Source organism: Triticum aestivum, chromosome 6D (assembly GCF_018294505.1).
Source record: "Triticum aestivum cultivar Chinese Spring chromosome 6D, IWGSC CS RefSeq v2.1, whole genome shotgun sequence".
NCBI classification, from domain to species: Eukaryota; Viridiplantae; Streptophyta; class Magnoliopsida; order Poales; family Poaceae; genus Triticum; species Triticum aestivum.
In genome coordinates, this window is record NC_057811.1 from 421390434 (window position 1) to 421461236 (window position 70803).

General features: G+C 44.9%; 4 protein-coding genes across 6 annotated transcripts; 1 reads left to right on the top strand and 3 right to left on the bottom strand.

The window, feature by feature from the left end:
- The first annotated feature begins 3686 nt into the window (after window positions 1-3686).
- On the top strand, window positions 3687-25586 carry LOC123145520 (nuclear-pore anchor). 2 transcript variants are annotated; one of them, XM_044564947.1, is made up of 48 exons: window positions 3687-4146; window positions 4232-4378; window positions 5740-5838; window positions 6062-6190; window positions 6266-6358; window positions 6457-6522; window positions 7706-7795; window positions 7891-7968; window positions 8068-8210; window positions 8635-8743; window positions 8843-8935; window positions 9749-9797; window positions 9917-10020; window positions 10086-10154; window positions 11429-11563; window positions 11658-11762; window positions 11888-12001; window positions 12121-12199; window positions 12341-12384; window positions 12474-12547; window positions 13076-13178; window positions 13290-13424; window positions 13497-13595; window positions 14074-14115; window positions 14188-14241; window positions 14423-14602; window positions 14675-14716; window positions 15681-15725; window positions 15972-16055; window positions 16171-16245; window positions 16335-16519; window positions 16609-16711; window positions 17541-17657; window positions 18970-19062; window positions 19351-19503; window positions 19581-19634; window positions 20176-20289; window positions 20395-20472; window positions 20567-20716; window positions 21677-21748; window positions 22230-22376; window positions 22458-22511; window positions 22598-22685; window positions 22755-22822; window positions 22890-22997; window positions 23298-23360; window positions 23521-23692; window positions 23995-25586. In XM_044564947.1, exons 1-48 carry the CDS (start codon window positions 3841-3843, stop codon window positions 25281-25283), a joined length of 6093 nt encoding a protein of 2030 aa, XP_044420882.1. In that variant the 5' UTR covers window positions 3687-3840; the 3' UTR covers window positions 25284-25586. The 2 variants fall into 2 exon arrangements, with proteins under 2 accessions (XP_044420882.1, XP_044420883.1); XM_044564948.1 differs by having other exon boundaries at window positions 22758-22822.
- Window positions 25587-26026: 440 nt separating this feature from the next.
- LOC123145521 (putative cell wall protein) lies at window positions 26027-26817 on the bottom strand. Its single transcript, XM_044564949.1, has one exon. It carries the CDS (start codon window positions 26704-26706, stop codon window positions 26374-26376), a length of 333 nt encoding a protein of 110 aa, XP_044420884.1. The 5' UTR covers window positions 26707-26817; the 3' UTR covers window positions 26027-26373.
- A 1396-nt stretch (window positions 26818-28213) lies between these two features.
- LOC123145522 (alpha-mannosidase I MNS5) lies at window positions 28214-34109 on the bottom strand. Of its 2 annotated transcripts, XM_044564950.1 has the most exons (17): window positions 33707-34109; window positions 33240-33505; window positions 32412-32491; window positions 31811-31853; window positions 31652-31717; window positions 31495-31556; window positions 31245-31344; window positions 30961-31143; window positions 30552-30600; window positions 30299-30478; window positions 30010-30130; window positions 29820-29901; window positions 29644-29729; window positions 29364-29464; window positions 29106-29247; window positions 28844-28994; window positions 28214-28717 (listed from the first exon to the last, which is right to left on the bottom strand). In XM_044564950.1, the coding sequence occupies exons 1-17, from the start codon at window positions 34107-34109 to the stop codon at window positions 28490-28492; spliced, it is 2343 nt and encodes a 780-aa protein (XP_044420885.1). In that variant the 3' UTR covers window positions 28214-28489. The 2 variants fall into 2 exon arrangements, with proteins under 2 accessions (XP_044420885.1, XP_044420886.1); XM_044564951.1 differs by lacking the exons at window positions 32412-32491; window positions 33240-33505; window positions 33707-34109 and adding an exon at window positions 32545-32806.
- Window positions 34110-37490: 3381 nt separating this feature from the next.
- Window positions 37491-39180, bottom strand: LOC123145523 (peroxidase 31-like). Its single transcript, XM_044564952.1, has one exon. The coding sequence runs from the start codon at window positions 39037-39039 to the stop codon at window positions 37807-37809; it is 1233 nt and encodes a 410-aa protein (XP_044420887.1). The 5' UTR covers window positions 39040-39180; the 3' UTR covers window positions 37491-37806.
- Window positions 39181-70803: the final 31623 nt, after the last annotated feature.

Genomic DNA, 70803 nt, shown 5'->3' on the forward strand with positions numbered 1-70803 from the left:
GGGTGTGGCGTACCGAAAACGGGACTCCACGGGATACTGTTCATCTCCACCGTCGACCCCCTCCAGCCTCCACGGGCTACTGTTCATCCACCGTCGACCTCCTCCAGCCTCCACCTGTGACTGTTCATCCACGGGCTCATGTTCATCCAGCCTCCACCGCGCGCTACTCCACCGGCTACTGTTCAACCAATCCTCTCCACGGGCTCCTGTTCAACCAGCCCTCCACGGGCTACTGTTCATCCAGCCCTCCACCGTCTACTGTTCATCCTGCCCTCCACGGGATGGTCCTGTTCATCCTGCCCTCCACGGGGTCCTGTTCATTCAGCCCCAACCGGCTCGATCGATCGGGGTCCTGTTCATCCAGAGGCAACACCATGGGGTCCTGTTCATCCACCCCCACCGGGAACTGTTCATCCAAACCCCCCCAGCAACGCTCACTGTTCATCCAGAGGCAGCATCGATTGACTTCAGTTAGTAGCAGTAGCGAAGGAACCGCTCGATCGGGTTCAGTTAACAGCCATCGATCGATCGCTCGGGTTCAGTAACGCGTAGCCTGCAGTGCAATCGCTTGGTTTCAGTTAGAGCCCAATGCCTCGCACCCACGCGCGTGCGTGTACGAGAGAAACGCGCATCTCTCGGCCCTGACCACCCACCGTAACCGGGAACACCCCGATATTTTCCTCGCCCTTGCTTCTACCACGGTTTTTTCCGTCATGGATGGCCCAAAGAATGTCATGAAGCTGCGTCTCCGGCCCGCCCAGGACGAAAAGCCCATTTTCTGTCATGATTTTTTGTCATAGAAGTAGGACCCCGCCACATCTATGATGATACCGTGTTTTGTCATAATTATTGTCATAGAAGTGTCATAAGTATGACAAAAAAACGTTTGGCCCAAAATGTCACGGATGTGTCTTTTTTTTGTAGTGGTGAGGCAAGGATCCTGAGCGCCTTGGACCTTCAACTGCATCGCCTAGATGTATAAAAAACCCACTTGCGTCCTTCCGCATCCATTCCTAGCCTAGAAATCACTCTCTCCCATCTTTGGGCGATGCCAAAGTACCCTAGATCGCGAGAGCCAACATCCTTCGAATGGTGGGAGGGGAAGATCGGACAGGACCCTAGATCGTTTGTGAGTGCCACTGTCTAGATTATGAGTGCAAGTGCCACAAGGATGCAAGGAACTTGAGGCATGTTGCCAAATTTTTTGGGCATTAAAATTTGAACTTGGCAGTGTGAAACGACAAAAGCTTTTTCCAATTTCACAGCTTCCTGTCGTGCTACTCGGTGCAACGGCCGCCTACTATGGGTGAGTGCGCATGCTCCTCTTCTATGGCTGGAAGGCGACACTCCCTCATGTCATAGATACATCTGTACATGCTATAGCTTGTGTAAGTGTTCCTGGCCGCATATGCGATGTGCTCTAGGTTGAGAGGCCGCCCCGACATCTTATTAAGGTATTGCATGTTTTTTTGTGAAAACCCTTGTAGGAGGGGCAATGGCTTCTTGTTGCTGTCAGCGATCCTAGAATGCGTTTGTATGTCGAGGAGGGTTGACACATACATGTTGGAGTTCATGAGTACCTCGAAGTCGTCGGAGGTGTCTTCCATAGCGAAGGTATACCGCCGGTTCATGAGGAACTCAGATAGCTTGACGTAATTCCCATTGGCTCTGCAAAAGTGGTAGAGCAGGACATGGTCGTGCATGCACCACTCTACGTCGCTATGAGGCGCCATTGGTTGGGCCCATCAATTCGCCTCGCTTACTGTATGGTTTGTCTGGTCTCGTTTTCCCCTGTCACTCAAGCTAAATGGAAAAGGCTCAAATTTTGATAGATTTAAATCATAATATTTTTTAACAACTGTTCCTGAATTCAAAAAAATGTAGAGAAGCTCAAAAAATATTCATGGATGAAAAGAATTATACATGAATTTGAAGAAATGTTCACAAATTTAAGAATTGTTGGTTTTAAAAAATATCTGATTTTTTTCGTGAATTTGAAAAAAATTCATGAATTCAAAAATGTTCATGATTTTTAATAGGGTTTTTATCATTTATGCCACTAGTTGTGTCCGACTACTCAATTTTGCCATTAGAAGTTACAATTGCTAAAAAATGCATCGTTCCGTGAGATGCTTGTTTAAAAATGCCATTAGATATCTAAAAAATGCTATGTTCCATTAGATATTTGCTCAAAAATGCCATTGGACATCGTTATTGTCAGGTCAAACTAGTTGACCATGTTATATGACAAACATACCCCTATACCCAGATGTCAGATCTCTTTTATCTCACAATGATAAGTGTGGACCCCACTTGTCAGGAGTAAGCAAGCCAATAATTTTAAAGGAAAATAAGAACGCTATAGGGATCAAGTGAGACCCACATTTTATTGTACTAAGGTAGAGGGAGAACTGACATGTTGGTCTATAGGTATTTTGATCATTATAATATGGCAAACGAGATGTGAGCTGACAATAAGTGTGTCTAGTGGCATTTTTGAGCATGCGCCTAACAAAGCGATGTCATTTTTGAGCAGTTGACTGAGTAGTGAGACACAACCGGTGGCATAAATGATAAAATCCCTTTAATAGTATCCATAAATTAAAAAATATATGTGAATTCAGAAAATATTCATGATTTGAATAGTCATGAAAATTTAAATAACATTCACAAACTCAAAAAATGTTTGTGCATTTGAAAAAATATTCTAAGTTCATAAAGTATTTGAAAATTCTTAAGTAATGTGTATGCATTTGATTTTTTTCTCAAGTTTAGAAAAATAATCATGAATTAGAAAATGCTCCACAAATTTTAAAATAAGAAAATGAATAAGAAAAAGGAAAAAAAATAAAAACTGAAAAAACCCTAAAAAAAAGAAAACAAAAAAATAAGAAGAAGCTTCAAATGGGCGGGTGGTATGCGCATGGGCGCTATCTAGCAACCCACACGGAATAGGTTTTCCCTGAAAAACTAGAAAGACAAGTGATATGAATTGGTCCACTAGTCACCTAACGAAGTCAACTAGTGTATGTGTGGTAAATCCTATGTGACCCTCTTTCGCGTCCAATTGCTAGCATATTGCACAAGAGGAACCGAGCTGGGTCGGCACATTTAATGCTTCGTAAATAAGATGGTGGTTCCGTTTTTGGGGAACTTCTGAAGGGTTCCAGTCTGGTATTTTTACCGATTTTCCATTTTCTGTTTTTACTTTTTTTTTGGTTTTGGTTTGTTCTGTTTCTGTTCTTTGCTTTTCTTCTTTTCTTTTTTTCTTCCAAAAAGTCACAATTTTTAAAATATGTTTTAAATTAAGAATTCATAAATTTGAAAAATGTTCGAGATTTCAAAACGTGTTCAATTTTCTAAAAATAGTTTGCTATAGTATGCCGGTTTGCTACAATGAGTCGGTTCGCTATAGTAGACCGGTTTGCTACAGTGCTGGGCTCCGTCTACCTATTTGACGTCCCGCATTTTTAAAAATGGCTCACATTAACAAACAAGACAAAAAAAGTTAAAAGAAATCAAGACAAAAAGTTACACGGAGCCCGGCAGCGGCCATCTCGTTTCCAGCCCACGTTGCAAATACAGGCCCGGCGCCTGAGGTCGGTAACCAGGCCAGGTTCCCAGCACGTCCTCCTCCCGATCTATATCGCTGCCTCCGCTTCCGCCGTTTCGCGTCTCGTCTGTCTCCATTCTCCAGTTCAATTCGGCTCACCCCCTCCGCTTGCGGCACGGCCACCACCCTTCCCCCCCTCCCCGTGGGGAAACCCTAGAACCTTCTGGAGGCCACCCCGAAATCTCGGCGGGGCTAGGGCTCCCGCTCGCCCCACCCCGCCCGCGGCGATGCCGCTCTTCATGTCCGACGAGGAGCTCCGGCTCCTCGGCGGGGACGTGGCCGCGGTCGCCGAGCGGGCCGACGCCGCCATCCGCGAGCTCCGGAACCAGGTCGACACCGTCCGCGCCGAGGCCGACGCGGCGGCCATCGCGGCCGAGCAGACCTGCGCCCTCCTCGAGCAGCGCTTCACCACCCTCTCCGCGGAGGTCGATCGGTACCAGGCCGAGGCGGCCGAGCACACCGCCGCCTCCGAGCGCCGCGCCGCCGACCTCGCCTCTTCCCAGGCCGAGATACACCAGCTCCGCATCCAAGCAGTACGAACCCTAGATTTTTTGGGCGACTGATCATTTTGTTTGGTTAAGCTTCCTGCACTGACCACTTGTGTTGCTGATGTCGCAGATTGCAAAAGATGGCGAGGTCGAGCGTCTCAAAGTGGAAATCTCGGAGCTGCACAAGTCCAAGTGCCAGTCGCTGGAATTGATCGAGCAGAGGGACGCAGAGATACGGGAGAAGGATGGCGTCATTCAGAGCTACCATGATAAGATGGTGAGCTACCCTAACGCCCTCACACTTCTACTAGTAATATGCAGCAGTCATCAAACTGGTTGTAGAGCGAGTTGAGAGTGCATGATCACCTGAACAAATTGTCGCTTGGTGCAATCTGATATGTTGGTGTGCAGGACAATGTAGTTTTTAGCATCATACATTGGTAGTACCGACTACTGGTTACTGGTTGCCGCTTGAGGATTTTGTTATTGAGTTTAACTATAGGTTTTTTTCTGCCTAAATGCTAATTAGTGCAGCTTGTTTCTGTAACTTGTCCTGCTTTAGAACAGATTTTTGCGCACCTCAAGAGAGAAGGAGAGAGAGGATTTGATTTGGTTTGCTTAGCACCATATGGTGCAATGTACATGCAAAAATGCGCAAGCAACTGCATATTACGGACGTTCTTGCTGGTTTTCACCAGTAAATTTATTGGAATAACTTCTGACTGACTGGATGAATCATTTTCGTTAGTTGGTTATGTCTATCGATCAGTTACCCATGGGGCAATCCCTTTGGAAGGCATGCATGTCCAAAAATCAAATTTGCATTCTGAGCAATATATTTGATATTAACTTGATTTGCTTGTAGGTATACATCTATATCTGTCTCTACCATACGTTATTTCACGTCTTTGTTAAGTTTTTAGGACACACCTGATTACTTATGTGAGACATCTTACGAAACTTCTCTTACATCTTAGAGGTTTGTGTTCTCTACATATTATCTCGGTGGAGCTGATACAGTACCTCCATAGACGGCGGCTATTATATGCTATGTAGATTTGACGTTAGCTTGGTAGATATTATGTTGTTTCATGAAGAGCTATTCTTACATTCAAATATATTATAATTTGTAATAAATCATGACATGTAGATTTGATGTTGTTTCATGAACAGACTTAAAATGTTAGTTTTCCACTGTCTATATAACATAGCTACATCTGCTTTTCTTTTATAGCATTATTACATGAACTATCTGCCCATTTGAAAAGCTGAATGTTCGATCTCTTGTCAGTTTAACTGAAGTGGAGCTATTTAAGAGTTCTGCCATATCGCCAGACCTCTCACTCTTTTTCTTGAATAACTTATCTTTAGTTTTTCCATCAGACAATCTTGAAAATTTTAAAAATGTGATATGCTATGTATTAGTATCTATTGCATTTTTTCTTGCTGGCGGTATGGATATGGGTTATATTATTTTTGCGCCTATCATGAGCGTTATTTTATCTATGCACTCTAGCAAGCTAAGCCTTTTTTAAACTCAATTGAGATTTCATGCTCCTTTGTCGTGGAAAGACCTTTGCTGTTTTGTGTTTTATAGCATAAAATTAAGTGGGCATACCGTTTTTATCGTCTTTTCAGGTAAATCAGGCTGACTCTTCTGCTGGTAAAGAGGCTAGGATACACGAGGTTGAAGCTAAGTTAACTCACTGCCAGGCGACATGTAACCGCATTGAACAGGTATACATATAAAAAGGCTTAGGAATGCTTAGAACTTTAGAACCAAGTTTTAGTATAATGTTCTACCAAGCCTTATTTCAGTTCTCTATAAATCTCTTGTACACCGCATCGCCTTCGTTTGCTCTTTGGTTATTCATTGTTATACTAAGATTCAAGGAAGTTCCCGAGCAATTGTTTTTCATGGACCAATTGGTGTTTCTTATTTTATTACTTCCCTTATTAGGAGAAGGAGCTTCTTGAAAAGCATAATCTCTGGCTTGATGAGGAACTGAAAGCAAAAGTAAAGAATCTATCTGATCTAAGAAAGGCAAACATGGATGAGGAGTCCCGGATGTCAGCAAAGATTGCAGAGGTTACTTTCTTCTTATTTAATACTTGATGTGACAGATACAGGAAAGAAAACATGAACCTGATTTCTGGTTATCAGCTTGAAAGAGAGATTTCTGAATCTACAAGTTCCTTGAGGCGAAGTAAAGAACGGATTTCTGAGCTTGAGCAAAGAGTATCTTATATGGAAAAGGTATAACTTCTGATGATTATGCTATTTCTATCATCTAACTTTTGCTATTCCCTAAAAAACCAGCTAACTTTTACTATTTCATCTTTTGTTGACTGTAGGAGCTACTCTCAGCAAAGGATGCTGCAGCTGCTAATGAGCAACGCCTTGGCGCTGAGCTTTCAACTGTATGCCCCCCCCCCCCCCCCCCTCTCAACCTCCGCTGTCTATTAAGTTTATCTCATCTTATTACTTGTATGTAGATTGGCAATTGCCTTCTTAGTAGTATCAGATATCCTAGATACTCTCCCAATTTGCTTTGCTCACTTTATATTTTGACGATTTGGAAATTGTCGAGCTCCTTGATAGTAATTTCGCTTTGGCACACGACACATAGTACTAGTCTTAGAAGGCATTGTAGATCTATGTTATTATGTGCTCTAGTATAAGGAATTCAGCTTCACAGAAATTGTCTAAGCCAATTGAACCCCAAGTATGTTTATCTTCTTGAGAAAAAGCAACAAGCATTGCACCTTGTTATATTAATATATAGGGGAAACATATTTGCCTGAACAAATTATAGCTAAGTCAGAGAGCAGAAACATTTGCAGCTTCTTAGCCTCGGCCTTGACCTAATCGTGAGTCTCATAGCTCATTGTGCCCAGCTGGCCTGGCACCGCTGGGTCTCCTCACGAAATACGCAGGAGTCCCTCTGCTTGCAGTCCCACCATGCATTGAGCATGGTGATGGAGCTCAATCGTACATGTAGCGTAGCCAGATAGGATGCTAGAGTTATCTTTCTTGGCAAAGAATTGGCCAACCTCTGGTGTTGTGAATTGCATATCAGGGGCATGGGCTGTGTGCTTGTTAATGCTAGATTGTCTGTTACTCCCTAAAGTAGTGACCTAAAACGTCTTATAAAAGTTGTTATGCTGTCATACATATTTGGTTTGCATGAGAGTCAGTCGTCGCCCTTGGATTTGAAGTTTGACCAATGAAAGTTGTGCTTTTCTTTTGAAAAACAAGTTCAACTCATGGCTGGCTTATCTAATACCCATTATTATCTTGCCCACCTTGGCGTGCCTGTCTAGCCAAGTAGACGGCCAAATTTATTTGGTATGCCTGCTTAAGTGTTTTGATATGACTAGTGTCACAGCTTGATTGTAAATTCTTGTACTTGATATAGAAGTTCTCTACCTGATTAAGACTCACTCTTTACAGTTAGAAACCTTGCAATGATCCCATTACCTTGTATGTATATGGTCTAGCCCCTTGCCGTTGGCAATTTGCAGTTATGAAGCGATGATGTTATTTACAGTAGTGCTGTTCATCTCTAATAGTAGCTTTTGATTTGAACCCTAAAAAAACAAGGTCATGAAACTTGCTGAACTTCACAAAGAAAGTTCTAGCGAATGGTCAAAGAAGGCTGGGGAACTTGAAGGTGTTATTAAAGCTTTGGAGGTGATGCCTTTGTGTATCTTCTTTGGATGTAATTCTCTGTCCCATTTTATGGATAGAGACTCTTATGCTCAATTGTCATTCTTTGTGCAAACCAGACACATTTGACCCAAGTTGAAGATGATTACAAGGAAAAGCTTGGGAAGGAGACCTTGGCCAAGAGTGATCTTGAAATGGTATATCTGGGGATTATTTTCTGTACCCAATTCAGTGGATTCTGTGAGTGGATCGTAGTGGAGATTTGGACCTTATTCTGTTTTCTTTTTTCCCTGCAGGAAGTTGCCAACTTAAAGCAGAAGATACAGAAGTGTGAACTTGATTTGGAAAATTCAAGAAAGTCTGGTGAAATGAGCCTTGTACCATTCACCAACATTGCAGCAGAACCCGCTAATTTAAGTGATACACCCATGAAAGAAATGTATGGTTTCTAAAACTCACTGACCCTCTAGTCTAGTAAGATCTCTGAAGTAGGATCTATCACTGTATAGGCACCAAGAGTGTATTTTCTTCTATTTTGAACTCATGCTTGCATGTAAATGGAAATCTCAGTCTTCTCTTTTCTGTTAAATTTGTTTTACTAGAGCATGTAGGTGCCATCATTAATGTGCATTCTGTTAGGTGGATTTTCATAGTATTTGAGCTAGATCTTTCTAAATGTGGTATCTGCTGTGTGTCACATCCAGTGTAAACCATCCTACTAGGTTAATCTTTACCAATGTTCATACATAAAATTATCTTAAAAAATAAAAAATAAATGTTGTGTTTATTAGTATACTGTATAGATCAAAACTCGTCCTAAGAGAGAACATTTTCTGAATTCCGCTTTGTTCTCTGTTTTGCAGGTCACTTTCTGATGATGTAAATCGAAATGACCTAATGATAGTTCCAAGAGTACCTAGTGGTGTTTCTGGAACTGCATTAGCTGCTTCTCTTCTTCGTGATGGCTGGAGTGTATGTTTGATGTCTTGTACTCATTATATTTTGTCCAACATTGCACGCTTATCATATCTCAAATCAAATGTTGCTTGATAACCTGTTTTACATGATCAGCTTGCTAAGATATATGAGAAATATCAAGAAGCCACTGATGCTTTACGCCATGAGAGGTTTGGGAGGAGACATGCTGAAGCGGTTCTGGAAAGGGTACATTATTGTGCTTGTCAATATCTTTGACCGAATTTAAGCTCGTACATAGTTCAACATGATTTGACCAAACTGTGTTGACTGACACTTCGTCTATATGCAATTACTCCCTCTGTAAAGAAATATAAGAGCGTCTAGATCACTACTTTAGTGATATAAACACTCTTATATTTCTTTACGGAGGGAGCCCATCTCTGTTTTAAAACCAGCTGGATAACTGTTATGTTTGAGAAGCATAACTAAAACCAGTTGGATAACTGTATATGTTTGAGAAGCATAACCAAACCTGGACGTTTTATGTTTACTTTCTTTTGTTTTTGCTAGTGTTCTCTACATATGGTTTCTAGAAAGGGTGGTAATTTGAAGCAATTGTGCTGTAAAGAAACTATTTTCTTATTTATGTTATCGGTCAATTTGAAACAATGGTGCTGTAAAAAAGGTATATTATATTTGTATGTAGTGGTCAATGTTTTAAAATTTCTACTGCATACATTCTGAAACAGCATCTATCAAGTAAGAAATGGAAAAATACAAGAAGTTTCTCAATGTTGCCTCGTCCAACATTTTTCTTTTCCTTGACACTTCTTATTTTAGGATTAGTAGTGGATAGCAGGAAGTTTATCTGCGAAGTGCATAACACACACACCGCATGTAGTTAATATTCAATAATTACGTACTCGTACTTGTAATGCATCATCATTCCTGTTCAGGAAGGAAGCAACCATTAGCCTTATTTAATCTACTTCTTTTGTACTGCATCCTTTTTCTTTATTCTGTCTACTATTAGAGACTGAATTATCTTATGTATAACAGGTCTTACATGAAATTGAGGAGAAGGCTGAACTCATCTTAGATGAGCGAGGTAAATTTTTAGTATAAGTACCATTTATGATATGATAGCATTGCAACGATGTTTGTTTTGTTATACAAGCTCAACCATTTGGACACACTATTTAAAGCTTAACCTTTTTCTCACGTCAGCCGAGCATGAGAGGATGGTTGAAGCTTATGCTCTAATGGATCACAAATTGCAGCAGGCATTGTTGGAGCATGATAATTTTGAGAATACCATAAGGAATCTAAAGGTATGCACGTATTATAACTTGTTAAGTTTCTTATAATGAGGTTTTAACATTATTGTGTCTTCCAGTCGGAGTTGAAAAGGTGGGAACGTGATCATTTTATTGCTAACAAGGAAATAGATGACCTGCAAAAACAAGTGAGTCATAGCCCTACATTCCTTTAGTTATATTCCTTCCATTCATTGGAATTGCGAAACTGTATTAAAATATGTATATGTGAAATCTCTAGCGCTAACCTCAATTATTAGTGCTATCATCTCATTGTCAACTATCCCATTAATTATTGGGTGCATTGTTGGTGGGTAAGATTTAGAGAATCTTGAAGTGCTGGCAGTCCTGATAACTGATATCTCTATTTATGAGGCTCTCATGAAATGTCCATTCGTCCTCCAGTTGTTCTAAATCTGATCCATTCAAATCTAATCAAATGACACATGAATAGTTCCATAAGTTATCACTGAGAAGGTGCTTAACAGTGAATTTTCTGTGTAGTACCTCCACTCTGGAGTATCTCCTGACCGAAAAGAAATACTATATGGAATTGGATCGAACTCGCTTCCGTTAGATAGAGTAGCAGAATGTTCGTCTAAGGGACAAGCATGGTTTGATACTTTGATACTCCAAATCTATCAAATACTCCCTCCGTTCCTAAATATTCGTCTTTTTAGAGATTTCAAATGGACTACCACATACGGATGTATATAGACATATTTTAGAGTAGATTCACTCATTGTGCTCCGTATGTAGTACTTGTTGAAATCTCTAGAAAGACAAATATTTAGGAACGGAGGGAGTACTACCTTAGGGATGTTTGGGTTGTTGCCACACCTGGTGGTTATGCCGAAAATTAGGCAGACATGTCTCAAGTGTTTAAGTTAGCACATTTTTGGTTTGACCAACTGTTGCCACATTTTAGGTGGAACATTTTTGTTTCGAAGCATTGCCCTAGTTATGGCCGTCCCACCACTTAAAGTGTGGATGTCATCCAAACTTGTCTATTTGTGAAACAACTGCAGTTTATATGGGGAAATTGCATGCTACTACTGGGTGTACTTAGTACTTACACATGTCTATATATATATATATATATATATATCCATCCATTCCAAAATATAAGGCGTATTTTGATTGTCTCAATTCATGCTTTACATATATCTCTCATACACTATTTAGTCAATGCTCAGGCAATCATAATCATACGGAAGTGCATTTGGATATGAATCTAATGGCGTCTATTTAGTGTAACTTAAACTACATACTATTGGACTAATTGTTGGTCAAAGTATGAATTCAGACGGTCAAACTACTCATGTTTTGGGACGGAGATAGTATATTGCATCGATGATACATCATTTATATATTTGAAGACTTGATTCGTTAATTGTATGTTGTACCTTCTGATTATTTGTAGGTCGCTGTTCTTTTAAAGGAATGTCAAGACGTACAGCTTCGTTGTGGTTCTAGTGTTCCCATTGCAGGTCATGGTGCTGCTTCTACCAGCATAAGCAATGGCATGTCTAATGCTGAAAACAATAACCACGCACATGTACGCCTCATTTTGATCCTTACAAATACTATATTTTACCATCATTTCACACGATATTCTATCTGTAATGTAACCATCTGATAATGTGGGGCAGATGACATTTAATGATATTAATGGGCTCGTTCAGCAAAATGTTCAACTTCGAAATAAAGTTCACATGCTCTCTACCGATCTTGAAAATAAGGGCGTGGAACTCAGGGTATGCATGATGTTTAACTTCGCTCCGTATATCTGAATTTTTATTTGTATTCCATTTGTGAGTACCAGGCCATTCTGTTATTTCCATGGGCAAATGTCAAGCATCTTCCCTTTTTTCCTTTTTAGGAGAGCTTCCAAATCGAGCTGAAGAGAATCACAGACGACGCTGCATCAAGAGTTGAAAAAGTTATGAAGAAATCCGAAGAACAAGCAATAATGATTGAATCTCTTCATAGATCTGTGCGTCTTACATATCTTGTCAAGACCTGGAATATCTTTTGATGTTAAACTCCCTGTTCTTCAAAATGTCATCCAGAAGCTGCATGTGACATCAGCCCTAATATAGTTGACTTTTTTAGGTTGCGATGTACAGGAAATTGTGTGAAGAACAGCAGAAGACTCGTTCCAGTATCGAAAACATATCCAGTAATCTGCAAGGTTCGATCTGTTAACCGTATGTTGATTTCAGTTTAGACTGGCATGCTGTTGTGATGGAAGTGGTGTACGCAGTTAGTACATCTTACTGCTATAGTAACGTAGTATTAACTAGAAGTCATGGTTTTGTTTTTTATTTTCTAGATGATGGCAGAAATGACCTGATGGTGCTGTTTGAAGGATCACAGGTGATCTTCTCAACAAGTGACCAATCATATGTACTACCATGCAGTTCTAATGATTGTTCTCACTGTGAATTCCATTTGATCTTGACCAGGAGATCTCGAAGAAAACACATGAACAAGTCTCTGAGCGGGCCAGAAAACTCGATGAAGAGTTGACCAAGTTGAGGTTATCCCCTCTGCTTTCTTACCTTGTTTGCTGTAGAAAAATGTTAGATGTAGGTAACATCTACTCCCTCCGTTCCATATTACTCGTCGCTGATTTAGTACAACTTTGTACTAAATCAGCGACGAGTAATATGGAACAGAGGGAGTAGTATTTTTGTCTTTTCTCTCAATTGACAACAAGATTGATGGTTAGGAAGCAACATAACATCATAATAAGCTCTTTCGACATCTTTCTTGGGGCATTCTGATTTACTTGTGATGCATAACTTACCTTTGTATTTTTCTAGACAAAAACATATTTAAATGGCCAAACATTGTTACGAAAAAACTTTGCGAAATCTGCTTGTCATGATATTTACTTGCCAACTGTGTTGAAGTTGGGTCTGCAGATTTGCAGACACATGATTCCATTTCTCACAACTTTTTACTACAGTTGTAGATGGCTACTTATACAGGCTCTTTATGTGATGCTCTTTCTGGCTTTACTTGAAATTGAATATCTGACCAATACTGGCTATCATTTTTTTAGGACTGAGCTTATGTCTTTGCGATCTGAGCGTGACAAGGCAGTGCTGGAAGCTAGTTTTGCTCGAGACCGGCTTAATGGGTTCATGGCAGAGATTGATCACCAGGTTCTTTCTTCATAACTCTTTCCTCACATTGGTGTGTCACCTTGAATTTCCAGTTACTTAGTACTAGAAGATAAGTGTACACTCATCCTAATCTAGTATTCGTACATACAGAGAAAGGAAGCTAATTCTGTTTCGCTCAGAAATGCGGAGTTGATGCATTTAGTAGTTGATTACGAAAAAAGACTCCGTGAAAGTTCAGATTCTATGCAAGCTTTAGAGGAGAGCTCAAGGAAACTGTCAATGGAGGTATGTTGGATTTATCGCATCCCTTCAACAGTTATAAAATGCTGAACCCTGACACAAGTTTCCAATTTTTAGGTGTCTATTTTAAAGCATGAAAAAGAGATTTTAGTGAAGTCAGAGAGAAGATCTTTGGATGAAGTCAACAGTTTGTCTGAGAGAGTGCACCGTCTGCAGGTTTTTTCTCAATGTCCATTACTTTAAAATTTTATCTCATGGCTTCTTTCTTATGTTTTTTTTTTGCATATTTTACCATTTAGCTGCTGATATGATGGTGTTGCTAAAAAGATGAGATTTTTTGTGTGTACACCATCCTTTGGCCTTGTGTAATAACCATGCAAGTTCTGTTTTTCTGTACAACCATCCTTTATCCTTGTGTTAGCGATGCAATTTTCTATTATACCTGCCTATGGGCAGGCAACTTGGTATTAGCATTTTCTGTTGTGTTATGTTATAAATGTATATAGTTTATTTTGCATGAAATAGCAAGTTATTTTAGCTTTTGTATTGATTTGTAATCTCAGCAAATCTAATTAAGTTCCATGTTCTTTGTAACATTGAAGTAAGTTTATATTGTTTGTAATCAGGGATCTTTAGTGCATTTTCTTGAAATTTCCTTTCACCTTTTCTTCTTCTGAGATACGTTGCATTGCAGGCTACCATTGACACAATACATACTACTGACGAGGTTCAAGAGGTATGTTGTGTTTAAGATCTATTAAAATGTTTGAATTTTGTGTGCCTCTTCGTTAACCTGTGGATAATTTAGAATGCAAGGTCCATGGAAAGGAGAAATCAACAGGAGTACATCAAGCGACTAGAGGTAATAGTTTATCTCAGCAGCTATGGTGCATTGCCACTTCTGCTTCAGGCTTCATAACTACCTTCGATTTGTTTTGTCAACATTATGTTTGCAACATATCAGAGCCTAGGAATATATTGCTTGATTTTGTTCATTCAACTCTACATGTACGTGGTTATTTGAAATCTAAACGGTTTTGTAGAGAGACTGGGCTGAACTAAAAAAGGAGGTTCAAGAGCAACGAGATCATGTTCGCGTCCTGACACTTGACAAGAAAAATGCCTTTGAGGGCTGCATGAAGCAGGTAGAGGATATGAGACAAGAGTTACAGAGCTCATGGAAAGCTTCTAGTGATGCTGAGGCGAGGGCTGCTGTTGCAGAGGTTCGTTCAAATAAATTGTTTACCAAGGTTTTGAGCGCATTACCTGACTGTTTTAACTTGTATGTTTTGTAGGCAAAGTGTTCAGATCTGGAGGTGAAACTCAAATCAAAAAGGGTAAATACTAGCCAGTCCAAAACTGTGATTTTAAGAACTTCCATCCACCCAAAATCGCATGCTGGCAATAAGAAAATGTTATATATAAGGAGCTGTTTACTTTGGGTTGTTGCAACATTTGGTGTGCATATTTGATGGTCTGCCTAATTAATGAGCTGTTTACTTTGGGTTGTTGGAACGTTTAGCGTGTGCATATTTGATATCTGCCTAATGAAAACAGAGTGTAGACTGTTATTTTCACATCTATATATTTATAATGGTTAAAAGCCAGTGTCTCCCAAGGAGTAACTGATGGCTTGTCAAGTGAACTAGTTGATTAGATCTGTCTCCTATTTATAGTTTGTGTGGGTGCCCAGGTTCCTGTAAATTTTTGTGAAGAACCGTTTTTGGCAATGTATTTCAGTTAGGCCTCTTCCCTAAAAAGACTTGCTAAAAAAACTTCAAGTGCCAAAATTTGATTATATGTTGTGGTTCGTCTAATTCTGTTGGTTTCTGGAATGTGTCTTTAGTAAATCATCTCAACTTGACTATTAGTCCATTCTGTAATAGTGACCAAATTGCAATTGTCCCTAACACTGTAGTGGTTGTTATGTGATGCTTTGATGGACACATTGCCCTTGTAAGTTTGAGCTTCTTATGACAGTTGTTTTATACATGAGCAAACATTATCCTTAGTTTAGGTTGCATGTTGTTGATGGTGGAATGCCCAAAAAGGTCATTGTGAGAACTACGACAAAACAGCCTGCCTGCTAAAGAACTCTCCTGGAATCAGTCTCCATATTATTGCATGTCTTATCAAGTGTACTTAGAAAACACGGAGTATTCTGGACACTTTTACTTATGTTATCTTCTTCAAGATGCTGATTATTACTTTTTAAAGTTATTTAGGTCATAAGGCCTCACCTGATTTATTTTTTCTTTCCAAGAAAAAAAAATCTGATCCTGCTTTTTTATCTTGATATAGATCATATTTAGGGACGGTGGTCATGATAACTCAGCAGTAAATGAGGTGAGTTAGCTTTCATCTGCTATTGACCTATTGTTTATATACTATGGTAAAGGGTCAATGTGATATGCTTGTTTTTCTTCAAAAATGGATCCATGCCACTGGTATCTCTTTGAGTTCAGCACTGAATCTTGGCATCTGGAATATTTTATGCCCTCTATAGTCTATATTCTACCACCTTCATGCAGCTTTTACTGGGCCATTTCTGGATTATTCACGTGTTTGGTGTTTTGATGTTCATTCCTGTAGGTGAATGATGAGCTTTTCCGGTTGAAAGAGGAGTTGGAAAAATGCAAGGAGGAAGCACAAGCAAATAATAACTATATGCTTCAGGTTCTCCTACCATCTCCTGCAATTTTGCTAATATTTCTTTCCTATGAAATTAAACCTTACTTATAAATATATTTATTCGCTGACCTATTTGAGTCATAAATATGTTCCTGTACAGTACAAAGAAATTGCAAACTCAAATGAAGTTGCATTGAAGCAAATGGAATCGGCATACCAGGATTACAAAACTGAGGTATTAAAAATCTGTCTTTTTTTTTTCTTTCTATTGAAGTCTCACGTACTTTACTGGACGTGTGTTTAAAATTCTTCTACTTTTGGTAGTCCGAAATGGCCAAAAGAAGCTTGGAAGATGAGATCGCTAAGTTGAGAAGTAAGTTGTCTGAATTTGAGAAAAGCTATGTGATGAAGTGTGAAGAAGCTGCCAGTGCAATTGAAGTTAAAGAGAAAGATATCACTACTCTTATGAATGACATTACGATCCTGAGGAATGAAGTTTCCCAGAAAGTGTAAGCAGTTGGACTCTCGATAAATAGGCATGGATGCAGTGTTCTTTTTTTGCAGATTTGGTTGATCCAATGTTTTAATTCTCTGACAGATCGCGGATTGAGAACTTAGAAGTTGAATTGGCTTCCTCAAAGAGTGCTCTTGATGAGCAGTGTAAGCGTTGGCGTAGCGCGCAAGACAACTACGAGCGGCAGGTATTACCCTATTTTCCTGTTTTCATTTCTTAGTAAGCTTAATTTGAGAATCTAAGTGAATGTTTGTTCATGAGTATACTTAGAATACCAAGTGTCATTTTGTGTTGTTGCGTGTGCCATGAAGGGCAGTTATTATGGCTGGAGCCTCTTGGCTCCTTATCGTTCTTGGTCTAAACCATTTTCTCAATGGAGGCTTCTCTACTGTTCATTAAGCAACAATCATTGTATCATGTGGGTACTCCTTTAGGTTCTGGTGTTATTCTTATTTGGATTAATTAATGTTGTTATAATAAACTCCAAAAAGTTCTATGCATCTCTCCAACTGACTAAAATGTGGTGACATTTGTTGATTTGGTGTCATAAAACAACTATGCATGATGTTTGTAAATGTGTTTGCATGTTGGTTATCTAAGTTTCAAACAGTTTTAACCATGATTTCAGTGAGTATTGTGTAAGATTCTAACCTTCACATGCCTTAACATTAATAGCAGCAATCTGGTGTCATATAACAACTATGCATGTTGTTTGTAAGTCTTTTCTCATTTTTGTTACCTAAGTTTCAGACTGTTTTACCATGATTTCATCGAGTATTGTGTATTAAGATCCTTACCTTCACATTAATGGCAATAGTTAATCTAAACCATATAATTGCTCACTTACCTGCTACCAGAATTGAACCTATGGTAAGTATAGGAACAAAATTAAGTTTGCAGAAATAAACTATGTTTGCAGGATTGATTCACCTTTCATACCTTTTCTTTAATGCCTACGACGAACCTGAATTAAATTTTTGCTTCTGGTATCACATATATTTATGTCTTCCTTGTAGGTTATCCTGCAATCTGAAACAATACAGGAGCTGACAAATACTTCTAAGCAACTGTCTTCATTGCAGCAAGAAATGGCAATGCTTCGTCAAACAGCAGATGCACACAAGGCTGAAAATGTAAATTTTGACACTCAAAATTCTTTGGACTCTGTTATTTTGTTTCGGGCTTTGGCTTTGTGGAGTACATACTATTCATATTTTGTCGGGCTAGAGTACGTACTATTCATGCTTTGTTAGGCCAAAACGGTTGATTAGTTTGTGCCTTTTGGCTTTTGGTGAATTTTACCTTTTTGGGTTAAAGTTTAGCTTGTGGCCAAGTATAAGTTGTGGCATCACCCACTTTTGTAGCCTCGATTGTACTATTTATACATGTGTTTTAGCCAAAAGCCCATGACGTATACCTGTAATGCTGTTACCTTTTTCCTTGAGAGGAGTATGGGGTTGCCATAGGAATCTGGCTTGCCAAGCACTCTTTTGTCACAAGTGGCAATTTGCGGTGAAACAGATGGACTTAGAGTTTCTGAAGATTGACTTAAACATTGATCTATTCTTTTGGTAGTAGGTAATTGTTCTTTTAGGAGGAATTTGGTTGAGGCTTCTAATCCTTATTTCCATATCTAGCTGGTTCATTTGAAAGACCTTGCTGCTATGTTGAAACACTCCATTCAAGTTTAAGTAGTTAGTGTACTTAATTCTTGATTAATTCTTCAGTTGCTGGTGATATTAGTGGGCTACATATCTTGACAGCAGGTGCAGTTCTTCAGATTATTGCCCTACTCTACAGATTTTGTTTGAAAAATACTCCCTCTGTCCCAAAATAAGTGTTTTAACTTTAGTACTCCCTCCGTCCGGAAATACTTGTCGGAGGAATGGACGTATCTAGACGTATTTTAGTTCTAGATGCATCAAATTTATACATTTCTTGGACAAGTATTTTTGAACGGAGGGAGTACAACTTTACACTAACGCTACTACAAAGTTGAGACACTTATTTTGGGACGGAGGGAGTATTACCCCTGTGCTCGTAGACTACATTTGTCCTAAAAATCCTGAAGAATAACTTCTAAGCCCTTGCTGCTCTGGTTTTGTTAAAATTGTCCTACCTGGCAGATACTTCTTCTAAAATTCTGTACTCCAGGTCTACCTGATCAACCAATATCGCTCATTTTCTTGGTTAGTGGGGGCATGTTTTGATTTCATATACGTTTGGCTGTTTAACTTACGCAATTCTGAATAATAATCGATTCTGTTCCCTTTATCTATGTTTACAATCTCTACATCATAGTATGAATTTGGTTGCACGGTTTCTTCTTGGGAATTTTTTTGTTGCATTTGTAGATTAAGCGGAGTTAGATGCATAAAAAAAGTGATTTGCTTAGTTGCACCATCTTAGCTAGTTCTGTAAAAAAATAACATGTAATATTTTCAGGATGCTCTAAGAACGTCTGGTGAGCAAGAAAAGATAGAGTTGGTGAAAGAAAAGGATGAGGCCCTTCGGAAGTATAGCGAGCTAAATGATCAGGTTTTTTAGCTTGCCATTGTTACTATTTGATTATTCTTGTACTATGTAAGAAGTTTTTCTTTAGTAATGCTTATTTTTGTTAAAATCCTGCTGCTTATCTTAAGTCTAGATATTGGGTTCTCAAAATAAAAATCTATCTGATTGGTTCTGGTAATTCTTGGAACAGTGTGTTTCTGGCAGTTCCTTGGTTGCCCAGTTCAGTGTTGATCAGTTTCATGACCATATGGTTTAGTTATCTGCTTGTTATTCATTATGACTATCTTGGGTAACATTTTATTTCATGTGCAGAATAAGATTCTACACAACCGATTAGAAGCTTTGCACATTCGATTAGCTGAGCAAGAACGGGGTATTGCTGGGCTTTCATCGCAGCGAACCGACTCACATGGAGAGGATGATTTGCATGGCGTTGTCAGCTACTTGCGCAGATCAAAGGAAATAGTGAGTGCAAGATTCCGCCTTTATTACTACATTATGTTATTTCTTGTCGGTGGTATTTATTCAGTTAACTATTTCAGGCGGAAACAGAAATATCGTTGCTTAAGCAGGAGAAATCACGGCTTCAGATAGAGGTATGTTAAGTTTGCCCCTCTTGCTCGCTGTTACTTGTTTAAAATACTTGCCAACTATGAGTACTGCACTGTGGGATGCACGATCATTGCATGTGGTCCTGTTCTTTCACTGTGCATATACGTTTTCTGTGCAAGCTAACTTGCATGGTTTAATCAGTTTGTTTGTGTGAAGTGGGAACCAATATTAAACATGATTTCAGCTATATGACTACCGATTGCATGTGCTTCTGTTCTTTCACTGTGCATATACGTTTTTTTGTACTAAGTGGCATGGTTTAATCAGTTTGTTTGTGTGAAGTGGGGACCAATATTTAAACATGATTTCAGCTATATGATTACCGGTTGACACATTTTATGTGATGCCATTTGTTTGTCTATTTTGAGAGAGAACTGTCACTTCTATACTTGATTTCTGCTATATGATTGGCAAATTATGTGTGATGTGGATGAAGCCTGGCAAATCCCTTCTGCCCTTAAAGCTGAAGTATATAAGGTCATTATTATTTCTAATCAGATGCACTTCATTCTGTTGCTTGTATAGCTGGAAAGTGCATTGAAGTCCAGCAAGGAGGCACAGGACTTGCTCCGCAGTCAAGCTGATAGTGCAAGATCATCAATGTTCAAGGATGAAGAATTCAAGTCGCTGCAACTCCAGGTGCCATTCTACCTTGTGAATTTTGAACACATTTGTACATTTCCTCTTGGTGCCTTATATATGTATCTCATTTTCCCTTTTGTTTTTGAAATGGATTTTGCTCAGGTGAGAGAAATTAATTTGCTTCGTGAAAGCAACATACAGCTTAGAGAGGAGAACCGACACAATTTTGAAGAATGCCAGGTCAGCTAAATGATGGTGTATTGTCTATTTTGTTTTGGTATGGCCAATAGCTGTATGTGCTATAGTCATTCGTTTCTTGATTTTCTCTCTACAGAAATTCCGTGAGGAAGTTAACAAAGCTAAAATAGAGGCTGAAAGATTGAATAAAATTCTACTGGAGAAACAGGTATATGCTGAAGTGTGTACAAAAGATCTAGACATGAAGAAGACTGAAATAGCAAATCTCAACCAAAGGATTTCTGAGGTATGTTATTGGTCATTTTGCTACCATTGTATAGTCTGACACATCCTCAGATATAATTTTTTTGTATTAAGTACCAGTATATTGTTTCTCGAATCATTCTGAATATATCCGTCCAAGTGAATGTGCATGCGTACTGTCATGATATAATAAATTTCATCCGTCCAAGTGAATGCATACCAAGTAGTGGACTTGGTGATGATAGTCCAGTCAGTCATGTCACCCCGATTCAACCCCCCATAAAATCTGGCAATCAAACTAAAAGAAAAACTATGTCCAAACAACAAATAATACAACAGACAGTTGGCTGAGCATGACGGCGCAGCCTTGATGCCCACTTGGGCAGTGCATGGGGTTGGATCTGACTGCAGGGAGCATGTTGAGCTTGATGGTGGCGACACAGTGGGGTTATTTTCTTATCTTTGGCAAAGATCAGTGCTCAACTAAACAACAAATTTGTACCATTGAGCCATCCCAGCCCCAGGCCTCCCAAATTGAACTCTTGGGATGCTCCCTGGTCCCCTGGGACAGGCAACCAAACAGGCACTTGTTCTTGGACTTGAGGCAGCAGATCCCTTCAATGCTGGGCATCAGTTTTCTGCAGGCAACATTAAACTGTGTATTATGGGAAGTTATGGGGGCAGTCTTACCAAGGGAATAATGGGAGTGTATTCAGCAGTGAAAAATGTGTGCTTTCAATTTTGCTGTCATAGGTGGTGTTATAAGCGGTGGGAGTTGATTGATTTAGTGGCTTGCTGTGTGGCACAGAAAAGGGTAGGTATTGGAAGAAAGGGAAACAGTGATGAGGTGCTCAATTTGTGCTGTATTGTATTTCTTCATTCAGATGGTCTAAGTTAATGTTTTCTTCATGCCCTAACATTATTGACACCAGTATATCAGATATTTATAGTTCGACTCTTCTGAAGTTGCAGTTATGTTCTGAACTTTTACTGTCTTCTGCAGTTGGTTGAAAACAGTAGAGGCGTCGATTTGAACACATATGAGACCATGAAGGGTGAACTTCAAAATATCAAAGTCAGTGGTTTTATTTTCTCTGTAGTGCCATAATTCTGAGATATCACTTTTAAATCTTTCTTTTAAAAAACAAGTGTCCCCCTTGACATTCCCTTCACAAGTACTTGAAATGATACTATTTTTCTATTTTGGGAGAGCATAGCAGCCTGCCCGTTTTTCCTTAAGCTGCACGCGATTGTTAGTGTTGTATCATATGCTGCAAAACCCCATTTCAGTTCAGTAAGTAGTAATGATACTCTTTTGGACTACGGGCATAAATTTTAAAAATCTTTTATTTTCTTGTGGATATAAGTTTTTTGCCATCCATGTGCAGTGTCTTCTTTCTAGAGTACGAGTACACACCTTAGCCATGTAATCCCGAGCCATGCCATCTAAGTGTAGTGTCAAGGAGACAATTTCAGACCACAGACTTCTATTGATTAACATGCTATCTAAGTGTAGTGTCAACTGACTTCTATTGTTTATTTCTTGTGCCTAACAGTCAACCTTGAGAGAGAATTCAGTTGAGCTTGAGCGTGCAAAGAATCTTCTTTCCGAGAGGGACGTTGCCATAAGAAATTTAGATGAGAAGCTTGCTGGCTGTCAGTCTGAATTGGGAGCTAGGGAAAAGAAGCTGAATGATGTTGAGGTTTGAATTTATTAATCCTTGTGATACCAATATTATGACTTCATATTCTCAGCTGTATTAATATACCATTCTGTTCCATAGGCTAGCCTGAAATCTGAAATTGATAGACAGAAGAAGATTACCTTCACCTACAAGGTTAGGATCTCCTTTTTTTCTGTTGCAAGGTCAAGAGTTCAGTGCCATTTTCATGTGTTATTATGTGACCCTATTTAATGATGCAGAAAAAGGTTGAAGTGTTAATGCGAGAGAAGGCGGATCTTATAAAAGAAAATAAAAGCCTTTTGAAGCAGATTGAAGATCTTAAATCAAGTAATTTGACGTTCTTTCTCTTTCATGTCAATTGATATCTGCAATTTCTCTAGTTCTAAATCTGATGAGCAGGTCAGAAAATGCCGATGGAAACATCAAATGTTCAGGCCGTAAAAGAGAAGGACATCAGGATACAGGTTAGCATGTTGAGCTTAAATGGCATTAAAACATTTCTTCCTGCTTTTAACTCAAATGTATTAACAGACACTGGAAAAAATCTTGGAGAAGGAGAGAGATGATCTCAAGAAAGAAAAGGCAAGCCGCAAAAAGGCTGAGAACGTTTTCTACGTCGCTGTTCAAAATCTATCAAAGGTACATATCTTCCTCGTGCTCATTCTCGATGGATTTTCCCATTCGTAGTGCTTTGCCACATTGTCAGTTTACACATGATAAACAAACGTCAGCCAGTCATGTCATGTAGCATTGTTATAACTATTTTTTTATGCTTTTAGTTTTTATGTAAAATCTTGTAAAGGAATATATTAAGAGAAGTCTAAAGAATCTTCAATGTTTATAAATCAGTGGACATTTTTTTTAATGCCTTCGTAAGTTCTTACCAAAAGGGTGTTTTTAAAGTGTCATCCAATTGATTTTTTCAAATATCGTTTACAGGAGAAGAAGCAAATAGAGGAATCGATTGAGAAGCACCGGCAGGCTGTGAAGGAGGTGATTGAGGTATAGTTTATCTTAAATATCCATTTATTTTCCTGTTGGTTATGGAAGTCACAGTATATATACTTTAATTACGGAGCTCTGCTCATTTTAGGGACCTAACACATTTATCCTTAATTATCTTCTATGATCATAATTGAAAGTCGATGTGCATTTTCTGCAGCATTATTCTGGACAATCATCTCAAATCCCGTCTGGATCAGCAGTAGAGGAGCAGTTCCGTTCATATTTCCTTGCGGCTAAAAAAATGGAGGAGTCTCCTAGCCCGTTCCAAGATGGTTCAACTAGCCAGACACCACCTATTGAAACTCCCACTGTCGATACAGCTGCGACAGGTGCTCCCCCTCTTCATTCTTTCTATTCTTCCGAGGATGGGATATTAAGTAGTTGAAATAAATGCGGCAAGATCATAGAATCGATTAGGCGCATGCATTTGGTAAATAGCCTGAAAATGACGGTTATTTATTGCAAAAGTTAGTATTAGACATTGTTTTGAAATGCAATATTATACTGAACTTACCAGGCATGTTGCTTGGTGGCATAGGGTTGCAACTTAATCGTAGTTGACAATGGGGTTGTTTCTACTTTGTTACCCATCCTTAAAGTATGGGAGTTAATAATCCATCTTTTTCCTCAGGGCGGCAGGTAGCTACTCCGCCAAGGCCTGCTCAAGTTAAAGTGATGGAGGAGAAAGCAGTTTCTTCTTTGCCCAAGCCAAGTACTGAACAACGCAGATCAAGAAGGGTGCTCGTTCGGCCTAGTCTTGAACGAATTGAAGAGCCCCAGGCTGATGCGGCTACACCAGTTGTCGATGGTTCTGCAGTACAAGAGAAAGGTGGCACGTCGACAGAACGAGGTTCCACAGTAGTTCAGGAAAAAGGTGGCCCATCACTGGAGCGTGAAACTTCTGGCAGTGTGTCTGTATTGCCTTCTGGTCGCAAACGTCTCATGCCATCATCGCAGATGAGAGATGATGCATCACATGGAGAGGCTAATGATGCCAATCCTCCATCAAAGAAACCTAAAGAGGATTCTGTTCAGAGTTCCAGTGAGTTAAAAACTGATCAATCGGCCCCTGAAGATGTAACGACTGAGGCTCCTGTGGTTATTTCGATAGACAACCAAGATGTGCAACAACAGCCTGGAGAAGAGATGAACACGGATCAGGCTTCCATGCCAGTTGAAGAGGTTGAGGACATCAAGGATGACGAAGCGGGTAACAATGATGACATGGAAGAATATACAGGTGCATCAATGGACATCGAAGGCCAGGATGCTGAAGTTAATATGGACAGTGATGCAACTGCTGTGGAAGATGTGCCGCTTAAGTCAGAGGCAGTAGTGGAATCGTTTGATGAAGACCAGAAACACGAAGATGCGAAGGAAGAGGGCCAGATTACTACAGCCACCGATGCCGAGGATGAGAGGGAGGAGGGGGAGTTGCCGGATGAACCTGAACAACAATCAGATAGCAGTCCCCTGGATATTGGTGAGCAAGCAGGTGATGCTTTCAGGGCAGCATCTCCAAGTGGGGCAGCAGCAAAGAGCGATGCAGACATGTCAGAGGAGATTGTAGAAGGTGATGGTACTGCTGAACTTGCTGAGGTGGAGCCAGACCAAAGCCCTCTAGCACAGTCAGGCGGAGCGGATGCATCACCAAGCAGAACCACAGATGCATCCCCTGTACGTGAACCTTCCCCTTCAAACCCAGCCATTGCTGGCGCATCTTCTGAACAACAGAATCCCGGTACCGCAGCAGAGAATGTGGGAAGAACAATCAACTTGACGGAGAGGGCAATACAAAACAGAACAAACAGACAAAACAGACTTGTACGGACGAGCACTCCACAGCCTTCCTCTTCCAGGGGTCGTTCTCGAGAAGCCGGGCGCGGACGTGGACGTTCCCGGCGAGGTGGTCAGCCATAGTGAGGTGGAAAAAAATTGGTGTCGTCGCTGGAAACTTGTAGTTGCATCTTTTGCCCAACTACGTAGACTACTTTTTGCCATGAACTACTGAACAAGCTTTGCTGCCGGAGTAAAGCATTGCATGACTAGTAGCCGTCGAGTAAGCAAATATACGCTGCCCGACTCGTTTACAAATGGTATGATACTAAGCGGCTGTGTTATGGCGCGCTCATGTGCGCTTGAATTGCTGTGAGGTCACATCACTAATTGCTACGTGAAACTGGTCATCAATCGTGTCTAAGTTCACCTTATGCGTTAAATTCAGCTCTGGTTTGTTGGCGTTGCGTGCCAGTTGCTGGGGTAGGCGGTGGCTTTCTTAAGGACGCGTGTGGGTTGTTGTCCGTTCTGACTTTTTTTGAACGCATGTACACAAGAGCCATGCTTTTTACACTTTACACTTTCGTTTTCCTTTTGCGCCTTAGGACTTAGTTTAACATGGAGCTTACATTTGCCATATGATGTACTGAGCAATAAAAATCTAAAATCTAGAAAGTGAGTGTCAACTAATCCATCTAGAACATAACACGCCCCGAAAAGCCGTTGGCAGGGCGACACAACTTAAGCCAGAGCCTTTGCCTAGATCACCGAAAACAACGTCCCTTCTAACCAAGGATCAAATTCAGATTTTCACTATGATTGGACCGAACAATGGGTCTTCTTTCATCTATACAAGCTTGTGTTTTTGTGTGGCTAACACAGCAAGCTTCATCATGCATAATACTTCATCATTAATTTATCGAACTAAAAAGAAAAATACATTGAACTACACATTATTGGCAACAACAAAGCAAAGCGAGATATGCGATGGATGCTTCCTTCCTACGCATCCATGCATACCCCATACAGGTACACTCTCCAATCACACACAAAAAACGTCGACAGCGCGCTCGCACGCAGTCGCTGATACATGCATACGCATGCCTTGCCTATGCATAGCAGCTATTTTATTGTAGCAACCAAAAGCTAGCGGAAATTGAATTGTAGCAGGCTAGCTACCCATTGATCGATAGGCGTAACGTGGACGCGTTGGCCGGCCGACTCGATCCATGCATCAGGGGGACTCCGTGGTGGCTGCGGGGCGGAAGGGGTTGGGCACCTCGAAGCCGGGGTTGGGCACCCAGGTGTCGTCGGCGCCGGGGATGAACTGCGCCCTGGCGGCGACCGGGATGCTGTGGTCCAGCCCGCCGATGTCCGGCCTGTAGTGGCTGCCCAGCTCGTACCGCCCGATCCCCGGGATCAGCACCGTCCCCTCCTGGAACGTCTCCGGCCGCTTCACCGCATCCTCCTTCCCGGCCGGGACGTCGCGCGCCGTTGCCGAGCCCGCGCACGCCGCGGCCGCCACCAGCGCCGCGAGGATCAGCAGGGACGCCGACTTGCAGGCCATGTCGATCGAGTGGCTATGTGATCGCGACTAGTGGCAGTAGCTAAGTGAGCCTCTTGCTGCTGTCTCGATCGCTGGCTGTTGCTTTCGTTGTGGTGGATGATGTTGATTGCTCGCCTTGCCGGGCTTATATAGAAGAGCGTGGCGTAAAGGCCACGGGGGAGTTCGCCCGCTGGCGCGCCGCGGGGCGGATGGGAGCTAGGAAAAGGCGGTGCGTTCAATTCGTATGCACGGCGCACGCTGTAACCAACGCCGGGCCGTGCGTTATTGTGCGCGCGCGAGTGAGCAAAAAAGGGCTTCTTCCTAGGGTGTGAATGACGTCGACGAGCATGCGGCGCGAGCGATCGGACGCGGGAAAGGGCCGTACGTGGACGACTGGCAGGGCGCGGTTGAGTTGGTTGCTTGCGTCGTACGTACCGTTCGATTGGGGGCGCGCGCGAGGAGGGAGGGACCCTGCGCCGCGCGGTTGTTGGTCTAGAAGCCATGCCAGGTCCGGAAGCTCCAGCTACCCTCGCCTGCTCTTTATGGCGCCGCCGCGATCGACCACGGGGAGGCTACTTATTTCCTTTCTCTTGCTATATCTCCATTTTGCCACATTTGTGTGGCAGATTTTCCGGACACGGTGTTTTGGCTCCTAGGTGCATATGCACCTATTGTCTAAATACACATTTTGAAAAGTTAAAATTTTTGAAACAAAAATCCCGCGGGTATATCCGGACATTCTATGTGCATGCACAAAGTTTCGGTGAAAAACGATGTTTTTTGCGGCTTGTGCAAAAAAGATAAAAAAATGCAAAATGAATAGTTGTAATGAAGCATCAGAAATTGTCTTTTTTACACAAGCCACAAAAAACCTCGTTTTTCACCGAAAACTTTGTGCACGCACATAGAATATCCGGATATACACGCGAGATTTTTGTACAGAATTTTTCAACTTTTTAAAATGTGTATTTAGATAATGGATGCATATGCACCTAGGAGCCATTGCCCAATTTCCAGATTTTCCAATGTACTACTTGTAGCTTTGATTTACCTAGCTTTGATTCACACCAATAATTATGAACATTTACATTACCAAATCAATATCACTGGATCTATTGAGAAATGCATTTTCATAAATGTATTTATTGGATATTGCATATGTTGATCTTTTCTAAATAGTTCATCAGACTTAAAGCTGTTTAACTTAATACGAAACTAAGTGGTCTTGTATAGATCAAAGGAAGGAATTTTTATTATTCCTGCCCTGCATCGGACATTTGACTTTGCAGCTACATTGTCAGGATTAGGGAAGGTGGCCCAACTAATTTTTTTTTTTTGAATATTTGGCCCAACTAATATTATTGGTGTGAATCTCCATTACAAATCTGACGGCAGATACAGCGTGCAATCACGAACGATTTGCAACTCACAACAAACCAAAGACTGAACTTTATTGTTAAGTCCGCACAAATTAACCAGAATGCACAATGTCTTTAGTATGTTCTTTTTTTTGCATGCACACATGTGCTAAAATAATCAGATCAGATAGTAATAACATATATCGCACAATAAAGTACACCCATATATCGGATGGCAGATACATCAGCATGAAACCTCAAACCAGTATTTGACACGCAGGTTAATTTGGCGAATTCAGACGTCATGAATCTGCTGTCGATGCTATTCTAATGTACAAAGTCAGGCCGAAGCAGGCGGGTAACATTCTATTTTCATGGTGGTGTTTACCTTATTTTGATCATTCTGTGAACGAATGGCGAAAGTATAATCTCTCCAACAACATTGGCTAGTAAACCGCCAGCCACAAGCTGCAGTATCCAGCCATACTGCAGGTTCTCCTCTTGCATGTTACTGACTCTATCCCACAGTCATCGTCGGCCCTGCATCTGTGGCTAGGGAACACATCTGGTATGTGGCACGCACTCTCCCATGGGGAGCCAACGTTCTGCCGGAAAATTGTCTCTGGACAGACTTTGGATGACAATGCGCTCGCACGAATCGGTTGGTTGCCGTCCTGCAGAGAGGTTCTCGATATCGTTATGATGACAGTACAGAGTAAGATTAATGCTCCTACAAATAGGAGCTAGGGCATCATATGGTTTCCTAACTTGCGTTCTGATGTAAGGTGGTATGGAATCACCTTAACAACTGTCCAATTGGTGGGAACATCCAGTCGAGGAGTTTTCTCGTGCCACGTGCTCATTACTGGAAGGGGGTGGCCCTCTGTTGTAAATATGTAATTTTTGTTCCTCAAGAATGAATCGTCGTAAAGGAGAAAAAGATATTTGCACCTGCAGAAGAGTTATCAACTGTCATCTCAACAGTGACCGGATCTATCAGCGCGAATGAGACAGTTTTGCTCCAACTGCTTATTAGAAACAATAGGACGATTAACAGCTCACGTTTCTGAAAGAAAGAAGCTGTGTTGATGATCTTCAAGGTTCATTGTTGAAACATCTCTGATACTAGCAAAACCTCCTTCCACTTTGGTGTAGTAATTAAGTGATCCAATTATAGCTTCACCCACTTCTAGGTACCAAGGATCTATAGAGATCAGTGGTGTTAGCGATCTGGACATCATATTATCTTTATCTGCTTGATTAATATTTTAAGAAAAAAAAACCCCAACAATATTATTTGTCTGTTATTCATGATCACACCTTTAGTTGCTTGATAAAGATAAAATGTAGACTCAGCAAACTCTGGACGTAAAGGATAGTACTTCTCTGTAGGATGCAAAATTCCGTAGTCTAACAGATATCTGCAAAGTACAAAGCATGCATCAAAAAAATACAGTGTAAAACCTGAAAGCAAGTTTTGGTCATACTCTTGTCAGTCTTGTGTATCATACTCCGAATTTATTTCAAACAGTCACACAATACTTCCATTTTCCTTTACAAACTGATGGTCAAGAGGTACTTAGTTTTTAATTATTAATACCTTTCAGGAAGGACGCCGAACCTTTGCCATACATTGTAAAATTCACGATGTGACAGATTTGCAGCAGCAACATCTCCTAGTAATGTCTGGTGATGATGATAGCAGTAAGCAAAACAATACAAGATAAAAAATTCCACAATAAGGTGCTACATCAACCATGTACAGAGTCAGCAGACCTGAACACCAGGCCAGAAGGCCTGGAGGCTAGTTAGTTGCCAGTGTGTTGCTTCTCCAGTCCTGATATCAGCCTCATGGTACCTGAGAAGATGGATGAGTATTACTGTCCGGTACAAGCATATTGTGGCGACAAGTAACTAGCATGGAATGGAAATTTTTGAATGAATATGGCATGATTAAAGGGTGTACCATGGCCCGTGTCGGAAATACTTCTGCACTGCTAGGTAAGCAGAATGAAACATATCCCAGTATTCATCACTTCCAAAAAGGATATATGCCTTAATCAAATACTCGTAAAATGAATCAACTCCTGAAAATATGTTACGAAAGATCATCAATATGTCTCAAGCACATATATGTTCTAATTAGACAGAATTAAACGACATATACAAAGAAACACTTGTAAAAAAACAATTATGCTACAAATTTGATGTTGGTATAAGCGATACACCAAGTGGGCTAGCATAAGAAGTAGTACCAGCACCAATGCCTGACGAATATTCAATCCAGTTGCCAGACAAAACATCTAGTGTTGAGCCTACAAGATTCAGTGAGCTTCTCATGCTCCATAACTTGCGAAGAGCACGAAGAGCTGCAGCTTCATATCTAGAATCACCGGTCAAACGTGACAATGCACCCATTTCAAGGATAAGGGAGCCTGCAACAAATTTATGTATCTTAGCTACCACTACAAAGACACCCAACAGAATAATGACTATTCCGCCACTCACCACATCCTGATGTGCTCGTTTCAGTTGTCTCATTCTCCATCACTCCATACTGGAAAAAGTAGTCATAGCATCAGAGAAGATGTATGAATAAAATACAAGCTCAACAGCCATGTCAGATCATGATTAAAAGGATTGTAATACACGTGAGCTATGTAATATGTATGACTTGAGTGTTACAAGTAATATCATACAAGGGTATCCAGAAAGGGAAACGAAATAATTGTCGAACAATTATCTAGTTTCCACAGGAGGCTTGACACTTCTGTTCTGTGCCATAGCAGGAAGGGGCTTGCTGAACTTTTGGAATTTACCAATACATGTCTTTTACTATTTATTTTATCCGAGAACGTGATTGTAGCGGTGAACTGCTTTCTGAATCAGAAGAAAGGCCAAGGGTTTGTAAATGAACCTTAAGATTGATCCATGCATATGGCAATCCAGTAGGTGTCTCAAATGCTGGCAGAAACCGGCTGCCTAAATTTTCAGCAAGATGTAGTAATTGGTTCTGATATACTCCATCTTTATTCTGACTGCTGTAGTCCTTTGCAAGAATATGAGCAGAAATAAGCCCCCCAAGAAGTCTTATGTTACACTGGATAAGAAGGGAAAACTGTGAGAAAATGATTGTTGCTTAAAATCCTGGCAACATGTCATTGTTTTGTTCTAGTCGTGATAAAAATCGAATGGCATTACCTCAAAAAGATTAACTCGAGCATCAACATCAAAAGTTAGGTTCTCTGAAAGCCAACTAACTCCTCTGTCAAATTCTGTTAGGTTACCTAAGACAACAAGACTGCATGAGCCAAAACAGAGAGGCATTACCTATCGATCTTACGGATACAATTTTCCTTTTGAAGAAACAACATGGTAATCATATTCTTATCATCAAAAGACAACACAAATCTCAAAGTATCCAGAAACATTACAACTTCATAAAGTGTACCTTGATAATGACTCAACTAGTGTCAATGCTGATCCATTATAATCCTGTGGCAAGTGCTCAAGCTACAAGAAGGAAGAAAGAGGTGATATTACGCCGGGGTATCTTTAAGCTTTTGTGGCGTCAATTGGAAACTGTAAATTTGTCAATACATTAATACATTTAGGTTGCCAAGCTCACTGAGGGAGTCAGTGAAGCCTTTAGTGAGAGGCTTCAATTCATCATGCTGAAAAGGTATCAACACAGAAAACATCAGATTGGCCATGAACAAATGAACTGAATTTTGCTCAAGAATTCCTAAAATAGCTGATGAACATACAGGAAATGCATACGCCATGTAGTTGTCATAAGCATGATAAAACCTGAAATGAATAGAAATGGATCAGTACTAGAATCTGAGCATTGAAAACTACTACTCCCTCCGTCCGGAAATACCTGTCGTAGAAATGGATACAAATGGATGTATCTAGAACTAAAATACATCTAGATACATCCATTCCTCGGACGAGTATTTCCGGACGGAGGGAGTACATTACAGTGCAGAGGCTTGATAGCGGTGACAATACACAGGGTAACAGCCTTCATGTATAGAGCTACTTGGCTAACTCTGTATGTTGAATGCTTTGCCATGTGCAGACGAGGCTCTAGTCTGGAGGCCTTGATCTAGAAACTGAAGAGGCCAGAATCTGACAGCTTACAGTGACATCATATCGTTGATGCTCTGGGGACTGGGGGGTGCAAAATTATTGCAGAACTGAAATACAGAGATTATGGAGCGATTCATTGACCACATGGGCTGAAACGTTGGTTATAGGCGTGAGCTCGAGATGTTGGCACTCGTCTGAACAAGACGAACAAAGTTCGCATTTTTATCCGCGACCCGAATTACAGGGGCTTCTGTCTGCGAAGACGGAGCTTACAGGACAGCTAAAATCTTCTTCCCCGTATGACACAGAAATCCCCGCGACAAAATGGAACCTTCCCAACCCCCAAGCTCGGACTGAATCCGACAGAAATCGAACGGAGGGTAGCTCAAGACAGGGGAGCGCTCACATCTCGACGACCTTGCCCCTCATGCGCAGCCTCCTCGCGCGCCCGTACCCGTCTCTGCTGGCCGCGGCGGCGGGGGCGGCCGCGGCCGCGGCGAGCGCCGCGAGGAGAAGCGCGACGGCAGCGAGCCGCGCCGGCCGAGGAGATCGCATGGAGACGGAGGTGGGACTGGGAGCCGGCCGATGACGACGGTGTCCGATGGGGATCAGGACCCCTCACGGCACGACCGAGAGCGGATGGTTCCCTCCTTCCTCCCGTGGATTTGGTACACGTATTCAGATCTCGTACCTGACGTGTTTTATGCTTGCGTGTACGAAATGGCACGACACGTTGTCTGCCACGTAGGATTCATTTTTCTTTCTGCATATTAACCTCAAATGGGGGATATACAAATGTAATACCGGGGGTAATAATTTGCACACTTTGCGTGTGTTTGTGCACGCGCGCGCTTCATTGCGGACTTCATATTTATCTCCGGTCCACAGACGTCATATTTGCACACTTTGTGTGTGGAACATCAATCCATCATTCATGTTTTTCTTAGGGAACCATCATTCATGTTTTTTTAGAAAACGTCAGCATTTTATTAATCAATCAACATGTCTCTCAGATACATTCCGGAGTAGAAGTGAAAACACAAAGACCATTACAGCTCAAACACGACTTAGCTAAATTATGAGCTAAAACATTAGACTAACCCGAGAAAAAAGAATATTCGACATAACATCTTTGATCTCCGAGACCACAACACCAACGAGTGAACGATCGCGAACATGAGAATTGATTCTCTGCACCAAAGAGAGGCAATCGGAGGCGAATATCACCGAATCACATCTCATCTTACGTGCAAGGTTAACTGCTCGCCGAAGGGCACATGCCTCAGCTAATTTAGGTTCATGGCTTACATAATTGGCTTCTCTACATGCAATAAGAATTTGTCCATCAGAGTTGAGAGAAACCACACCTGCACCAAACTTACTTAGCATTCATGTTCTGCTAAAGAGAATGGCATTGGGTAAAAACTTTATTTTTTTGAGAAACTTCCCATCTATTCATCCTCAGTCATGACGGTACAAAAAACAACAGAGGTAATAAAAATTACAACCATGTCTATGGACCACCTAGCGACCCGTCATTGCCCCTCCCTCACTGGAGCCGGACAAACCTTGTTGTAGAGGACAGTCGGTAAGTCGTCGTGCTAAGACTCCATAGGACCAGCGCATCAGAGCAGCAACCATCGCCGATGAAGAAAGTCGTAGATCATATAGATCAAACCTGTAAACACTCAAAAGAAGACGAACGAAGACAGGATCCAAACAGATCCATCGAAGGCCAGCACCGATCGAATCCCACGAGATCCGACAGAAACACACCTTTACACACACTCCGATGATGCTAGACGCACCACCGAGACGAGGATAGAACATGTGAGGCATTATTCCTACTAAGGGACATCGCCATCGCCACACAATCCCAACCAAGATGCCGAAACTAACAAGAACGAGAACTGAGTCCTTCCCGCTAGCGGGAGCCCGAGATCCTCCGCACCTCCATGACCCAGAGGCCATCGGAGATGGGGCGGACCGACGGCAGCGCCGATGGGAGGAGTGTTGACTTGGCTACCCTCGATTTTCTTTGGTTTTATTTGACGGGAACTCACATCATTGGGTATAAACCTCTTCATAGAACAATCATCTTTCATGCATTTCTTCCACAAGAATGCATAAAAACCATATTAATGATACAAACATACTTCAGTTGTCTCGTTTATGCTAAAACATATAAATCAATGATGTATCGGCCCAAAAAGATTATGCATCTAGGACTCAAGCTAGGCAGCTTAAAAGTAAGCCACCTCCTCCCTAGATTTTACCACAAGCCGCCTCTTATATTGGGGCTTCTGTTATGTGATAACTAATTTAGAAGTCACAACAAATATACGAGGCGACTTATTTTTTAAGCTCGGGAGAGTGAGGGACTTGGGCACTCCGTGTGCCCTTGCCATTGCATTTAATGCATCGTTTGAGTTCTCCACGATGATACGTGAAAGTGAAATTGAGAAGCTTATTACTCTTGGGTGTTTGGGCACCCTAGAGATTGTTTCTCTTGGGTGCTTTGGTGCCCTAGACGGTTGGTGTCGCGGAGCTCAATCATTAGATGGAAAACTCCGGGACAAGCGTCGGGGTCTCCAATTAAGTTGTGGAGATTGGCCCGAGCAATTTGTACGGGTTCCGGTGACCGCCCCCAAGGGTTGCCAAAGTGTACGGGTTCGGTGACCGCCCAGAAGGATTGCCATTTGTACGGGTTCGGTGACCGCCCCCAAGGGTTGCCATTTGTACGGGTTCGGTGACCGCCCTCAAGGGTCCCTTAGTGGAATCACGACATCTTGCATTTGCGCGAGGGCGTGAGGAGATTATGGTGGCCCTAGTTGAATTTTTAGGAACATTGTGCCTCCACACCGCTTCAAGCGGAGATTAGCATCCGCATGGGTAGTAACATAGACTAGCCACAATGGGGGAATAACATATGTGTGGTAACATGGAGCACTTCATTTATTAGGTTATAGACACATCTTGCCTTGATATGTGTGATGTTACTCATACTAGTAGTAACTAGCTATGTTGCCACTTTCATCTCTTTCTTCATTTATTGCATGCCACATCATCTATTTAACCTAGATATATGTGATGTTACTACCTATGTTACCCCCATTATGGGTAGTCTAATAAATGAAGCAATCTATGGTACTACTACTACTCCCTCCGTCACGGTTTAGAAGGCACAGTTAGATTTGCGTGGGTTTTCAAAATAGACAAGATTTAAGGCGCTAATGCAATTACTCCTTATAGTACTATATGCATGCAACCGTGTGAATTCTAGTACTAGTACTCCCGCTGGAATCGGTCTCCACCAATGCATGCGTGAGGGTTGCTCGTTCAGTGGCCATGGGTTACTGCGCATTGATTTTTTAAGCAATTAGGCGCTGTGCTATTTACTATGCTACTATTTTTCAGTCGCATACAAAGGAAACTAGAGCCAATCGTGGACTACCTTGGTCCCAGAGATTTCTCATGTACGCCTTCTAAACCGTGACGGAGGGAGTATGTTACTTTGCACAAGTAGTAATTTAGACTAGAGTAATATGCATAAAACTAGTATAAGTTACTCCACACAATAAATAGTAACATGCATGTCATATAAGCAAAAAAATAATGTGTCAAGTAATTAAAGAGGAGAGCGACAAATAAAGTACTTATGACGGTGAGATAAAGAGGAGAGAGCCACATAATATATTACCATCGCGTAACGCTTCTCAATAAAAAGTGAGTTAAACGAAAGTCCATATATTAACACACCTACAAGACTATCCACTATAAAGGTAATAATATAGACTAATAACTTATGAAAATACACAGGAGAACCTGGGTGCTCGACACCCCTATACAAATATTAAATGTTGAAGTTATAAAAAAAATAAAAAAAATCTGAAATTTGGGGATATCAAACATGGGTTCTCAATCTACTCCCATGTGAAGTTTCATAAAAAATACCAGGAAACGAATTCGTGGCGAAGGAAATACTGTATGAAGAAAAATCCATCCAAACAGTTTTTTCTATACATAGATTTTTTTTATCTTTTTTTGCCACGGATATGTTTCCTGGTAATTTTTTACGAAATTTGACACGGGAGTAGATCGAGAACCCAGTTTGATATCTTTAAATCTCATATTCTTTTTCAAATTTCTCGGTATTTTTTTGAACTTAATGTTCGTATATGGATTTGGAGCGGATGTGCTACAAATCCGCTTCCGGTAACTTATGCATGTTACCAATGTAAGTTACTCTTTACTATGACTAGCCTAACAGAACCCACCCAAGGAAAAATGAGTCTAGATCTAAATAAATAACAGAAATACTAACGCCCACACATGTGGGCGTTTGCATTTCGCCCATACATATGGATCAACGTCCGTTTGTGTTTGCACGAATCTTGGCATGTTTTGCCAGATTTTTTATGCCACGTAGGATTGAGCTGGTGTGCGGGCATTCATCCGGTCGCCCACACGCTCGTTTGACCACGCGGAGGGGCTGGTGTGTGGGCGTTTAGCAGTTCGCCCACACGCCAGTTTTCACGCACGCGTAGGGGCTGGTGTGTGGGCATTTAGCAGTTCGCCCACACGCCCGTCTCCTCTCCCACACCCAAAGCTGTCAGTTGTCATGTGTTTTTGCAGGGCACATGGCAACTGCCCTAGCGTGCTTGTAAGCAGATAACAACTCTCTCTTTACTCGAACATGTTTTTTTGCCATGTCTTTTTTGTAGTGCTACATGGCAACTGCCTAGTGTTAGTAGGTGGCAACTCCTAAAGTTTTCAAATCATGGCAACTGTAGTAGACCAGATAATACATGGCAACAGCCGCAGTTGTCCAAAAAGGCATCTGGCACTTGACCTGAGATGGCAACTGCAGTTGAGCAACCATGGCAACTGTAGTTATCATACATGGCAACTGTAGTTCAGCAACATAGCAGCTGCAATTAAACGGACATGGAAGAGGGTCCGGACCATGGCAACTGCGGGGATGGGTGGTGACTGTCACGCGGAGCATGCGGGACCGTGAGTACGGGCGTGTGGGCATTATCTAGTTTGCTCACACGTAGGCATATGAGAGGGACCACGAGTCAAAAGACCGGGCGTGTGCGCGTTACTTGTTTTGCCTACACGTAGATGTGTGGGCTTGTTCTTTAGATACCACACGTAGGCGTGTGGTCAGACCCTTTAACGCCCACACGTGTGGGCGTTAACGGACCTATAAATAATGGTTTGCATGATACTACACATATGTTACTACCCATCATGAAGATAGTAACATGCATAATATATGCATGTTACTTCTTACTATGACCATAATAACATAGTCTAGCAACATGATAAATCAAGAACAGTAACACGTGTAAAAACCAAAAGCTGATTTAATTAGAGGCAAGATACATGATCGAAAGAAGAGGAAAAAAATGAATACAAATAACACATCAATGTCGATTACTTTTTTACCGCACGCAAACTAAAGAGATTACTCAATCGAACAAGACCCCTCAAAAAAAAAAAAACTCAATCGAACGAGAATTAATTAAACTTGCTTCACCGGCCGGCCCCGATCCATAACCTTGAGCGCACCCGAAGATATCCCGAGGCCACCCTGTGGAAACTCGACGCGTTTCGTGGTAGGCAGAGACGTCGACGCCGGCGGAACGTATGCGCGCATCGATCACACGGTGTTGGGCCCGTCGTTGTAGGCGTCGCAGCGCCGCCTGATCTCGCCGTCGGCGCCGGTCTTGACGCCGTACATGCTGAGCTTCTCCATGGCGCGGGAGAAGTCGTCGAAGAAGGCGGTGTTGTTGGCGGCGTAGCGCTCCACGAGGGGCCTGGTGCGCAGGTCCGACCACATGTCCTCGTCGGTGCTCAGCAGGCCCAGGCCGCGCTCAATGTTCACGTAGTACATGTTGTCGAACTTGCCGGGGGTCATGACGTCGTTGAAGGCGGCGATGGTGGGGTCCTTGAGGTACTCCTTGCAGGCGGCCTGGAGCCCCTTGGCGTAGCCCGGGTTCATGGTCGGGTCGAACGGCGCCGGCTTGCCGGTCTTGTCGCGGTAGTTGTAGATCCTGGACGCGAACTCCTGGCAGTGCGAGAAGCCCAGCGTGTGCGCGCCGGAGAGCGCCACCATCTCCTGCACCGTGAACCCCTTGGCCAGGAAGAGCTCGAGGATGCGCCCCACGGTGAAGTTGGAGTGCGGGAGCTCCACGTCGGGGGCGGTGGGGCTGGAGGAGAGCGAGTCCTTGCGGCCCAGCGGGACCGGGTACCTGGGGCCTCCGGTCATGGTGACCAGCACCCTCGACGCCAGGGCCAGGACGTCGGCGCAGGAAACCACGCCGGGGCACTCCAGCTCCAGGGCCAACTTGGAGCGCACCACGGCGTCGAAGGCGTCGCCGGGGAGGGAGTGGTTGATCTCGGCGTCCTTCTCGGATTTGGCGAAGCGGGTGGGCGCGATCAGCACGGAGGCGTCGCAGCCGGTCACGAAGCAGTCGTGGAAGAAGACGCGAAGCATGCCCGCGGCGGTGGTCGGGTTCGCCATCTGCTTCGACTGGACCACCTCCGCGATGATCCGCTCTGCCCGTGGGCACGTCTGGCTGTAGAAATCGGGCGACAGCTTGCCCGGCGGGCCCCCCGCCGCCGCCTGGGGCACTCCCGGCCCGGCGAGCACTCCTGCCGCCGCCGCTTGGGGCACTTGCGTCCCGGCGCCCATTCCTGCCGCCGCCGCCGCTTTGGGCACTTGCGTCCCGGCGCCCATTCCTGCCGCCGCCGCCGCTTGGGGCACTCCCGGCCCGGCGCCCATTCCTGCCACCGACGCCGCTTGGGGCATTTCCGGCCCGGCGCGCACTACTGCCACCGCGGCGGCGAGGAGGGCGGCCGCGGCCAGGAGGAGGAGGGACAGGCGGCGCATGTCTGCTGCTAGCTGCTTGGTACGTCGATCCTGCGGGTGTGCGGTTCTTGGGTTAACTCGACCCTCTAGGTCCTAGCAGGCGACGTCAGGGCCGGCGAGGTGTGTGGGGGTCCTAGAAATGCGAGGGAGAGGGGAGGAGGGTGGAGGAGTGTTGCAGCGGATGTTTGCCGGAGCCGGTGGAGGAGAGCGAATGGCGGGAACGGAGTTGGCGGGGAGTGCTCGTAGGCGAAACAAGAGGCTGGAGAGCCAGAGCAGACATGCATGCACCATCTACTAGTACGAACGAAGTAGCGTGTCCGTCGCTCTGTTTCCTTTACTACCTTTAGCATTAGCTAACTGCTAAGCTGCCCTGTTTGCTTAAAAAAAAACTAGCTGGGCTGTTAGCCTGTTATTTTTTTAGAAACACACGTACCTTTATTCACATTCGTAATTGTTATAGGTACACCTATCTTGATCTAAGACCCAAGAAAATACAGAGTAACTCCTATGACTACTAGAATTCTCTCGTCAAGATATGTCGTGCCTTCCTTTGGTGTGGTAAGAAAGAAGCGAACAGCGGCAACTGCTTTGTGGCTTGGGAATCTGTATGCAAACCTAAATGGGCCGGTGGCCTCGGAATCCCCAACCTACAATGGCTGAACAAATCCCTCCAGGCCAGGTGGCCGTGGTTGCAGAAGTATGACAAAGACAGGCCCTGGAGCGAATTTCAAATCAAGGTACCTAAAGAATCTCTGGCACTTGTGGATGCGGCAGTGAACATCTCTGTGGGCGACGGGACGTCCATCTTCTTCTGGGATGATAAGTGGCTTCTCGGGTGTCGGGTGCGCGATCCGGCCCCTCTCGTCTACGCCAGGATCTCACCTAGAATCAAAAGATCGAAAATGGTGGCGCGCGCACTTCAGAACAACAACTGGGTGGGGGACATCGGTCCGGACCTCCAACCTGCTGCTTTGCTTCAATTCTTCGAGCTCTGGGATCGTGTGGCTACGGTGCGGACGACGGTGGGCGAACAAGACGTGGTTTCTTGGAGCTGGGAAAGCAATGGCAAATTCTCTGCGCGATCAGCTTATGCCGCCAAATTCATGGGGCTTGAGGTGTCACCAACGGCGGCCTTCACCTGGGGATCCCAGGCACCCCTACGATGCCGCTTCTTCGCCTGGCTCGCACTCAAAAACAGGTGTTGGACTTCCGACCGGCTCGCCAGCAGAGGCCTTCCACATCAAGACTCATGCCCGCTATGTGGTCAGGCCGACGAATCAATCAACCACCTGTTGCTGGATTGCGTGTTCGCTAGGCAAATTTGGCACTGGACTGCTGGGGTCACGGGCAGGTCTGCTTTTGTACCGCTTGGAAACGAAGACCTCAGCTCATGGTGCATCAGGCATGACCTACTTGATCAAAACCTGAAAACTACAAGAGCAACCTCTCTTCTAGTCCTTTGGATGCTCTGGAAACACAGGAACAACGTGGTGTTCAATGGTATAACGCCATCAGTACCTCTCCTCAAACAGCGGATCATGGATGAAGGGGTGGCCTGGACCAAGGCAGGTTTGTTTGGCAAGTTGGCCCAAAATGCAGAGGTAGTTAGGTGGGCAGCTCCGGTCTAGTAGTTTTCTCGTTTTCGCGGTAGTGTCGGAAATGCCGGCATGTAAATACACCTTGTACATTGGACACTTCGGGGTTCTTCCCCCTCTTCTTTAATGAATGATACGCATGCTCATGCGTATTCGAGAAAAATGAAATCCCTTGAAAACATCTTCTTTGTGGATCTCTGCTCGTAGAAATACTTCAAAGACTTCGGTAAAGAGGCTGTAATTGGACTGGAGCAACGATATTGTCACTCTTTCACCTGCACGAACATTACTAGTAATTGTTTTTGAAAGCGCCTTGAGTCGCCCATCCAAAAAGATGGGAAGCCTTGATCGATGAACGTACTTGGGCCGGGGATGATCCCCTAGAACTGCAGGTCGTCGAATAACTATATCTTCACCATGATGTCGATGAAAGATTTCAGCTCCACAAAGAATCAGACCAACAAAAAAGCTTGACACAACAATATAAACTCAACACATCCGAATACTCGGATCCACGAGGACAGAAAACTCTCTAATCTCATGGCACCGCCAAAAGAATGAGAGACAATTTATTCTCACTAAACTATGATGATCACTAGACGTTGACGAAGAACATAGAGATCTTGAAGATCTGAGCACCGCCCCACCTCTCAACACCAAGATGGTAGCCGGAGGCGAGGGGACCTAAATTTCTCAGATGTGGTGGCGGCGGCACATGAACGGGATGTTGGAAATATGCCCTAGAGGCAATAATAAAATGGTTATTATTATATTTCCTTGTTCATGATAATTGTCTATTGTTCATGCTATAATTGTGTTATCCGGAAATCGTAATATATGTGTGAATACATAGACCACAACATGTCCCTAGTGAGCCTCTAGTTGACTAGCTCGTTGATCAATAGATGGTTACGGTTTCCTAACCATGGACATAGGATGTCATTGATAACGGGATCACATCATTAGGATAATGATGTGATGGACAAGACCCAATCCTAAGCATAGCACAAGATCGTGTAGTTCGTCTGCTAAAGCTTTTCTAATGTCAAGTATATTTTCCTTAGACCATGAGATTGTGCAACTCCCGGATACCGTAAGGGTACTTTGGGTGTGCCAAATGTCACAACGTAACTGGGTGGCTATAAAGGTACACTACAGGTATTCCCGAAAGTATCTGTTGGGTTGGCACGAATCGAGACTGGGATTTGTCACTCCGTATGACGGAGAGGTATCTATGGGCCCACTCGGTAAGACATCATCGTAATGAGCTCAATGTGACTAAGGGGTTGGTCACGGGATGATGTGTTACGGAACGAGTAAAGGACTTGCCGTAACGAGATTGAACAAGGTATCGGTATACCGACGATTGAATCTCGGGCAAGTGCTATATCGGTAGACAAACGGAATCGTATACGGGATTGATTGAATCCTTGACATCATGGTTCATCCGATGAGATCATCGTGGAACATGTGGGAGCCAACATGGGTATCCAGATCCCGTTGTTGGTTATTGGCCGGAGAGATGTCTCGGTCATGTCTGCATAGTTCCCGAACGCGTAGGGTCTACACACTTAAGGTTCGGTGACGCTAGAGTTGTAATGGGAACTGTATGTGGTTACCGAAAGTTGTTCGGAGTCCCGGATGAGATCCCGGACGTCACGATGAGATTTATATATGGGAAGTCCAATTTCAGTCACCGGAAAGGTTTCGGGGTTTATCAGTATTGTACCGGGACCATCGAAGGGGTTCCGGGGGTCCACCGGGAGGGTCCACCTGCCCCGAAGGACCTAATGGGCTGTAGTTGGGTGGGAACCAGCCCCTTAGTGGGCTGGTGCGCCCCCCAAGGGCCCAAGGCGCCTAGGGTTGGAAACCCTAGGGGGCCGCTGCCCCCCCGGGGGCGGACGGCCCCCCTAGTTGGAAACCCTAAGGGGGCCGCTGCCCCCCCGAGGGGCCGCCCCCCCTCTAGATGGATCTAGGGGGCCGGCCCCCTCTCCCCTTCCCCCTATAAATAGTGGGTGGGGGGGGGGGGTGGGGTGGGAGGGCAACCGCACCCCCTTCTCCTGGCGCAGCCCTCCCCCCTTCCTACACCTTCTCCTCCTCCGTAGCGCTTAGCGAAGCTCTGCCGGAGAACCATGAGCTCCACCGCCACCACGCCGTCGTGCTGCTGGAGCTCTCCCTCAACTTCTCCTCCCCCCTTGCTGGATCAAGAAGGAGGAGACGTCCCCGGGCTGTACGTGTGTTGAACGCGGAGGCGCCGTCGTTTGGCGCTTAGATCGGAATCAACCGCGATCTGAATCGCTACGAGTACGACTCCTTCATCCGCGTTCTTGTAACGCTTCCGCATCGCGATCTTCAAGGGTATGAAGATGCACTCCCCTCTCTCTCGTTGCTAGTCTCTCCATAGATTGATCTTCGTGATGCGTAGAATTTTTTTAGTTTCTGCAACGATCCCCAACAGTGGCATCATGAGCTAGGTCTATGTGTAGTTTCTATGCACGAGTAGAACACAAGTTGTTGTGGGCGTCGATTTTGTCAATTTACTTGCTGTTACTAGTCTTATCTTGATTCGGCGGCATCGTGGGATGAAGCGGCCCGGACCGACCTTACACATACACTTACGTGAGACAGGTTCCACCGACTGACATGCACTAGTTGCATAAGGTGGCTAGCGGGTGTTTGTCTCTCCCACTTTAGTCGGATCGGATTCGATGAAAAGGGTAAATAGAAATTGGCATATCACGTTGTGGTTTTGGCGTAGGTAAGAAACGTTCTTGCTAAGAAACCTATAGCAGCCACGTAAAAATTTGCAACAACAATTAGTGGACGTCTAACTTGTTTTTGCAGCATATGTCGTGTGATGTGATATGGCCAAAAGGATGTGATGAATGATATATGTGATGTATGAGATTGATCATGCTCTTGTAATAGGAATCACGACTTGCATGTCGATGAGTATGACAACCGGCAGGAGCCATAGGAGTTGTCTTAATTTATTTATGACCTGCGTGTCAACATAAACGTCATGTAATTACTTTACTTTTTTGCTAAACCGTTAGCCATAGTAGTAGAAGTAATAGTTGACGAGACAACTTCGTGAAGACACGATGATGGAGATCATGATGATGGAGATCATGGTGTCATGCCGGTGACGATGATGATCATGGCGCCCCGAAGATGGAGATCAAAAGGAGCAAAATGATATTGGCCATATCATGTCACTATTTGATTGCATGTGATGTTTATCATGTTTTTACATCTTATTTGCTTAGAACGACGGTAGCATAAATAAGATGATCCCTCATTAAAATATCAAGAATTGTGTTCCCCCTAACTGTGCACCGTTGCTAAGGTCCGTTGTTCCGAAGCACCACGTGATGATCGGGTGTGATAGGTTCTAACGTTCGCATACAACGGGTGTAAGCTAGATTTACACATGCAATACACTTAGGTTGACTTGATGAGCCTAGCATGTACAGACATGGCCTTGGAACACGGAAGACCGAAAGGTCGAACATGAGTCGTATAGAAGATACGATCAACATGAAGATGTTCACCGATGATGACTAGTCCGTCTCACGTGATGATCGGACACGGCCTAGTTGACTCGGATCATGTATCACTTAGATGACTAGAGGGATGTCTATCTGAGTGGGAGTTCATTAAATATTTTGATTAGATGAACTTAATTATCATGAACATAGTCTAAAACTTTGCAATATGTCTTGTAGATCAAATGGCCCACGCTAATGTTGCCCTCAACTTCAACGCGTTCCTAGAGAAAACCAAGCTGAAAGACGATGGTAGCAACTACACGGACTGGGTCCGTAACCTGAGGATTATCCTCATAGCTACCAAGAAAGCATATGTCCTTGAAGCACCGCTAGGTGATGTACCTGTTTTCCCAGCAACTCAAGACATTATGAACGCCTGGCAGTCGCGTAGTGATGATTAATCCCTGGTTCAGTGCGGCATGCTTTACAGCTTAGAACCGGGGCTCCAAAAGCATTTTGAGCAGCACGGAGCATATGAGATGTTCCAAGAGCTGAAAATGGTTTTCCAAGCTCATGCCCGGGTCGAGAGATATGAAGTCTCCGACAAGTTCTACATTGTAAGATGGAGGAGAATAGTTCTATCAGCGAGCACATACTCAAAATGTCTAGGTTGCACAACCGCTTATCTTAGCTGGGAGTTAATCTCCCGGATGATGCGGTCGTTGACAGAATCCTTCAGTCGCTCCCACCTAGCTACAAGAGTTCTGTGATGAACTTCAATATGCAGGGGATGGAAAAGACCATTCCTGAGGTATATTCAATGCTGAAATCAGCGGAGGTGGGGATCAAAAAGGAACATCAAGTGTTGATGGTGAATAAAACCACTAAGTTCAAGAAAGGCAAGGGTAAGAAGAACTTCAAGAAGGACGACAAGGGAGTTGCTGCGCCCGGTAAGCCAGTTGCCGGGAAGAAGCCAAAGCATGGACCCAAGCCTGAGACTGAGTGCTTTTATTGCAAGGGAAACAGTCACTGGAAGCGGAACTGCCCCAAGTACTTAGCGGATAAGAAGGCCGGCAATACCAAAGGTATATGTGATATACATGTTATTGATGTGTACCTAACCAACGCTCGTAGTAGCTCCTGGGTATTTGATACCGGTGCGGTTACCCATATTTGTAACTCAAAATAGGAGCTGCGGAATAAGCGGAGACTGGCGAAGGACGAGGTGACGATGCGCGTCGGGAATGGTTCCAAGGTCGATGTGATCGCCGTCGGCACGCTACCTCTACATTTACCTACGAGATTAGTTTTAAACCTCAATAATTGTTATTTAGTACCAGCTTTGAGCATGAACATTGTATCTGGATCTCGTTTAAAGCGAGATGGCTACTCATTTAAATATGAGAATAATGGTTGTTCTATTTATATGAGAGACATGTTTTATGGTCATGCCCCGCTGGTCAATGGTTTATTCTTATTTAATCTCGAACGTGATGTTACACATATTCATAGTGTGAATGACAAAAGATGTAAGGTTGATAATGATAGTCCCACATACTTGTGGCACTGCCGCCTTGGTCACATTGGTGTCAAACGCATGAAGAAACTCCATGCAGATGGACTTTTGGAGTCTCTTGATTATGAATCATTTGACACGCGCGAACCATGCCTCATGGGCAAAATGACCAAGACTCCATTCTCCGGAACAATGGAGCGAGCAACCAACTTATTGGAAATCATACATACTGATGTGTGCGGTCCAATGAGCGTTGAGGCTCGCGGTGGTTATCGCTATGTTCTCACCCTCATGGGTGACTTAAGTAGATATGGGTATGTCTACTTAATGAAACACAAGTCTGAGACCTTTGAAAAGTTCAAGGAATTTCAGAGTGAGGTTGAGAATCAACGTGACAGGAAAATCAAGTTCTTACGATCAGATCGTGGGGGAGAATATTTGAGTCACGAATTTGGCACGCACTTAAGGAAATGTGGAATTGTTTCACAACTCACGCCGCCTGGAACACCTCAGCGTAATGGTGTGTCCGAACGTCGTAATCGCACTCTATTGGATATGGTGCGATCTAGCTATGATGTCTCTTACCGATCTGCCGCTATCATTTTGGGGTTATGCTATAGAGACTGCCGCATTCACTTTAAATAGGGCTCCGTCGAAATCCGTTGAGACGACACCGTATGAATTGTGGTTTGGAAAGAAACCTAAGCTGTCGTTTCCGAAAGTTTGGGGATGCGATGCTTATGTCAAGAAACTTCAACCTGAAAAGCTCGAACCCAAATCGGAAAAATGCGTCTTCATAGGATACCCTAAGGAAACTATTGGGTATACCTTCTACCTCAGATCCGAAGGCAAGATCTTTGTTGCCAAGAATGGATCCTTTCTAGAGAAAGAGTTTCTCTCGAAAGAAGTAAGTGGGAGGAAAGTAGAACTTGATGAAGTATTGCCTCTTGAACCGGAGAGTAGCGCAGCTCAAGAAAATGTTTCTGTGGTGCCTGCACCAACTAGAGAGGAAGTTAATGATGATGGTCATGAAACTTCAGATCAAGTTGCTACTGAACTTCGTAGGTCCACAAGGACACGTTCCGCACCAGAGTGGTACGGCAACCCTGTCCTGGAAATCATGTTGTTAAACAATGGTGAACCTTCGAACTATGAAGAAGCGATGCGGGCCCGGATTCCGACAAATGGCTTGAAGCCATGAAATCCAAGATAGGATCCATGTATGAAAACGAAGTATGGACTTTGACTGACTTGCCCGATGATCGGCGAGCCATAGAAAATAAATGGATCTTTAAGAAGACAGACGCGGATGGTAATGTAACCATCTATAAGGCTCGGCTTGTCGCTAAGGGTTATCGACAAGTTCAAGGGGTTGACTACGATGAGACCTTCTCACCCGTAGCGAAGCTGAAGTCTGTCCGAATCATGTTAGCAATTGCCGCATTCTATGATTATGAGATATGGCAAATGGACGTCAAAACGGCATTCCTTAATGGTTTCCTTAAGGAAGAATTGTATATGATGCAGCCGGAAGGTTTTGTCGATCCTAAGAATGCTGACAAGGTATGCAAGCTCCAACGCTCGATCTATGGGCTGGTGCAAGCATCTCGGAGTTGGAACATTCATTTTGATGAGATGATCAAAGCGTTTGGGTTTACGCAGATTTATGGAGAAGCCCGTGTTTACAAGAAAGTGAGTGGGAGCTCTGTAGCATTTTTCATATTATATGTGGATGACATACTATTGATGGGAAATGATATAGAACTCTTGGAAAGCATAAAGGCCTACTTGAATAAGTGTTTTTCAATGAAGGACCTTGGAGAAGCTGCTTACATATTAGGCATCAAGATCTATAGAGATAGATCGAGACGCCTCATTGGTCTTTCACAAAGCATGTACCTTGACAAGATATTGAAGAAGTTCAATATGGATCAGTCCAAGAAGGGGTTCTTGCCTGTATTGCAAGGTGTGAGATTGAGCACGGCTCAATGCCCGACCATGGCAGAAGATAGAGAAAAGATGAGTGTCATCCCCTATGCCTCGGCCATAGGGTCTATTATGTATGCCATGCTGTGTACCAGACCTGATGTAAACCTTGCCGTAAGTTTGGTAGGAAGGTACCAAAGTAATCCCGGCATGGAACACTGGACAACGGTCAAGAATATCCTGAAGTACCTGAAAAGGACTATGGATATGTTTCTCGTTTATGGAGGTGACGAAGAGCTCGTCGTAAAGGGTTACGTCGATGCTAGTTTCGACACAGATCTGGATGACTCCAAGTCACAAACCAGATACGTGTATATTTTGAATGGTGGGGCAGTCAGCTGGTGCAGTTGCAAGCAAAGCGTCGTGGCGGGATCTACATGTGAAGCGGAGTACATGGCAGCCTCAGAGGCAGCACATGAAGCACTCTGGATGAAGGAGTTCATTACCGACCTAGGAGTTATTCCCAATGCGTCGGGCCTGATGACTCTCTTCTGTGACAACACTGGAGCTATTGCCCTTGCCAAGGAGCCCAGGTTTCACAAGAAGACCAGGCATATCAAGCATCGCTTCAACTCCATTCGTGAAAATGTTCAAGATGGAGACATAGAGATTTGTAAAGTGCATACGGACCTGAATGTCGCAGATCCGTTGACTAAACCTCTTCCACGTGCAAAGCATGATCAACACCAGAACTCTATGGGTGTTCGATTCATCACAATGTAACTAGGTTATTGACTCTAGTGCAAGTGGGAGACTGTTGGAAATATGCCCTAGAGGCAATAATAAAATGGTTATTATATATTTCCTTGTTCATGATAATTGTCTATTGTTCATGCTATAATTGTTTTATCTGGAAATCGTAATACATGTGTGAATACATAGACCACAACATGTCCCTAGTGAGCCTCTAGTTGACTAGCTCGTTGATCAATAGATGGCTACGGTTTCCTAACCATGGACATAGGATGTCATTGATAATGGGATCACATCATTAGGATAATGATGTGATGGACAAGACCCAATCCTAAGCATAGCACAAGATCGTGTAGTTCGTCTGCTAAAGCTTTTCTAATGTCAAGTATCTTTTCCTCAGACCATGAGATTGTGCAACTCCCGGATACCGTAATGGTACTTTGGGTGTGCCAAACGTCACAATGTAACTGGGTGGCTATAAAGGTACACTACAGGTATCCCCGAAAGTATCTGTTGGGTTGGCACGAATCGAGACTGGGATTTGTCACACCGTATGATGGAGAGGATTCTCTAGGCCCACTCGGTAAGACATCATCGTAATGAGCTCAATGTGACTAAGGGGTTGGTCACGGAATGATGTGTTACGGAACGAGTAAAGAGACTTGCCGTAACGAGATTGAACAAGGTATCGGTATACCGACGATCGAATCTCAGGTAAGTGCTATACCGGTAGACAAAGGGAATCGTATACGAGATTGATTGAATCCTTGACATTGTGGTTCATCCGATGAGATCATCGTGGAACATGTGGGAGCCAACATGGGTATTGAGATCCCATTGTTGGTTATTGGCCGGAGAGATGTCTCGGTCATGTCTGCATAGTTCCCGAACCCGTAGGGTCTACACACTTAAGGTTCGGTGACGCTAGAGTTGTAATGGGAATTGTATGTGGTTACCGAAAGTTGTTCGGAGTCCCGGATGAGATCCTGGATGTCACGAGGAGTTCCGGAATGGTCCGGAGGTGAAGATTTATATATGGGAAGTCCAGTTTCAGTCACCGGAAAGGTTTCGGGGTTTATCGGTATTGTACGGGGACCACTGAAGGGGTTCCGGGGGTCCACCAGGAGGGTCCACCTGCCCCGAAGGACCTAATGTGCTGTAGTTGGGTGGGAACCAGCCCCTTAGTGGGCTGGTGCGCCCCCCAAGGGCCCAAGGCGCCTAGGGTTGGAAACCCTAGGGGGCCGCTGCCCCCCCGGGGGCGGACGGCCCCCCTAGTTGGAAACCCTAAGGGGGCCGCTGCCCCCCTAGTTGGAAACCCTAGGGGGCCGCTGCCCCCCCTAGTTGGAAACCCTAAGGGGGCCGCTGCCCCCCGATGGGCCGCCGCCCCCCTCTAGATGGATCTAGGGGGCCGTCGCCCTCTCCCCTTCCCCCTATAAATAGTGGGGGGGGGGGGTGGGAGGGCAACCACACCCCCTTCTCCTGGCGCAGCCCTCCCCTTCCTACACCTTCTCCTCCTCCGTAGCGCTTAGCGAAGCTCTGCCGGAGAACCACGAGCTCCACCGCCACCACGCCGTCGTGCTGCCGGAGCTCTCCCTCAACTTCTCCTCCCCCCTTGCTGGATCAAGAAGGAGGAGACGTCCCCGGGCTGTACGTGTGTTGAACGCGGAGGCGCCGTCGTTCGGCGCTTAGATCGGAATCAACCGCGATCTGAATCGCTACGAGTACGACTCCTTCATCCGCGTTCTTGTAAGGCTTCCGCATCGCGATCTTCAAGGGTATGAAGATGCACTCCCCTCTCTCTCGTTGCTAGTCTCTCCATAGATTGATCTTGGTGATGCGTAGAATTTTTTTAATTTCTGCAACGATCCCCAACACGGGAGACCCTAGCTTTAGGTAGGTCTTGCCTGTTAGCTTGTTACCTACATTGTTGCATTCAGTTTCATACCTAAAGGGCCTCTTTCTTTACCCACGTCATCCCAAACAAACCTAGTGGGTGCAAGAAAATCGCGTTTGGTATCATATAATGGGGCTTGGCTCGCACGAGCACATACTGTTGAGGATATAACTATTGGGTATGACCCGCCTAGGAGGGGCCGGGTCATATCAATGGCGACTTAAAGGTGAAGATGGCGGGTTATGAAGCAAGCCTATTGAAGGCCTAAGACCCAGAGGCGACTTGAGGCCCAAGAGGTTGATCCGCCATATGTTTAACTTGTATTGTAAGGCAAGCTTAGTTAGTCACCGAGCCGGACACGTTGTGTATGAGCCGGTCGGGACTCTGTAAGCCGCCGGGCATCAACCTGTGTATATAAAGGGGTGACCCGGTGGCGGCTTAAGACGAGAAACAAGAGATCGAGAACTAGGTCAAGCGTATTCGCTCCCTGGCAATCGAAACCCAAGCAATACAATCCTAAACTGGAGTAAGCCTTCACCTCGTTGTGAGGGGCCGAACCAGTATAAACTCCCTGTGTCCTTTGTCCCGATTAATCCCTTCAAGCTAACCTAGCTGCGATGGCTCCACACCTAAGTCCTTTCGCTAGGGCATCTGCCGTGTTAAGTCCACGACAGTTGGCGCCCACCGCGGGGCCAGCGCACGGTGGTTTCGAGTTCTTGAAGGGCAGCTTCGTAGGGATCAAGGGATACGCCGTGGGCCGAATGACCAAGAGTCGTTGCAGCAAGCTCTACATCGACAATGCTGGCTGGGTCCCCAAGGCCGGCTCAATTGAGTACGGGTACCGGGTCCCCTTCGGCGGAATCCACGTCTTCATCGGCAAGATCGATGAGTCAGGACCTGAGCCGGACACCTGCACCGACATCGTCGAGACGACTCAGCTCGCACGACCCGCCAAGGTTCAAGTCGCCGTGAAGCACACCTTTGTTGGTTTCATCCACTTGGCGGATCTTGAGGAAGGATCTGTATCCAGGGGAGAGACGATAATCTACTCTGATGGTGAGTCTTCAACTGGTGAGGCCGATTCAATGTATCAACTACAGGACGGTAGGCTTGGGGGCTGTTCTGATGGTGACAGTATTCCGGACCCCTATGAGCCCCCGAACAGGGTTGCAATCTTCATGGCTGGTACGCAACCGGTGCTTGGTTCGACGACTGCTGCGGCTATGACCTCTAGCTCAACGGCTGTGGCAATGGCTGGTGCTAGCGCCCCTGCGCGCCCGCCGGCTCAGGTTCTGACCGAGCTATTGGATGCTTTGGCGACTTTAATGGGGGTAGAGGTAAGTCCAGAGACTCAAGAACAACATAAAAGTGGATGTCGCGAAGCTACGAGATGAGTAGCTCAAGCCAAGGAAGAACTTGCGGTTGAAAACGCTAGGATGGCCACAGAACGAGCTGCTTTGGACGCTCAGACACAATGGATTCAGGCAGAGTCTTTTCAGCTTACCTTGGATCAAAATGCTTCAAACACCATCATGATGAGGAGGCATCAGACCTGTCTACCCACAGAGTTTGAGGCTAGGAACCTTTTCAACACGCCTGGGGTAGCGACCAGTGACCCGCCCGTGGTGAACCGGGTTATTGAGCCACCCGTGACCGGAGCGCCGGTTCAGCCACGCATTGCGGACCCACCTCATTTGAGTTTGACCCCGCCTCAGCATGTTCCGACACCGCCGGCTCATTATTCTAACCCTCTGGACAATATGATCGCCGCAACTACACGATTGGCGGCTCTCCCTGTTGAAGGCGAGTCACCGGCCGCGATGGAGATATGGAGAGCCGGAGAGCTTCTTCAGACAGTGGTGGCGCAGCACGCGGCTTATTCATACAATCATGAACGGACTCATTCGACCCCGCGTCCAAGCCGGAGTTATAGCAGGCATATTGACTCGCCAGCAGTTTCAAGCAGTGAGCGGCACCATAACCAGCCTCGTAGGCATGACTCACCGCGTGGTGGTAACGATGCTCAGACTTTGGTGGACCAGGGCAGGGCACGTTGGGAGGCGGAGTTGGCGGCTCAACAGCAATCTCTGGCTTACCCATCGGCGTCTGTGGAGGCAGGAGTGACCTCTAGAACCCTTGGTGTACCATGTTTAGTGCCGGCTCTAAGTAACGAGCGCCTGCCTAGGGATTTCAAGGGCCCCCGCAAGGTGCGTAATTATACGGCGGATCAACCCCCAGAGACCTGGATTGAGAGCTATGAAATGGCCATGGAGATGTTGGATGTTAGTGATGCTGCGTGTGCTAAGTACTTCACCATGATGTTGGATGGGCCAACTCGTACTTGGTTGAAAGGGTTGCCCGCTAACTCCATTAGGTCATGGGCGGAGTTGAAGACGTGTTTTATACAAAATTTTAAAGACACGTGCAAGCAGCCTATGCCGATTCTGGATTTAGACTATTGCGTCCAAGGTGAGGGCGAGTCAACAACCAATTGGGTACGCCGGATCTCGACCGTTATACACTCATCGAACAGTATCAACGCCGGTTCAGTGGTCCTGATGTTGGAGAAGAATTCCCGGTTCCTTCCCCTTAAGCAGAAACTGGGGCGGCTTAAGCGCCACTGCAATGATATGGGGGAGCTCATGGCGGCTCTTGTCAAATATGCCGACTCTGATAGTACAAAGGACCCTGAGTTTGATGAGAAGAAGGCTGGCAAGGGGAAGAAGAACAGCAACGCCAAGGGGCAGCACAACACGGCGGGTCAAGGTAACAATGGTAAGCGCAAGGCTGATAATAATTCAGACTTTGTGGCTAATACCAATGCATAGAATAACAATCAGCGTCGTAAGGGGAAAGCGTCAACGCCCGGTTTGGCGGGCCAAAGTTCAACCTTGAGGCGATGATGAATCAGCCTTGTCTGAAGCACGGTACGCAAGATAAGCCGGCCAGCCATATGTGGAAAGATTGCTTCATCATGAGGGAGTATAGAAATTCCAGTTTCTTCCAGAATAATCATGGCCCGAATGGCGGCTCAGGATCCGGCTCTCACGGACCTGGCTTTGGAGGCGGCGGTTCAAGCTCTGGTTTTCAAGGCCAAGGCAGTCAAGGTGGTTTTAATCAGCAATCTGGTCAAGGGAATCAACAGCACCAGTCTGGTTATCAGAGTAATCCGAAGCAGCTGAATAGTGGGCAGTATCATGTGTTCACCACAAGTTTATGCAAACAAGACTAGAAGATTCATAAAAGGGTCGCGAATGCGGTTGAGCCGGCGGTCCCTCGTTACTTACGATGGTCCGAACATCCTATTGTATGGAGCCGTGAGGATCACCCGCCCCGGGTTGACAATCCGGGTCAGTGGCTTTGGTGGTCGCTGTTGGAAATATGCCCTAGAGGCAATAATAAAATGGTTATTATTGTATTTCCTTGTTCATGATAATTGTCTGTTGTTCATGCTATAATTGTATTAACTGGAAACCGTAATACATGTGTGAATACATAGACCACAACATGTCCCTAGTAAGCCTCTAGTTGACTAGCTCATTGATCAATAGATGGTTATGGTTTCCTGACCATGGATATTGGATGTCATTGATAACGGGATCACATCATTAGGAGAATGATGTGACGGACAAGACCCAATCCTAAGCATAGCACAAGATCGTGTAGTTCGTTTGCTAGAGCTTTTCTAATGTCAAGTATCATTTCCTTAGACCATGAGATTGTGCAACTCCTGGATACCGTAGGAATGCTTTGGGTGTACCGAACGTCACAACGTAACTGGGTGGCTATAAAGGTGCACTACAGGTATCTCCGAAAGTGTCTGTTGGGTTGGCACGAATCGAGACTGGGATTTGTCACTCCGTATGACGGAGAGGTATCTCTGGGCCCACTCGGTAATGCATCATCATAATGTGCACAATGTGACCAAGAAGTTGATCACGGGATCATGCGTTACGGTACGAGTAAAGTGACTTGTCGGTAACGAGATTGAACAAGGTATTGGGATACCGACGATCGAATCTCAGGCAAGTAATGTACCGATTGACAAAGGGAATTGTATACGGGATTGATCGAATCCTCGACATCGTGGTTCATCCGATAAGATCATCGTGGAACATTTGGGAGCCAACATGGGCATCCAGATCCCGCTGTTGGTTATTGACCGGAGAGTCGTCTCGGTCATGTCTGCATGTCTCCCGAACCCGTAGGGTCTACACACTTAAGGTTCGGTGACGGTAGAGTTGTAGAGATATTAGTATGCGGTTAACCGAAAGTTGTTCGGAGTCCCGGATGAGATCCCAGACGTCACGAGGAGTTCCGGAATGGTCCGGAGGTAAAGATTTATATATGGGAAGTCCTATTTTGGCCACCAGAAAATGTTCGGGATTTTTCGGTATTGTACCGGGAAGGTTCTAGAAGGTTCCGAAGTGGGGCCCACCTGCATGGGGGGACCCACATGAACGTGGGTAGTGGGGGCAAGGCCCCACACCCCTGGTCAAGGCGCACCAAGATCCCACCTTAGAAGGAATAAGATCATATCCCGAAGGGATAAGATCAAGATCCCTAAAAAAGGGGGATAACAATCGGTGGGGAAGGGAAATGATGGGATTTCTTTCCCCCACCTTTGCCAACGCCCCAATGGACTTGGAGGGCAAGAAACCAGCCCCCTCCACCCCTATATATAGTGGGGAGGCGCATGGGAGCAGCACCCCAAGCCCTGGCGCCTCCCTCCCTCCCGTGACACCTCTTCCTCCCCGCTTGCGCTTGGCGAAGCCCTGCCGGGATCCCGCTACTTCCACCACCACGCCGTCGTGCTGCTGGATCTCCATCAACTTCTCCTCCCCCCTTGCTGGATCAAGAAGGAGGAGACGTCCCCGCTCCGTACGTGTGTTGAACGCGGAGGTGCCGTCCGTTCGGCGCTAGGATCATCGGTAATTTGGATCACGACGAGTACGACTCCATCAACCCCGTTCTCTTGAACGCTTCCGCGCGCGATCTACAAGGGTATGTAGATGCACTCCCCTCTCTCTCGTTGCTAGATGACTCCATAGATTGATCTTGGTGATACGTAGAAAATTTTAAATTTCTGCTACGTTCCCCAACAGTCACGCCTCAGGTTGGAGGGTACAAGTTTACTAAGGTGCTCATGGATGGAGGCAGCAACATCAATATCCTTTACTATGATACTTTCCGTCGTATGAATTTGACTGACAAAGATCTTAAGCCGTCTTCTACTATTTTTCATGGCGTGGTGCCTGGTAAGTCGGCGTACCCAGTGGGCAAGATAGCTTTGGAAGTGGCTTTCGGTGATGATCATGATTACAGAGCCGAGACAATGACTTTTGAGGTAGTCAAGATCAAGAGACCTTATCACGCCTTGTTTGGGCGTGCGACTTATGCTAAGTTTATGGCAAGACATTGTTATGTTTATCTGCAGCTTAAGATGCTGGGTCGTAAGGGTACCATCACAGTGCATCGGAACAGGAAGACAACCTTGGAGTGTGAAGAGGGCGATGCTGCTTATGCTGAGTCTGTTCGTGCAACAAAGGAGTTGAAGTTTTACAAAGATAATGTTGACCCGGCAGATATGACACCTTTGAAGAAGCCAACCACAGAGCATGACCCTCTGTTGAAGTTTAAGTCAACAGATGACACTAAGCTGGCTGATTTTGTTCCTGGCGACTCATCCAAATAGTTCAGTATCAGTGCTAATATGGATCCGAAATAGGAAAGCGCGCTCATCGAGTTCATCCGTGAGAATCGAGGCATCTTTGCATGGAAACCTTCTGACATGCCAGGTGTACCGAGGGAACTCGCTGAGCACACTCTTAATGTTGATCCAAAGTTTAAACCGGTCAAGCAATTCCTTCGTCGTTTTAATGAAGAGAGGCGCAAGGCTGTTGGTGAAGAAGTGGCCCGGCTCTTGGCGGCTGGGTTTATTGTTGAAGTTTTCCATCTTGAGTGGTTGGCTAACCAGGTGCTGGTACTTAAGAAGAATGGCACTTGGCGTATGTGTGTGGATTACACAGACCTTAACAAGGCTTGTCCGGCTGATCCTTTTGCTCTCCCCCGTATTGATCAGATTATTGACGCTACGGCGGGTTGTGAGCGTTTGAGCTTTTTGGATGCTTACTCTGGTTATCATCAGATCAAGATGACAGTTAAGGACCAGGAGAAGACATCTTTCATCACTCCCTTTGGAGCCTTCTGCTATGTGTCTATGCCTTTTGGGCTCAAGAGTGCCCAGGCGACTTATCAACGGTGTGTCCAGAATTGCCTCCATGACTAGATTGGACGCAATGTTCATGCTTAATTATGTGTGAAATCCCGGAAGAAGGAGACTTTGATAGATGATTTGAAAGAAACCTTCGATAATCTCCGGGTCTACAAGATGATGCTTAACCCAGCCAAGTGTGTCTTTGGTGTGCCAGCAAGCAAGCTTTTGGGTTTTTTGGTTTCTGAAAGAGGCATTGAAGCTAACCCGGAGAAAAGCAAGGCCATCACTTCTTTGGCTAAGCCGACATGTATTAATGATGTTCAGCGTCTGGCGGGTCGTATTGCGGCCTTAAGCTGGTTTATAAGCCGTTTGGGTGAAAAGGCCATTCCTCTATATCAGATGATGAAGAAGACGGATCACTTTGTCTAGAGTGATGCTACTGATCAGATGTTTGAGGCATTGAAAAAGCAGTTGGCTGAGCCACCGATACTTGCAGCTCCTATTGATAAGGAGCCCTTACTGTTATATGTGGCTGCTAATAGCCGAGCCGTCAGTGTGGCAATTGTTGTGGAAAGGAAGGAATCAGGCAAGGAATATCTGGTTCAGTGTCCGGCTTATTATATCACTGAGGTGCTCATTGAATCCAAGCAGAGGTACCCACATTGGCAGAAGCTGGTTTATGGGGTGTTCATGGCTAGTCGTAAATTGAAGCGGTATTTCTTTGGTCATCCCATCATTGTGGTCAGTTCTGCTCCTTTGGGGGATATTATTCAAAACAGAGAAGCCATAGGTCGGGTAGCCAAGTGGGCCATTGAGCTTGGACCCCATGGTTTGGAGTATATGCCTCGGACAACTATCAAGTCTCAAGCACTTGTGGGCTTCATTAATGACTGGACTGAGTTGCAGATGCCTGAGGAGAAGCCGGATAGCACATATTGGACTATTCACTTTGATGGATCCAGGCAGTTGGAAGGCTCGGGGGCTGCAGTTATTTTGACTTCCCCACGAGGTGATAAATTTTGCTATGTTTTAAGGTTGATGTTCCCTTGTACTAACAATGCAGCTGAGTACGAGGCCTTGCTCCATGGTCTTCAGATGGCTAAAGATATGAATTTAAGCCGGGTGAGGTGTTTTGGCGACTCAAATTTGGTGGCTCAGCAAGTTTTAGGCACTTGGGATTCCAAAGATCCACTCATGGCGGCTTATCGCCGAGAGGTTGATGCTATTGCTGGACATTTCAAAGGTTATCAAGTGGAACATGTTGATCGCAGGAAAAATGAGGCGGCTGATGCTTTAAGCCGGCTAGGGTCCTAGCATAAGCCGGTACCACCTAATGTTTTCCTTGATATTCTGCATAATCCTTCAGTTAAATTGCCTACGGAGGAAGATCTTGCTGTTCTTGACCCGGAGGCGCAGTTGGTGGCGGCTCTTTATGCTATTCCTGATTGGACAGTTCCATATTTGGCTTATATGACCCGGGGTGAGTTACCTGAAGATGAAACTTTGGCCAGGCAGATAACCCGGCGGTCTAAGTCAATGACTATTGTCAATGGAGAGTTGCACCGATGCAGTGTCACAGGGGCGTTTCAACGTTGTGTTTCTCCCGAGGAAGGCCGTGAGGTTCTACGAGAGATTCATGAAGGAGATTGTGGCCATCATGCCAGCTCTAAGTCTCTCGTGGCTAAGGCTTTTCGTCATGGATTTTATTGGCTGACGGCTCATGCTGATGCAGAGGATTTGGTCAGTAAATGTGATGGTTGTGAGAAATTTTCAAGACGAGCTCATGTTCCGGCTCAAGAATTGAGGATGATTCCAATTACTTGGCTGTTTGCAGTCTGGGGGCTGGATATGGTTGGACCTTTTAAAAGATCCAAGGACAAAAATACCCCCCTTTTGGTGGTGGTTGACAAATTTACAAAGTGGGTTGAGGTAGACACTACAAAAAAGACACATCCGTGACATTTTGGGCTGAACGAATTTTTTTTCTGTCATGCTTATGAAACTTCTATGACGATAATTGTGACAAAACCCGGTATCATCATAGATGTGGTGGGCTCCTACTTCTATGACAAAAAATCATGACAGAAAATGGGCTTTTCGTCCTGGGCGGGCCGGAGACGCAGCTGCATGACATTCTTTGGGCTGTCCATGATAAAAAACCGTGGTAGAAGCGAGGGCGAGGAAAATATCAGGGGAGTTCTCGGTTACGGTGGGTGGTCGGGGGCCGAGCGATGCGCGTTTCTCTCGTACGTACGCACGTGTGTGCGAGGCGTTGTGCTCTGAACCCGAGCGAGGCGTTGGGCTCTAACTGAACCCGAGCGATTGCACTGCAGGCTACGCGTTACTGAACCCGAGTGATTGATCGATCCCTTGCTGTTAACTGAACCCGAGTGATTCCTTCGCTACTGCTGCTAACTGAAGCCGATCGATGCTGTCTCTGGATGAACAGTGAGCGTTGTTGGGGGGTTTGGATGAACAGTTCCCGGTGGGGGGTTGGATGAACAGGACCCCGTGGTAGTAGAGGCCATTGCCGCTGGATGAACAGGATCTCGATCGATCAAGCCGGTGGATGAACAGGACCCCGTGGAGGGCTGGATGAACAGGACCCCGTGGAGGGCTGGTTGAACAGTAGCCGGTGGAGGGCTGGTTGAACAGTAGCCGGTGGAGGGCTGGATGAACAGTAGCCCGTGGAGGGGTGGTTGAACAGGACCCCATGGAGAGGGCTGGTTGAACAGTAGCCGGTGGAGGAGCGGTGGAGGCTGGATGAACAGGAGCCCGTGGATGAACAGTCGCAGGTGGAGGCTGGAGGAGGTCGACGGTGGATGAACAGTAGCCCGTGGAGGCAGTCGACGGTGGAGATGAACAGTATCCCATGGAGTCCCGTTTTGCGGTACGCCACACCCCTCCCGATGAACAGGACCCCGGTTTCGACCGTAGCGCTCCAACACAAGTCCGTTTCCTTTGTTTTGCGGTATGCCACACCCCTCCCGATCAACAGGACCCCGTTTCGACCCTAGGAGGTTTGTTTCCTCCGTTTTTGGCGATACGCTAGACCCCTCCCGATGAACAGGATCCCGTTTCGACCGTGGCCAGTCGAACACAAGGCCGTTTCCTCCGTTCTGCGGTACGACAGGCCTCATTTCCATCGGTTGTTCCGTTCAAGCCGGTTGGCTCCCGATGAACAGCACGCGTTCCGTTGCCTCCCGATGAACACGACGCATTCCGTTGCCTCCCCATGAACACGACGACGACGCAGTTTCTTCGTTCCGACCTAGCCATGTACACGAGACCTGGCCATACGTATGCGCGAGTAGGCGTTTGAGACCCCACCCGTATGTACGTACGTGGCCGTATTTACTTTCTTGCACCCTGGCCGCTGTACGTACGTGTACATGCTACATGCGCGCCTCTACTACGACACATGCCCTTCTTTACACGGCCACGGTTCATCGCTGCAGCGTGCAGACAGACCGATCGTATGTACATACACGTTCGCGACCAGAATGACAATGCTATGTACGCTTCGACCAGGTGGTTCCCGACTGTCAGGCACTTTCTTGCGTGCGAAGATGTAGCTGGTGGGTCCCAGCAGCCAGGGGGGCGAATCATTTTTTTCCCGTAATATGGACACACTTCCTTGCGCGCGAAGATATAGCTGCTGGGTCCCAGTAGTTAGGGGGAAACGGTTTTTTCGTGAAATACGGTGGCCCATCCGGCGGGTCCCCGCTGTCAGGTGGAGGAATAATTATTTTGCGCGTAATAAGGAGGCACTTCCTTGCTACGGCCGTGGACCCAGCTGTCAGCCTCTCCACGTACAGTACTCTTCCGATGGAAGTTGTTCGTTGACCACATTGACTACGCCACGCTGAGAGCACCAGGGCGGTGGACGATGGAGAGGCCTAGGAAGGGGACGACGCGGAGCCGGGGAAGACGCGCTAGTGGATGCCCACGCGGAGGGGAGTACGTGGGTTGACTGCTTCGGTTGCGGTGTGAGGCTGCCGTCACCAGAGAATAACAGGAGGTGGGGGTGAGTATAGAGGGATGGCATGGCCAGTGGTGGCAGCACAGCCGGACACGGGAGGTAGGAGCCGGCAGCACGGCCGATGCTTGTTTGGGCGGCTGGAGCAAGAAGACCAGAGGTTGAAGAAGCACTACGGCCGTTGGATGGACATCGTATGGTTACTGGAGCTAGAATCGTTCATATTGACTAAGTTGAATAAGCCCTCCGTCCCCGTCATCTTAGTAGGCCCACAAGTCAGCCTCCCACTATGGTGGGTCCCAGCTAGCAGGGGGAGTATTCATTTTTTGTGCATAATAAGGAGGCACTTCCTTGCGTGCAAGATATAGCTGGTGGGTCCGACCTGTCAGCGGGGGAACATTTTTTCGCGAAATACAGAGGCCCTTCCGGTGGGTCCCAACTGTCAAGTGGAGGAATCATTATTTTGCGCGTAATAAGGAGGCATTTCCTTGCGTGCGGCTGTGGACCCTGCTGTCAGCCTCTCCACGTACAGTCCACTTCCGATGCATGTCGTTCGTTGACTACGTTGACCACGCCATGCCGAGAGCACCAGGGCGGTGGACGACGCCGAGAGCACCAGGGAAGACTCGGCAGTTGTTTCCCACGCGGAGGGGAGTATGAGGGTTTACTGGTTCGTCTGCCGTCACCAGAGAATAACAACAGGTGTGGGTGAGTAGAGGGATGGCTAGGCCAGGATGGGAGAATGATGGGGCGGTGAGGCCTGCACGGCAGCATAGCCGGCCGCGGGAGGAGGCAACAGACAGTCCCGCCGACGCTTGTTTGAGTGGCTGGAGCAGGAAGATCAGAGATTGAAGAAGCACGACGACCGTTGGATGGACATCCAACAGTCACTGCTCTCGTGTGTTGACTAGGTTGACACGGTGTTGCGTGTGCGTCAACCTTTTTTTAGGAAAGCATACGCGTCAACCTGTAGTAGGCGCACAAGTCAGCCTCAAATCTGTGGAAAATAGCATACAACCCATCTGCCATTATTTCATAATTTACAACCCATTTGCCAATTCTTAAGAATTTTTTTGGAGCCCATCTTCTTTTTGTTAGCATTACACCCCATATTGTGGCCACGATTAAAAATTATACGAAATTTTGCATATTTCGATGCGGTTAACTGTTTTTAATCCCGAAATATCGAGTCACATTCAAACTATTTTGAAAAATAATTTATATAAATATAAAATCCAAATAATTGTCCACACATAAAAATCAATGGAATTTAAAATCTTGTAATGAAAAAAAATTGAAACTAATTCCTGGCTTGATGTGTTTTAAAAATGTACAACCCATTTCTGGGCAAACCGAATGAAACTCTCCTCTTCTTGAAAGATTTGCAGTCTAGCATGGTTGATAAAGCAAGTAGGCCTCGTTTGGGTATTTCTAAAAAAAAATAGAACTGGGCTAGCCATTTCAGCAAGAAAAAACACAACTGGGCTCATGATGTGGTAAAGTAAATAAAACCCTGGCTAGATGGGCCACAGCCCCCGCACAACCCTGTTGTTACCCTAATCCATCGCTAAAACTAGTATAAATAACAACTGCTTGTTCCTTAAAAAAAGTAAATAACAACTGTGCGACCTGCTGGGTCCCTCGTGTCAGCCGCTTGTTGTGTAATTCCCTCGTTTATTGACTACGTTGACAATGGCGTGAGCCCAAGATGTCCAACCATTAGGAGGAACCATTTTTTTGGGCTTGTAATAATGAGGCACTTGCTTGCGTACTGCAATGAAGCTGGTGGGTCCCTACTATCATCCTCTCCACGTATAGTCATCTCCTTGTTCCTCTCGGTTGTTGACGACATTGACAACACAAGAGGGCGGCGCACCATGCACAGCGAGCGAACCAAGGCCGAGGACGATGGCGAGGACTCGGATGGAACGAACAGGAGCCGTGGAAGATGTGCCAGTCTAGTCGCAGGCGAAGGGGAGTACGAGGGTTGACTGGTTTGGGTGCGGGTGCGTGTTGGGGCTGACGTCGCTGGAGAATAACATGACGTGTGGGGGAATAGAGGGAGGGACTGGCCAACGTTGGAGGGTACGGTAGGGCGGCGGAGGAGCAGCCAGCCATGGGAGGCGGGAGCAGGCGGAGCCGACGGGATGGTTTGGTTTGGGCGGCTGGAGGAAGAAGACAAGAGATAGAAGATACACGACAGTTGTTGGATGTCAATCCAATGGCTGGTAGGCAGAATCGTTTGTTGACTAGCTAGTAAGTCGACACCACCTTGGATAGGCTATTTCCTCGTGGGTCCCAAATGTCAGAATCCAAATCTGTCACGGTCATGCAGCCTTTCCTACAAAAATTTACAGCCCATTTGGTGTGCTAGTTCAGAATAAGTTTGTGGGTGCTGGTGGGGGCTAATCACTTGGCTTCTGTAATGCATAGTGAGCTCAAGCAGCCGGCGAGAGTGATGTTATTTCCCTTGGTTGGGATTTGTTACAGTATTTCACTCTAAATTAAACGAATGGCAAGCCATTTGCCTTGTTTCAAAGAAAATATGACAGTCACAACCGAGTTGAAAAGGGCAAGAACATCTAACTCCAGCTTACAAACTGTACAAAAGCACGAGGGTTAATTGTTCATCAGGTTTAGACAAAACCCAGGTTGAAAAGGGCAACAACATCTAACTCCAGCACTGTTTTTTGGCAGTCACAATCAAGTGGATCTGTCAGGTCCATAGAATGAACATCCTGGGTCGTAAAATTTACTGGATTATGACCACAATATGTTGTAAATAGAAGCCCGACACGTTCAGAAGCTCTTTTGCCCACCTGAAACTCCGGTTTTGCTCTTCGACATACCCATCCGTCAAAACCATGCTACTGATAAACTTAAGCCTGATGGACAATAGTAACCTCGCATTCAGCAGGAAGAATGTGACAAATCTAGTGTTTGCATGGTTGGCCACATATCATTCTAGCGTTATTGTTTTCAATCGAATGTCATGAGAAGTGAGAAAATCCCGGTGCTTACAAATCCACCGATTGGTTATAACTTTCTTACCCCGTCCTGTTGCCTAAATAGACATGAAGATTGAAAACAGTTAAGGTCTAAAAAAAGAGTGTGGAAAGAGCAACAGCCGAACAGTTAATTCTAGTACACTATATGCGGGCTTCCAATGTGCGTGAAATTATCACCTTTATATACAACTTCTGTAGACATGGAAAGCATTGCAGCAAGCCAATAATCTTGTTCAGATCAAAACTATTCATTTGGATATATAAGATCTTGACAGAATCCAGCACCATTGATAGGCCATCCATGGAGAAACTCTTCATTGAGCATAGAACATAATATTAGTACAAAATGTGTACTCCGAGATGATATATAACTTATGCGCAGAAATTTAAAATGCAGCTTATGGTTACAAGTGTAGATGATAATATAAAGTACCTGAAGAACTGTGGAGCCAAACACCATCTTGAAATGAGCACAGAGATCATGTATTACACCCAAGGTCTCCAGTTTAGGCGCAGAGAGGACGGTTATTTGCGACGGTGAATAACTAGAATAAAGGATCAACCTTTGAAGTGAAGGGGCATCTTGGATGATGAGCTGCCTTCCGTCCAAAGAAATTCCAATTCTTACAAGGTTAGGCGACTTTATTTGGAGACAACCGATTCTAACTGTGAAAACAAGCACTAAGCACTCTAGGGCAGGGCAACTGGAGTGGATGATGCTGTGCAATGAGGCCTCAGATATACGAACCCGCACAAGTGAAAGTTTCTTGAGAAATGGGAGTCGAAGGTTTAGTACCAGATTGTCTGGTAGGTCGCACATCGCAAAGGTGGCGTTGTGGAGAGAGGAGGAAAACCGCGAGATGGACATCGGTGCTGAGGGCACGGGTAGATGGCGTTCGGTATCTGGTAGGTGATTTCCAGGGGAATAGTAGAACTCAAGCAGCTGTAGTTCTGTGAATTCAGGGGATTTCAGCCAGGCGTCCACCATGCAGGGCATGGTATGCTTGCTCAGGTAGCATGACGTGATGCAAAGGCTTTGAACGGAGCCCTGGTGGGAGGAGATGATGGCTGTGGGGATTTCAAAATCATTGAAGAGAGATAGCTGACGACAGTCGAGATTAAGGGGCACGACGCGCCATAGAGGGCGCCACTGAATTGAGAGGACTTGGGTGCGGCAGCAATCCTTGGTGGGGAGAAGCGAGATGATCTCCTCCAGGACGGCGTCTGGGAGATCGCTGATGCGGTCCACCTGAGATTCTACGGGTTCCTGGGATCCGGTGGGGGCGGGGTCGCCGCTTCTCCCTGTGCTGCTGGGTGCGGGATCTACAACAGGCGTTGCCGCTGGCGGGAGCCTCATCTTCTTGGCGCTGGGGTCAGCCGACTCTATTTTCCTCGAGGGCGTCGCGTCATGCTCACAGATTTGAGCAGAGTAACGAATGCCGAGCCTAGTTGTAGTGCGAGTGAAGAAGAAGGGGAGCTGGGGTTTTTCTGTAGTAGTGAGGAAGAAGGGGAGCTGGGGTTTTCTGTAGGAGTGAGATGAGGAATTTGGGGGTACGAGTGGAGCGAGCTGACGTGAGGTGGGTGGGAGTGAGGAGGAAGAAGAGCACCCAGGTTTTTTTGGGGGGCGGTGTGCTGGGTGTGGCTAGCGCCTCTCATTAAGTAAATATATGTGCTTTTGAATTGATTTTATTATTTACTAGGGTGGATGGGCTGTTTTGTCTTGGGCCGAGAGAAACAATTACTACTAGTACAGTGGAGACACTCTACAGCTATCAGAAAAACAATTACTACTAGTACAGTGGATACACTACCGCTTCTGGCTCCTCCTAGGTCATCGAAACGTCTCCCTCTACTGAAAGTCGTTTTACTTCTGTTCACCGACATGCGGGCCATGCCGCGCGCGGGTCCAATTGCCATCCACCAAATTAGAAGGCAGTATCAAGGCGGAGAGTCACCCCGATCGTAGCACGGCAGTAACGAGCCATCGTATCACAAAACCCCACCTCCCCGCAGTCTAAGTTTGACGGACGAAGCAACCATCATTTCACTCTTCGTTGAATCCCCTTCTCCCTCACCGCCTTCAAGAAAGCCAACACTCACATCTGCCACTGTTCTTCTCTCCCAACGAAGGGAAGGTAAGCGGATTCGTGATATTGGTATATTTTCGTTCAGAGAAAAAAAGGAACTTTTGCAAAGCAGTAACCGATCCTCACTGTCTTTTTTGTTTCATTGTCATTGCGATTGTGTTTTCCTTTCAGTGGTCTCCTAGTATTCGTCAGTTTCATGATGGACCAAGGAGAACTAGGCAAAGATCTGCCGATATTGGAGCAGACGCGTGAGGCTGATCCCCACCAGACAGAGAGCTCTAAGAAGATGGAGCTAGCCACCGAGCCGACCCCAGATACGCTCACGGCCACTACTGAGATGGTCAACGCCTCGTTTGAGGTTACAACCCCCATGGCACTGCAGGAGCACTTTTCCCCCTTCGAGGAAGTGTCCACCCCCGCTGAGCTGCCCAAGGTGATTTTCTTCTTTGCCGATCTCGACTGTGGTTTTTCATCTAAGTATGTGGTGATGAATAATGCAAAATTCTATTAGCTTCGATGCCATGCTATACATAGTGGTTTAAATAACTTGTGTCTCTTATACTGGAAAGTAATTCAGAATTTGTTTCTGTTTCAATTAGAGCCCTGATGCAGACAAGGATTGTGTGGTTGTACATGTCACTCACTATGTGGCGGATGACCTGAATATACGCACTGGGAAAACAAAGTTCTTAGGTTGTTGGATCCCGCAAGCCATTTGCGCTTATACCGATGTTCAGTTGTATCCCAGCCTCACTGTTGTCAGGCGTGTTGTCCAGGGTGTACTGAAGCACAAGAAGTTCAAAGCTACTCCTTCGTTTGTGAGGCATACTGTTCTTGTCAAGCTTACGCAGGAAGATGACGTGGCATGCCTCCACAAACAAGTTTATGAGTGGCAAGGCCACAAGGTTATCTTCATGAAGGTTTACAGGATTGAGCTGCTGCCGGGCATCCTCGATGATGTTCATGGCAAGGTCCGTATTGTGTCCAGCCCAAATTAGATCAAGGCATGAAATAGTTGCCCCAGCTAGTGTTTAATAGTAGTTTGGATTGTGTCTAATTATCCGAACCTTGCCTATTATCGAGCCCTCTCGGGCTAGTACTCTGTTTGAATCCGTCTATGGGAACTGCTGCTACTTTTGTGTGCCCGTGAATCATGTGAGAACCATCGTAATTGTTGCCAAAACAGATGCGTCCTCACTAGTTTTTTCATGAATATGGCATGGTAAGACATAAGTTGTCATGGTTTATCATACGAGCAGTGTGTGTTTGATGAAATAGAGTACTCATTCGAGAACTGTGCGCTGATGATACATAAGTACTTGTAAACACTGTTGGTGCTACCCCACTTGTAAGAAGTTGTGCAAAACACGACACATTGGCTCAGCTCGCTTCAACACTAGGTTATCGACCAGCTAACAATCAATAATCTGCTGTCTGACATATAAGCAACTACGTATCTTGTTACAGTGGTTCATGCAGTTAACTGAGGCCACAATGTAAATTCCAAACATTCACACGCTAGTCCAGCGTTCATGTGGAACACTCACATTAAACTCGGCTTCATAAAAAACTTGAAAAGCATAAGTTAAGCAATTTTATACATCTCAATGATTCATAGAACATAACAAACATATACTAGTTCACAGCAAAAGACAAAGTTGTGAGAAGGTTTACAAATCAGGAAAAAACAAGCAAGGCTTCTCTGAGCAAAGGGCCTCCCTAGGCAGGCTTAAATTTCCTGGAGTTCACCCTGGTTTTTCCTGGAGTTCACTCTGGAATGCTGAACTGAACCATGTAGTGTACTGACCAGCTGAAATTCTTGTGCATTCCACTAAATTTAAGCACCGCTATTTGCAGACATAAGCAGACCACAATGCCTCTTGTCCGCGCACCTGTCCCAAAAACCTCCGTGCAACCGTGCCAGCTAGTCCTCGGTCCATGGATCAACTCGTAGAAAGTGCATTCCGGACTAGGATGCAGTTGTTTTCGCTCGTCCCTGCACTGCAACCAGGAAGTAAAACGTATGAATCAACTTCTTTTAGATTGCATTGGTCATTCTACCTAGTTACTACCAATGTAGGAATACCTGGAACACTGGAGGTTAGAGGACGGCAGCTAGGAATAGCCATCTCATTTTGTGCAGTTGTACTAAAACTGAGGTGTGTACTTTTGATTGCGCAAATAGAAACGACATGGAGACAGACATCCCTGTTTGTGCAAATACGAAATACGGTTATTTAAACAGTGACAGATATTTGCAGTGGCGTATGATTAACAGCAACATCTATTGTGTTATAATTGGCACTAGATTGACAATATGAAAGTGCCCTTAAGTAAGTAGCATCACATCACATCAACACTGCCACTGGATTAACATGCAGAACAATAGCATTAGTATTACTGTCATGAGAGTAGCACATGGTCAGTAAATGTGCAATCAAATTTGTGCAGTTCCACTGGGATGAAGCAATGTTAGCGGTGTGAGATTTAAGTGTAACTGCAAAAACACAATTCATGGGAAATAAAGCAAGACGGAAGCACTTCATAAAATGGTGGTGGCATTGCTTCAATTTATCGACGGCACTAGACCATTACTTATAGTGACATTAGGTGGCATTGCTTAATGCTTCATGTGATTTTTCATTAAAGGAGGCGATATGGGCGTAGGGGCAGTAGGGGCATAAAGTGGTGAGGCAGATGTGGTTGCCGAGAGCGGCAAACACTCAGGCAACATGTCTGCATTTGTCCCATTTTTTATCTCCTCGGCGACATTTTCCTATGTGAGCATAGGAAATCTAGACCTGCTCATTCTCATTTGCGTTGTCCCCCAACACCCCTCACTTTCTTTCCTTTTTCAACCAAGAGAATCCACTTCCCCCACCCTTCTCCATCCACCATGCTTTCTTCACCTTTTCAACCAAGAGACCGGTTGGGTAGCCAGTATCTACTACTTTCCCCCGTTTCCTCTTAGAGCCAAGTCCTAGATTCATGCTACAGCTTTCCCACTTTCTTCCCTGTTTGAACCAACTCTTAGATTCGACTGTATGAACTAACTTTACCTCTAATAATAGTAAAAGTCTAGGTGGCTTTGGAACAGCCAACGGAAGTAGAAAAAGATCCACACGCAGCCACGTGGGGAGCTGGGGCAGTAGAGCAAGGCAGGTTTCGAATGAATATATACCTGAGGGTCGTCGACATGTGGCAAAGACGGCGTTGGGAGGCTGCATCTTGGCCACAATACCACAGGGAGGAAGAAGGGGTCGGAGGCCCTCCCGAGCCGGCGCTCTACCGGAGAGAATGGCACGGCCGCCGATCGGGACGCACGGGAACCGTTGGTCTCCTCCCTCGCCGCCGACGACAGCGTGAACGATGCACCTACACCCCTACCCCGGTCGAGGTGGTCCGGCCGGATTTGTGACCAGCCATGAGGAAAGAGAGAGAGAGAGAGAGAGTGTGGCCACCTATGTCTTGCTTAGATCTGGAGAGCATGAGAGAGTGAAAGATAGGAACCCTAGTAAAGCAAGCGCTAAGGCTCCTGCTTATATATATAGTGGAGTGATTTTGTTGTACCAACTTCAAAAAATGCGCTCCTACGTGTACCCGCGAGTGGGTGTGAGAGAAATAGTGTGTGCATGCACCGCTTATCTTCGTGAGAGTACAATATACTATGCCCAAAGAATGTTCGCCATAAGAGGAATAGTATAAGTGTGTGCCGTGTGAGCTAAAATAAAAGGTGCACGACGTCTTTTGTTTTTTAGAAGTTCTGAGGGTAGGGTGTGAAGAGCATATATGTGTGTGACGTCTACCTGCAGATAGACGGTGGGTGCGAGAGGACTCGGGAGAGTCGTGACTCGTGAGGGTGCGTGTGTGCGTGAGAGAGTGGGGGCACATATCAATGCAATGCATGTCTCCGTAAATCATTGTCCGACAAACGTTCGCCACAAGCCGTTTCCTGACGAACACCGTAAGAACCGTTAGATCGGCATCCGACAGTGTCAGTTTTGCCATGTCATTTAACAGAACAGCCACTCCTACTACACACAAATCTTCCACGTGAGTGTTAGCAACTGCCGTATGCTCCTCCCTCCATTCCAAAATGCAGTGCATATAGCTTTATTGAAAATTTGAACCTCGCAAACTTTTACCGAGTTTTCGTGTACCAAAATGCACATATAGAATACCCAGTATATATCATTTCATTCATCTTCGAGAGGTAACTATAAAGATGGGGGAGGAGTCTACAAAGAAAGACCGTCGTATCACCTGTAGCAATTTCAACCATCCTTTGGTGTGGAGGAATATCATAGGAACTCTATATGATATGATTTTTATATGATTTTTTCCTTTGGAGCCAATTGGTTCATAGGAATAGATTCATATACTCTACATTTCAAAGGAAATAAACATGATATCATTTTTATAGCTTTAGAGCCACTTGGTTCATATGAATGGATTCGTATACTCCCATAATTTCAAAGGAAAATAAACATTAGTGTATATTCAATAGAAAAGTTCCTATGATGTGAACCAAATGACATCTCTTTTCTAATCCCTCCTCATAGGAATTGAGATACATGTCATCTCTAGATTCAATAGAAAAGTTCTTATGATGTGAACCAAATGACATCTCTTTTCCAATCCCTACTCATAGGAATTGAGATACATGTCATATCTTTCCCTACAACTTCCATGTATACATCTTCTATTCCTAAATAGCTAGTATAACCCACTAGTAGCTTTTTTCCTAGACATGCAACTATGACACAAGAACACGTCATGCATGCAAGTCATAAATCACATAGTTTTTCTACTCTATGCATGCAAGCACCACATCATCAATTCGTGCATGTTACTCATAAGTTATTTCTTGCATTAAATTTTGTATTGACAATGTATGTGCTGGTCACGTGCACACATATGTAGTTCACATTCACATTTTTGTTAGAAATGTCATTCTTTTAACTGCAATTCATTTTTTCTCATTGTACTCCCTCCGTTTAGGTGTGTAAGTCATCTTTTGAAAACCAAATAATCCCAAACCACTTTGGCATGGTACATTAACTCCCTCCTCGTTTCTTGTTTCGTGACATATCAACCAATAAGAGATGTGGGCCGTGCATGCTTTCCCAAAACATAAGCACTTCTCCTTTGTTCTAGAATCTTACGTATCATAATTGCCCAAACTTTTTTTTCTAAATGAATTGCCATTATTTCTTTTTACTTTATGCTTTACAATGCACAATCCATGAATCTTAACCTTTTTATAAAACTAATTGATTTTGAATGAGATTAACTATAAGAACTAAACGAACATCTACA

What these genes read in the sequence shown, in the direction of transcription:
- LOC123145522 (XM_044564950.1), bottom strand. Translation starts at nt 34,109, where the DNA reads ATGGCCTCTGGGTCATGGAGGTGCGGAGGATCTCGGGCTCCCGCTAGC. An exon ending in CTAGTTGAGTCATTATCAAG is followed by an intron (nt 31,345 to 31,494) that starts GTACACTTTATG and finishes TGGCTCATGCAG; the next exon opens with TCTTGTTGTCTTAGGTAACC. An exon ending in TTCGTCAGGCATTGGTGCTG is followed by an intron (nt 30,131 to 30,298) that starts GTACTACTTCTT and finishes ACATATTTTCAG; the next exon opens with GAGTTGATTCATTTTACGAG.
- LOC123145523 (XM_044564952.1), bottom strand. Translation starts at nt 39,039, where the DNA reads ATGCGCCGCCTGTCCCTCCTCCTCCTGGCCGCGGCCGCCCTCCTCGCC.
- LOC123145521 (XM_044564949.1), bottom strand. Translation starts at nt 26,706, where the DNA reads ATGGCCTGCAAGTCGGCGTCCCTGCTGATCCTCGCGGCGCTGGTGGCG.
- LOC123145520 (XM_044564947.1), top strand. Translation starts at nt 3,841, where the DNA reads ATGCCGCTCTTCATGTCCGACGAGGAGCTCCGGCTCCTCGGCGGGGAC. An exon ending in TGTCAGCAAAGATTGCAGAG is followed by an intron (nt 6,191 to 6,265) that starts GTTACTTTCTTC and finishes TCTGGTTATCAG; the next exon opens with CTTGAAAGAGAGATTTCTGA. An exon ending in ATAACTCAGCAGTAAATGAG is followed by an intron (nt 15,726 to 15,971) that starts GTGAGTTAGCTT and finishes TCATTCCTGTAG; the next exon opens with GTGAATGATGAGCTTTTCCG.